Source organism: Lactuca virosa, chromosome 4 (assembly GCF_052849685.1).
Source record: "Lactuca virosa cultivar CGN04683 chromosome 4, Lactuca_virosa_CGN04683_v6, whole genome shotgun sequence".
Taxonomy (NCBI): Eukaryota; Viridiplantae; Streptophyta; class Magnoliopsida; order Asterales; family Asteraceae; genus Lactuca; species Lactuca virosa.
In genome coordinates this window covers 356,230,863-356,302,951 of record NC_136429.1, presented here as the reverse complement: position 1 = coordinate 356,302,951, position 72,089 = coordinate 356,230,863, and the positions used below count along the sequence as shown (strand labels likewise).

General features: G+C 39.7%; 2 protein-coding genes across 2 annotated transcripts; both read left to right on the top strand.

Annotated features, from left to right (window-relative positions):
• Positions 1-19,914: 19,914 nt before the first annotated feature.
• EMB3144 (AAA-type ATPase family protein) lies at positions 19,915-30,179 on the top strand. Its single transcript, XM_079045726.1, has 16 exons — positions 19,915-20,245; positions 21,139-21,394; positions 22,222-22,588; positions 23,361-23,619; positions 23,790-23,921; positions 24,705-24,905; positions 24,994-25,103; positions 25,183-25,261; positions 26,016-26,153; positions 26,249-26,360; positions 26,471-26,634; positions 27,214-27,319; positions 28,105-28,181; positions 28,904-29,047; positions 29,145-29,308; positions 29,791-30,179. Exons 1-15 carry the CDS (start codon positions 20,015-20,017, stop codon positions 29,286-29,288), a joined length of 2,520 nt encoding a protein of 839 aa, XP_078901852.1. The 5' UTR covers positions 19,915-20,014; the 3' UTR covers positions 29,289-29,308; positions 29,791-30,179.
• A 644-nt stretch (positions 30,180-30,823) lies between these two features.
• On the top strand, positions 30,824-32,920 carry LOC145106258 (protein IQ-DOMAIN 19-like). Its single transcript, XM_079043268.1, has 4 exons — positions 30,824-31,207; positions 31,510-31,755; positions 32,078-32,080; positions 32,435-32,920. The coding sequence occupies exons 1-4, from the start codon at positions 30,824-30,826 to the stop codon at positions 32,918-32,920; spliced, it is 1,119 nt and encodes a 372-aa protein (XP_078899394.1).
• Positions 32,921-72,089: the final 39,169 nt, after the last annotated feature.

The window sequence follows — 72,089 nt, the reverse complement described above, 5'->3', positions numbered from 1 at the left end:
AGAATAGGGGTAAAAGAGATAATTAATAGACGCACTAATTAAGATAATTAATAAGATGATCCTTACCAGTTACTCCAACATTTGCGTAGTACATACCAGTCATATGTAACTAAAACAGGATAGACCTTCGAATAAGTGATCCTAACTCTAAGACCACAACCAAACAAGGAACAGGAAGTAAAGCAAAGATCACAGATTCTAAGTATATGACACCCTAGTCACATATAACCGTAGCGTATCCACTCAGCAACTATTGACATACCAATAAAGACCTGTTTAGTTTGCACATAAGTAATTATAGTAACACAAAATACTCCTATAGTATTTTAAGTTTATGTTATGTTCTAATGTTTCCATTGTAGTAGTGTTGGTAAGTTTTTAGACTTGCTGCAACACCACAACCATTCCTGGGCACATGCTAATCACTTCTCGGAAATATATAGTTGATCAGGCTATATCACTCCCATATCTGATTATATGTTCCCAAGCCTAATTGTGTTGTCCAACAATCGTAATACTTTTGTTCTGTCCTAGTGACACTGATTTTAGTATGAGTGCAGGTATGTATACTTTGGTTAAATATTTTATTATTTAAAAGTATATACTCTTGGTCAGAGTATTTTAATCCCGTTGTGTTTATAGTTGTATATCTTTTGTCACACCCCGCTAAAGCGGAAACACGAGGCGTGGCAGTATAAAGGGTTTCATAGCAAAAGTTAAAAGACAACACCAACCATATTATTAAAAATCATTACAAATTTACAATGGGTTTGAACAACTTTTAAAAGAAATTACAATGTAAATTGAAATACAACACATGCGAATGCTCCTAAAAGTGATGTGTCCCTAAGTTCCATTTACTCGATGATTCCTGAAAAAGCATGTAAAACGAGCGTCAACTATAAAAATAGTTGGTGAGTACTCACAGATAAACAAAATAATATTCGTTCCATGAATTGAAATCAAAGTTTTGATAAAAGTTTCCAATAATAAAAGTATATTGTTAAAATGAGTAAATAAGTTTGTAAAAAAACAAAGTTCTTTGTCATCATGAGAGATAAAGTATGTTGCCCAAATAAGATGCAACATTCATATTCTCATGGAAGATAAAGTTCGTTACTCAAACGAGTAAACAAGTTTCATTGCTAAAATGAGCAATCAATTTCGTTGCTACAAGGAGCAAACAATTTCATTGCTAAAACATGTATATAAGTTTTCAGTAATAAAAGTCCGTTGTTGTAATGAGAGACAAAGTTCATTGCTATAATTAATAAACAAGTGTGTTGCTATAATAAGTAACAGGTTTGTATGTGTATGAGCAAACAATGAGTTCCCAACCAAGCCTATGACTGATGCCCTATCAAGATCTATGCTTATCGTTCCATAGATTATATGGTATCATGCACTCAAGCAATCGGGCGAGTGAGGAGTTGTCAATTCCTAATAGCGCTATCCATAATGACCATTGGCTCAAAGAGTTAATGGTTGGAGTAAAGTGTAAGGGAAGGGACTTAAGACGATAAGTTCTCATGTTCCGTGTTGCATAGACATACATAGAGAGATATAGCAAAATATAGCAATCAAGTTTGATACAAATCAATTTAAATACAACGGACAATAAATAGTTTTTCGGACATGCTTTTCCACCCCAAAACATAAAAACCGAAAATAGGGGAGTGCGTGAATACTCACAATGAATTGAGATGATGCAAATTGTGCCTTGATCTACGCTCCACTCGTACCACTATCGTTTTCCTACAACGATGTTACACACTAATGAGTCTCTAATTGAAATCTAATACTAGTATACTTACTACTACAATAGAATTATGCCAATAATGTGTCAAAATTTAATATTGATAAGTTACAAACATTTTTCTGTGAAAATTAAATTTCAATGAATCAATTGTTATATAACAATTTAAGTGGAAAATTCTCATTATTGAAATGCTAATATTTAACATTTTAAGAGGCGTTCCAATGGTTAAATATTCAAAAACTAAATCAATTTAGTTCTAAAATTTCCCAAACTTTGCATTTCAGTTTTAATTGAACTCAAAGACCTTAAGTTAAATTTTCTTGAATTTTTGATTTGTCTAACTATTTTTCACCATTTTAGTTTCTTGAATAACCATAAAATCATGGATAAATACTAAACGGTTAGTAAAAATTACAAAACTTCGGATTTTGGTTCCAACAGTATTAAAAGACTTCCAGATAAATTTTCATGGGTTATAGATATGTATAACCATTTTTCTTATATTTAATTCTCTAAATAGATACAAATTCATGAAAAATAATAATCAGATAAGAAAATACCCCAAACTTTTTGTAATGCTTTTATTAAACACACTTAAGCTGGGAAAAATATAAAAATGGATTTCCAAACTATTCAACCCAAATTTATGATTTTTGAGCATTTATTCGAATAAAAATTGAAATAAATAGAAAACAGTTTCCACAATTGCCCAAAATTTTTGTAACACTGTTATTATACATGTAGAAGCTGTGAAAAATATAAAAGATATTTTTCAATTAGTCTTTCTATTTTTCTTTGTTTTATCCTCTTAAATAATCATTAATTGGAGAATAATTATTAAACAGTTAAAGTAAATTACCTAAAGTTTTTGTAAAGTTCATTTACAGTGTAAATAATCTGGGAAAAATCCCAAAAATGGTTTTTATCTACTGCAATCCGATTTTGTGTATTTAAGTGTATTTAATCTTAGAAAATAGAAGAAAAATAGTATACAGAAGAAAAAAATCATCAAAATTTGTATGTAGCATCCAAATGTACTACAAGGTGTTCTGGTAAATTTTCATGAATTTTGGATGAGCATAACTATTTTTTCTATTTTTAGGCCATTATAAATACAAAAATCGAGGGAAAATAGGAATGCATTATGAAAAATTCTGAAAATATTTTTCTGAGTCTTATACCTCTGGTAGCAACTGCAAAAATTGTTATATATCATTTTCACATTTTCTAAAGTGGTTTTATGATTTATTGGGACTAAACAAAAAGAAAATTCAAAACCACACTAAACAGTAACAAAAATCGATGAAACTTAATGAGAAGTCATTATTTAGCATAGGAGTCATCCACGAATTTACCTAGGATTTATAGACCTCAGAAAGTATTTTTTATGATTTATGGCCTTGTTTTCTTGTAACAATTTTAGTAAATCAAGGAAATGATAAAAACTCTTGGTATTTTCCAGATCCTCTTATTATCTTACTGGGATTCTGAGAAAATTTTGTTTTGAACAGAAAAGGATTTTTAGATTTTTTTATGAATAAAATCATTTACATGCACTATTAACAATGTACTTTGATCATCAAACTCTTTAACTTGATGTTCATTACATGCATCACGGTTTGAAGACCATGCATGGATATATTTTGTTCATAGTGATGTTTTTCAAGGAAAAACTTGAATGCATAAGGTAGATGAACCTCTAAAACTTATAAAAATCCGTATTTTAGGGTTTGACATAGGTTTTGGTCCTTGGATTTCACCATCAAACAACATGCATGTTGTTCTTGGGTGAAACCCTACCACCATCATCATCAAACTCGAAATTCATGGCTATTACCATGAATGTTCACAAATAATGGTGTAGAAGAAGGACAAGTGCAAGAAAAACCTTTAAAACTATAAAGAAAAGTGAAGGAGATTGAAGGATTTTCGTGATTACCATGAAGAACAACCCTAGAAGATGAAGATTTGAAGGTTAAGAGATGTTCTTGGCTGGAGAATTTCATGGTATTAGAGAGAGAAAGAGAGAGTTTGAGTGTGGTAATTGGTGGAGTGTGAGAGAGAGAGTGTAGAGAGAGAGAGAGAGAAGTGAAGGAGATGGAGTGTGAGAGAGAAGGAGTGATTATGTGTTTTGGGAAGAGGGGAAGTGTCTTGGGAAGAGGGTGGACGGTTTTGAGTGTAAAATTCCCTCCCTCTCTTTTATGTTTATAAAAAAATTCAATTCTTTTATAAAAATATCAAACTTTTTATAAAATATACACCCTAACCAAGTTTTTGCTCATGAAACCTTGATTTTTGACTTATAAATTTAGGGTAAATGATAATGTATTAAATTTTATTTTCCTTGAATGCATTTTCATAATTTTAATTATTATAACATAATATTATAAGGTTCATAATTATTTTTATAGAATTTTTAAGGTTAAAGTTTATAAATTTAGGTTATTAGGGCATTTAGGGTTTTTGAGAGTTTGTAAATCCTTGGGATATCAAAATCAATAGAATTTTTGAGACTTCAAATTATCTTATGTTATTATAACTCTTGTATAGTTATAAGTAATGTTTGTAACTTATTTTATCGGTTTATTGGCATTCTATGTAGTGATTCCGAGATTCAAGTGAAATTGAGGAATCAAGTATACTAGTCCTTGTCTTCAACTTTGACTTAAGTTTCTATGAGACTTTGACCTAATTTCTACTTATAGGTCAAGTGAATGATGTGTGTATATGATTCATGAAAAGGTGTTCGAGTCAAAGAGTGAACCAAATATGGATAGTCACTACAGTTAAGTAGTTGTAGAATTCACATACCAATGTCAAATCCAAGCACATTATCCATTGTTTCTAATTGTTTCCAAGTTTCTAATAGGTTATATCTTAACTTCTAGTTACTAAGTCTAGTATGTGCCGTGCCTATACGTGCAACTAAGTTTATTCAAATCTAGAACCGACTCGAATTTTGACGGTTGTCACATCTTTTATGGGTTGATATACTCAATTCACTATAAACAGAGCTCTGATACCAATCTGTCACACCCCAAAACCTGAACGGCGGAAACGTTCGGGGGTGGAGGACGTCATGTACAGTATCACAACAATGCATAATAGTAAACAAGCAACAACATCATCCATTGCATTAATAGTAATATTTTAATACAAGTGTGTTCTGAAGTTTATAAGACACCAAAAATGTAAATCAAAATAAGAGATTAGTCTTGAAGGTGCTCCATCTTCTCTGAACCTGGCCATCGGTACCTGTCTACTGGTGACCTGAGAATACAAGTTATTTTGAAAGCGTAGATCAGCATTAAAGCTGGTGAGTTCATAAGTATTTTAGTGTCATTGTTTGTATAAGTTTGAAGAATGTACTTGTAAATGTTTGATGTAAAAGTTTGTAAGTATTTGATGTAAATGTTTGTAAACTTCCTAGAAAATCCTATATTTTCTACCAAAGTAGTCTTCTACCAAGACTCAACTGTTCTCTATGGTTGTTCTTTTGTAAAAGTGTGAGCTTTCCCAAAGTATGATTATCATTATCAAAATATAGTTTCTCATTACCGTTTATGTGAGAAGATCACAATGTGAATGAAATGGAAAAATAAAGATGTACTATAGTTTTATCTAGGTAACTACCTTTAAACTTGTTAGTTAATTAAGGCAAAATGTGATATGATTGTAACCATACTTGATCGACCAGTAAAACATGACATTCGAGACGTCGAAATGGTATGACATTCGTCACCCGTAGACCTGCAGGTCCCACTGTAGCTAGCAGCAAGGTGTAGGAGGGTCAGTCCCGTATAGATCTATACACAAATTCACGCTCTCCCTCCAGGAGACTCTGGGTACAAAACGTGACACGACAGTATATGCCGAGCCATGAAGTAGTATCTCACGTTAATGTTATAGTATTCTTGTATTTGTATAGTATGTACTAGTGTAGTGTATGTTCTCTCTGTCTAGTATGTAGTATGTTCTCTAGTGTATAGTGTGTAGTATGTATTGTTTCTCGTTATAGTATGCTCTATCTGTTTCTCTTTATAGTGAGTATTGTTTCTCGTTATAGTATGCTCTATCTGTTTCTCTTTATAGTGAGTATTGTTTCTCGTTATAGTATTCTCTATCTGTTTCTCTTTATAGCGAGTATTGTTTCTCGTTATAATGTTTACTAAATCATGTGTGAGCTGACTCCTTGTGTGTTTCGTTGTTCTAGTAATAGTTATAGTGACTTCCTAAACTATGCCTATAATAGTTTACTAGTAATGTTGTTTGTATGAATGAATATGTTTGTACACCTTTGCTACCCAAAGGTATTGAACTTGAATGAATAACTTTTATATCTATATACATACACATAATATATAATTAAGATTCAAACGACCTTCGGACAAACAACCGATACCCTAAGTCCACAACCAAACAAGGAACAGGAAGTAAGGCGAGCTATCAGTCCTAAGTCCTTTCAATCCTACTTATATAACTATATATATATATATATATATATATATATATATAGATATGCCTTTGACAAAATATAAGTTTGAAAGAGTTTGATAAATAGTTTTGCTTATAAAAGAGTTTGTAAAACGATTTGAAGCAATTTTGATTGATAACACAGTTTGAAGTATAAGAATTTCATTGTTTGATAGTTATAATCACATATGATTGATATAATAACTATAATGTTTCTACTTGTATTCTCCCCCATAAAAGCATTTAAAAACATGTAAAAGGTAAGTTAAAGGGGTATGAACTCACCTGAAATGAGTGATACGAATGAAAGATCGATTTGTAGGATGCTAAGTGTCAAGTGAAGACTTGAGCACAACGGATCCTAATAAGCATATAATGACACATATATGTATCTTATTAGTATTTATACACAAATCGGGAAACACATATATGTATCTTATTAGTATTTATCCTCGCAGCTTCAGGAGTTGCTGGGGAAGGGATTCATCCGACCGAGTAGCTCGCCGTGGGGAGCGCCGATCCTTTTTGTCAAGAAAAAGGATGGTTCACACCGGATGTGCATTGATTACCGGGAGTTGAACAAGTTGACGGTCAAGAACCGCTATCCACTACCGAGGATCGACGATCTGTTCAATCAGTTGCAGGGTGCATCTTGGTTCTCCAAGATAGACTTGAGGTCTGGACATCATCAGATGAGGGTGCGTGATGAGGATATCCCGAAGACGGCGTTTAGGACTCGTTATGGACATTACGAGTTTGTGGTGATGCCTTTTGGGCTCACCAATGCACCAGCTGCGTTCATGGATCTCATGAACCGATTGTGCAGGCCGATGTTAGATCGATCGGTGATTGTGTTCATTGATGATATTCTAGTGTATTCGAGATCCAGAGAGCAGCATGAGGAGCATCTGAGGGAGATCCTTGTAGTGCTGAGATCGGAGAGGCTTTATGCCAAATTCTCCAAGTGTGATTTCTTGTTACGAGAGGTCCGGTTCTTGGGACATCTCGTTAATCAGAATGGGATATTGGTCGATCTGGCCAAGATTGAGGCTGTCATGAGTTGGGAGGTGCCGAGATCCCCTACCGAGATCAGGAGTTTTCTGGGGTTGGCCAGCTACTATCGGAGATCTATCAGAGATTTCTCCAAAATTGCCGTTCCCCTCACCAGATTGACCCGGAAGGGCATTGTTTTTACTTGGGGTCCAGAGCAACAGACCTCGTTTGAGACCCTTCGCCAGAGATTATGCGAAGCCCCGGTGTTAGCCCTTCCGGAAGGAATGGAGGATTTCGTGGTGTATTGTGATGCGTCTATATCGGGGTTGGGTGCGGTGCTTATGCAGAGAGGGCATGTGATAGCATACGCATCGAGGCAGCTGAAGCCTCATGAGACGAGGTATCCCACCCACGATTTGGAGTTGGGGGCAGTGGTGTTCGCCCTCAAGATATGGAGCCATTATTTGTATGGGGTTCGGTGTACCATATACACGGACCAAAAGAGTTTGAAGTATCTGATGGATCAACCCAACCTGAATACGAGCCAGAGGAGATGGTTGGATGTGGTAAAGGATTACGACTGCGAGATCCTGTACCACCCGGGCAAGGCTAACGTGGTAGCCGATGCTCTGAACCGTAGGGCGGAGAGTGCCCCGATTCGAGATATATGCATGAGGATGACGGTGATGACTCCGGTATTGGATACCATCCGAGAGGCCCAGACAGAGGCTGTGAGACCGGAGAACCGCAAGAGAGAGCGGGTGATTGGGTAGGTATCTGAGTTTGTTACCGATAGCCGAGGGCTTATGACCTTTCGAGGTCGGATTTGGGTGCCTTATACAGGCGGGGCACGTAGCACTCTGATGGAGGAGGCGCATAGATTGAGATTCTCGATCCATCCCGGGGCCACTAAGATGTATTTGGACATGAAGAGAGACTATTGGTGGCCCTGTATGAAGAGGGATGTTGCATGGGTAGTAGAGAGGTGTTTGACCTGTCGCTGGGTTAAGGCCGAGCACCAGCGTCCGCATGGCAAGTTGTAGCTATTGGAGGTTCCCCAGTGGAAGTGGGAACAGATTTCTATGGATTTTATCACCAAATTGTTGAGGACCGCGAGAGGTGTTGATGCAATTTGGGTGATTGTGGACCGACTGACGAAGAGCGCTCATTTTCTTGCTATCAGTGAGAGCTCTTCTGCAGAGAGGCTGTCAGAGATATATGTGAGGGAGGTGGTGTCGCGGCATGGAGTGCCGATCTTGATTGTGTCAGACCGAGATGTACGTTTCACTTCCAGGTTCTGGAAGAAGTTCCATGAAGAGTTGGGAACGAGATTGCACTTCAGTACTGCTTACCACCCACAGACGGAGGACAGAGTGAGCGGACGATACAGACGCTCGAGGACATGCTTCGAGCATGTGTTATGGACTTCGGGGGAAGCTGGGACACATACCTACCTTTGGCTGAGTTTTCTTACAACAACAGCCACCATTTGAGTATATGTATGCCTCCCTTTGAGCTTTTATACGGGAAGAGGTGTCGAACTCCCATCTGTTGGGGAGAGGTGGGGCAGAGAGTCATGGGCAGCACTGAGATAGTGCTGAAGACGACCGAGCAGATTCAGCAGGTCAGACAGAGGTTACTGACGGCCCAGAGCCGTCAGAAGAGTTATGCGGATAGGCGGCGATCCGAGCTCGAGTTCCAGATTGGAGATTTCGTACTCCTGAAGGTATCTCCTTGGAAAGGAGTGATCCGATTCAGGAAGAGGGGCAAGCTGGGGCCCCGATACATTGGTCCGTTCAGGGTGACCGCGAGAGTGGGTAAGGTAGCATACCGTTTAGAGCTACCCGCGGAGTTGAGCCAAATTCATGATACTTTCCACGTATCCCAGTTGAGGAAGTGTATAGCCGATGAGACGGCAGTAGTACTGCTAGAGGATATTCAGGTGGATGCGAGCCTGAATTACATTGAGAGGACGATTGCGATCTTGGATCGGAAGATCAAGGTTCTGAGGAACAAGGAGGTGCCTCTGGTCCAGGTCCAGTGGTAGCATCGGAGAGGGTCCGAGCTGACTTGGGAGCCGGAGACGGAGATGCGAGCGCAGCATCCAGAGTTGTTTGCAGAGCAAGACTTCGAGGGCGAAGTCTGATTCTAGTGGGGGGAGAACTGTAACATCCGGATTTTCAGGTATGATAAAATGAGTTTTATTTTCTAAGTTATGAGGAGTGACTCGACGAGGTTGCGCCTTAACTCGTCGAGTAGGATCGCGACTTGGTGACGTGGAAAATGAATGGACTCGACGAGTCGACAAGTTGACTCGCCGAGTCAGCGCTGTTGGCAGAAACCCTAAATCTTTGGGCTTGAGCCCTATTTAAAGGCACTTATGGCCTTCATTTGCAACTACCTTTCCAGAAGAGAGAACCCTAACGAGCTTGAGAGTGTAGAGTGAGAGAAAGAGCCATCTTGAGCCACTTGGTGTGATTTTGCAAAGGAAGAGAAGAGTTCCAGCAAGAAGGACCAGAGGAGGTTGTTGTTCCGAGATATTCAAGCAAAGAGCTTCATTCTGAGGTACCAAATCGAACCCCTCTTTTTCCCTATTGTGTTGATTCCATTTATTGGGGATTAGGGCTTGAACCACATCATTTTTGGGGTCTTGATCGCATCAAAACCCTCTTTCAAGTTGTGAGATAGATCTGGACCTTCCTAGGTCCAGAGAACCAGAAAGTAGGAAGCTTTGAGTGAGTAACTTTGGAACCTTGAAGCTATGAAGCTTCAATGGAGTCATAATGGTGTATAGAGAAAAATACACCATGCATGAGCCTCAAGTTCAGACCTTTACGTGGTTTTTGGGTGTTAGAAGGTCAGATATATAAGTTAGAGAAACAGATCTGACCTCAGAAGGTCTAATGAATATTTGTTGTATTAGTGTCTAAGTCCATAACTATAATTGGTATGTACTTGACTCGACTCGGCATGGTCCATTTGGGTTGCATAGCATCGGAACATTTGGATAGACCGTTTATGAGGAAAAGACATTTTGTGACATATTAATATATTATAAGGTCTAATATATTAATATGAAATCATGTTATTTAATTAGTATTGATCAAGAATTAATTTGGACTTAATTTAGTGATCAAAAAGAGACTAATTAAATATATGAGGATTGATTCTGTAAATCATTCATTCTTATATATGTGGGCTTATGATCCAAGATTCCTTTATGTTGGGTTTAACCCATGTGGTGATCCATGGATACTCCATGGAGGTTAAAACCCATGGAGCATAAGGAATGGGTAAAGTCATGAGTTACATGGTGTAACCCTAATAGCCACACTATATAAGAACCCCTTTAGTTCAAGAAATTTGCACTAGTGATACATATTTTGAGGGCTAGCCGATTTGAACATGTATGTCTTCTTCTCATGGTTATTCCAAGAGTTCATGATGTTGTGTGAACCATTTGAGGTGTCACACTTGGGGCACTAGGCTCTCAAGCTTTATGGAGTCAAGCAACAACAACAAGGTATGTATTCTATCTATTTTATTATCCTAGTATCAATGTTTTGGTATGCTAGTTACGATAATACCTTGGATAATCATATTTGCATGTATAATAGAGAAAACATAGATCCAAGGTATTTAGGGTTGCATGTACACTTAGGAGTGTTAGAATGCTCAAAACCCATCAGTGGTATCAGAGCCTAGGCTTGTTTTCAATTATACTTGATGCAAATTGCTGAAAAATGCTGAAAAAGTCGAATTTCTGGGATTCTGGGCACTGGACTCGCCGAGTCCACTGATGAACTTGCCGAGTCCATGAAGAAAATCATCCTACTCGACGAGTAGGTTGATACACTCGACGAGTAGGAGCCCCTGACAGCATATCTTCGAGTTTTTTTGGCTAGAAATGGACTAGGAACATTACCATAAGCTGTTTTTGAACCTATAATCCTGTTTTTGATGTGGTAATGTTCATACTAATCCAATTTCAAAGATAATTGTCAATAGATTCATGTTTTGTATTAGTTTAGTGATTAGGCTAATTACATGAAAAAGTTTGATTAAATTATCTTGTTCTTATGAGTTGCTTAGATTAATAGAAAAGTTGATTGATTATGTGTTTTCAATCCATTTTAATCTAAGAGTTTATTCTAAAATGTGTTTTTGTAACTTGTCCTCAAGTTATATGAAAAGTCACATTTAAGTTTCATAAAACTCATAAAAGTTGGTAATGGTTACAAAAATGAAGAGTCTTGTCCTCAAGTTATGGAGGTTCAAGAGTCACTTCATTAAGTAATAAAATGTGTAACCTTAATTAATTCCATAAATTACAAAATAAAAAAAAAGTTACATTCTTTTATTAGTTTAAAGTCTTCCATAACTTGTCCTCAAGTTATGGAACTTGAAGAGTTTTTTAATTAAAACTACTTTAAACACATAAGTTATGGAATTAATTAGTTTTGAATAGTTTCAAAACTTGCCCTCAAGTTTTGGAATTTGAAAAGTTTTCTCTTATGAATACTTTAATTCCAAGTTAGCCCTTAGAATTTTAAAAGTTAAAATTCAAACCCTTATACTATTATTATAATTTTAATTATATAGATATGTATAAGATAAAGTCAATCTTACCGTTAGTAGGCCTCATTCACGAAGCCGGTCTATAAGGGGGGTATAAGGTTACTGCCTATAAAATGGCAGTTTAATGGGTGTCCACTCTCACCCACCGCTTCCTTGACTGGTGGAGGGTTGTTAGCCGAACGGGTAGGAAAGGACTATAATTCTCCCTTCATTAAAAGTATTAATGATAAATACTAAGTAACTAAACACTTGTACATTCCCAATCTTAGTTACTTAGGAAAATGTGAAAAGGTGCTAACCCATGAAATTACACTTTGTACCTTACCAAGTCATTAGTGGAGCGTGTGTGGTTAACCGGCACACTAATAAGGACTAGTAAGAGTGGCAAAGGGTAACTTGACTCTATTATAGATCGGTGGAGCGTGTGTGGTTAACCGGCACATCGATTAGGTGATAAAGTTAAGGGTACCAAGTCAATTTGCATGGTTATTCACACCTTGTTTGTGATCCTCGGCATCCCAGTCACAAACTTGAGAGGGCACAATCGAGATTCAAACATGCCATTGAAAGTTCAATGTATCTCAAAAGATCTAGGAGTTTCAAATCCAATTAAAACTTAATTATATTTCGTTTTTCATGGTGGAAATTGGTAAATCGTCATTTACCTACCTTCAACTATTTTATAACTTGGATTACGGCATCCCTCTTCCAGTTATAAATAGGTTGTTGGGTCCTAGCCTTAATATTTCATATCGGGTGTTATATTAAGGGCTTTAAATCAACTCTCTTGAATATCTCCCAAAAGATGATCTTCCCAAATCTCTTGAAACAAGCTTTCCTAAATGAAGATGATGTCCCATGGAAATCATACTTCTTTCACCTCCTCCAATTATTCTCCCTAACCCACAAGTTCCTGAAAAGTTTAAGGTCACTCAAGCAAAGGTCTATATGTGATCACATCTTGGAGATGTAGTCAGATATTGACAAGCCGGGAGAGTTGGGTGTCAAAGTCTTGAGAAAGTTGGTGACTCAACTATTTTCTAAGTCACATAGTGAGTTCCTTTGGGACTCCTATGAAACAGACTATGACAAGACCCTTAATGATCTTATCTATTTGCTAAGATCAACTTCCTAAAACTTTATGGACATTGACAATGATGACATTGGATATCCAGTAAAGCTCTCTCTTCCCAATGGAAAGGGATCGGCCATAGTCAACTCGGTTGACCAAATGGTAAAGAGAACGGCTAAGTCTGAGATAGTCCCATTATCAAGGGTCTATTGCCAAAGAAAGGGGCATTGGTTGCGAAGCTGCCAAATTTACCTAACGAGCTTGAGAGTGTAGAGTGAGAGAAAGAGCCATCTTGAGCCACTTGGTGTGATTTTGCAAAGGAAGAGAAGAGTTCCAGCAAGAAGGACCAGAGGGGGTTGTTGTTCCGAGATATTCAAGCAAAGAGCTTCATTCTGAGGTACCAAATCGAACCCCTCTTTTTCCCTATTGTGTTGATTCCATTTATTGGGGATTAGGGCTTGAACCACATCATTTTTGGGGTCTTGATCACATCAAAACCCTCTTTCAAGTTGTGAGATAGATCTGGACCTTCCTAGGTCCAGAGAACCAGAAAGTAGGAAGCTTTGAGTGAGTAACTTTGGAACCTTGAAGCTATGAAGCTTCAATGGAGTCATAATGGTGTATAGAGCAAAATACACCATGCATGAGCCTCAAGTTCAGACCTTTACGTGGTTTTTGGGTGTTAGAAGGTCAGATCTATAAGTTAGAGAAACAGATCTGACCTCAGAAGGTCTAATGAATATTGTCATGGAGGAAACTCGCCGAGTCCATGAGAGAACTCGACGAGTCGGATCGTGTTGCCCCGCGATTCGTGACCAGTGGTAACCCGTCGAGTTGGGAGGTTAACTCGACGAGCCGAGTGAGGCCTTAGAAGGATTCAGAGGATGCGCATGGACTCGCCGAGTCACCCGAGTGCACTCGACGAGTCTAGTCAAAGTTGGACCGTTGACTAGAGTTGACTTCAGTTGACCTTGGGGGTTGGTCAAACTGATTCAAGAGAGAGACCATGGAAGGGTAGAATGGTCTTCTACCCATTCCTTAGAGATGAGAGCATGAGGAAAGTATTGATTAGAGATATTATCATTTTGATAGGCGGAGGCTAGATCGGGGATATCGAGTACGAGAGTTTACTAGACATCATACGAGGTGAGACTTCTCACTATACTTTACCTAGAGTGGTATCTATGTGCAGACCGGAGGGTCTTATGTGTTATGTGTATGTTTGAGTTTATGTGCATTGTGATATATGTATGCTATGAGTTATATAGACCGGACCGGAGGGTCCAACGATTTAGACCGGACCGGAGGGTCCAACGAGCTAGACCGGACGGGAGGGTCCAACGAGCTACGGGACTGGAGGGTCCCGCTGAGACACATTGACCGGAGGGTCATACCGAGTTATAGCCTCGAGTGGCTTATGTGTTGTATGTGGTATTTTGGGGAACTCACTAAGCATTTATGCTTACCGTGTTATGTGATATGTGTTTCAGGTACTAGCGAGGACCGCGGGAAGGCGCCGACATGATTTGTACACACTGATAGAGGATTTTGTATTTGAGATTATGGGATATGTTTTACCATGATAACAATTGATACACTTGAGTTTGAAATGATTTATATGAGATATGTTATGTTTGAAAAACGAAAAATTGTTTTGAAAATTTACGTCGTTACAATGCAACCCTAATGCTTTGGATCTAGGTTTTTCTCAAGTTATACATGCAAGTAATCATCCAAAGCATAAACCCTAATACTAGCATACCAATTTCGAAATTCATATGTAAAATAGGGTTTGGAACATTACCTCACTTGTTATGTAGCAATAACAAGATCACCTTGACCTTTAAAAGCTTAGTGTCCCAAGTGTTGCACCTCTACTGGAGTCACAAACACCCAATGCAACAAGATGACTTGGAGAGGGAAGGAAAATCGGCTAGGGTTCTCTAAAATTCATAGGGGCCGAAAATCCTTATGTTAGGAGGGTTTATATAGCTGAGGCTATTAGGATTTTCAAGTGGAAACCCTAATTCCCTTGCTTAGGCCTTAAGCAATCCATGAACCCCCATATGAAATGCCCTTGGACGAAAATTTTGTGGGCTTTCCATAGACTTTCGTCAACCTCTTATCAATAAGGTCCATTAGCCCAAACTACAACTATTATTGATTTACATAATCAGTCCCTCCATTATTAATCAATTCATTTCATCCCAAAATTACTACTAGATTAATTTCTGATTAATTACTAATTAATAATATGATTTCCAAATAATATATTAATCATATAATATATTAATAAAATCATTCTGAGTACCAATTTATTATTCACATGATAAATTCTACTCTCTCTCTCTCTCCACTTGTCATCTTACCGAGTTGCATGAGTGGAGACAAACCAAAAGGACCATGCCCATAATCAAATCAAGTACATACCAAAAATAGTTATGGGCTTAGACACCTAATCCAACAGTTACAAATACATTAGATTGCCATTACAAACATGAAATGGGTAATACATTTTTTGCAGTTGTCCAAATAACCCTAATTCCTTATATCAAAATGCTAAAAACAACCACATTTCCATATTACAATATCATAATGCAAAAACACCCGCAATTCCATGTAACAATAGGGGTCCCTAATTCCTAAACCCTAACTAAAAACCAACAAAACCACCACAAAAAAAACCAACTTGGAAACAAATACAACTTCAATATCGCCACTTGATCATTAAGATTGTTGAAGTTTCTCAGTAATCTAGGTATTATCATCACGGATCTTGCACACATTGGATGATCAATCCATCCTAAGAATCTGCATCTAGAACCCTTCAAGATAAACAATTACCAAAATAAGGGTAATTTTCTAAAAGGCTAAAAAGATATTAGAAGCACTTACCTAGCACAAATGAAACCTTCGACCAAGGTTTGTTGTTGTTGCTGTCCAAGAGGTACGAACCACCGCCACCCTGCCATAGAGAAACATACCACAATTTTGACTGTGAAGAGCAAACACAGAGGATGAGTAGAAAAAAAGATTGAGACCGTGAGTTTGATGGTTGAAGATAGAAGAATGAGTTCAATATCTCCTCCCAATTTATAGAAATGGAAAGACAAAATTACTCTCCTCTTATTTTGTAGCTAACACATCTCGACAGATGTTACTTTGATGGACCAAAACCAATAGAAAGATCCAACTTTGGACTTTTGATGCACATATAAGAAGTATTAATTATAAAAAATATTACCATAATTAAATGTAAAATGCATTAATTATAGAGATTATTAATGAATTTTACATTTAATTATGGTAATATTTTCTTATAATTAATGTATTTAACATTTAATTATGATAATAATTGTCATTAATTAATACTTCTGCACATATTAGAAAATCCCAAAATTTTTTGGACCAAAACCAAATTGTTTTTTTGGACCAAAACCAAATTCTTTTGACCATTTTTACAAGAGAAAATTGCAAATTTAGCCAAATACACTAATTACTTTGTGAAAAATAGCCAAAAAAACCCAAATTACAAAATTAGCCCTTAAAATCGCAGATGGATTAAAACCATCTGCGATTTCGCATTTCCATCTGTGATTTTGTACATTCCATCTGCGATTTCTTAGCTATTTTGTATAAAAACATTTTTTTTCTTCATTTTTCACTATCTTTTTTAGAGAAACTCTCTTTCTTTCCACCTCCACCTAGTTACAACGCAAACCAAATATTCATTCATTTTTTTAGAGAGGTTTTAAACAAACTTTCCAAAGAAATAACAACAAAAATGATAATTTTTTGAAAAAGTTTATATATAATAAGGTTGTTTCGTAGTCAACACCTATCAATTTCATAGTTAAATTAATAAAAAAAACAAAAAAAAATACAAAATCGCAGGTGAATAGAGAGGAAATCGCAGATGAACATAGTCCATCTGCGATTTTAGGCTGGAAAAGGGGATATATATACAGCGAAAAAAAAACCCACCTGCGAACGTATATGTGGCTAAAGCACGTATGTGTTTTAGCCACTTGTACGTTCGCAGATGACATGACGAAAGCACAGATGGATTATACCCATCTGCGATTTTAGTGGCTAAAAATGCAATTTTGGTTTTTTTTTTGGCCATTTTTCACAAAATAATTAATGTATTTGGTTAAAATTATAATTTTCTCTTTTTACAAAGGGAAAATTTCATATATATCCTTACAAACATTAAAAATTACATATATATCCTTCCAAAATTCATAATTACATATATATCATTGTTAACCTATTAAACTAATATTTATATCCAATCTTATAATTTAATAATGTATAAATAAATTTAATACAATAAAATATATTTAAAAATCAAAATAAAAGATCCTTATACCAAAATACCCTTTCCAAATTATTAAAGAAAAAAACTAAATAAATTTAATTAGGATTCAAACCTAATTAAATATGGAAAACTTCAAAACACACGTTATTTACTAAAACCTTCAGGAAGTCAGCGTGAAGAACTCGACCTGAAGTGAAGAACTCCTGGCGTTTCTTCTTGATCGCTCACAAATACAAATCGTTGATAGTCTCGTTATTCTCTTCTTCATCACAATAGATTTATACTGTTTGCATTCCATTAATTTTGATTTCGTATTCGATTAAGTTTTTGCATCGATTAAATTTTGGTTTACAATAGACAATTTATTATCCTCCTCTTTAATGGGTAATGAGGTTGATTACCTGCTGTTGGAATGCTGTTGGAATAGAAGGGTGGAAATTGGTGTAAATTGTTGAAATGTTTCAAGATTTGATGTTTGGGAATTGTATAAATTTTTTGCCAAATGAGTGGCACCTGTAAGAAAAGGGAAATCAATAAGGGTCTGAAATATAAAGTCCAGGAGAAGCTGCTTCTACAGTTAGATTATGGTGTGGGAACTTCAAGAAACATACAATGATAGTTGGAGAACGATGTTGATAAGCCATAAACAAAAACAATGTTTGCCTTGTGATGAAAAACTACTTTCTTTCGAGGGGTCTTGTAGTCATCGTCCCCATAAGATTATAAGTTGAATTGAAAAGAATCATCAGGTGTAAAGAAAAATTATGATCATAAATCAATTGCGTACAAAGACTTATCGTTGAGGTGTCTCACATTACTTTTGAACCAAGGACATTCAACATTAGGTTGCCTGAACCCATTTCTATTGATACTTGATGCCAATTTTTGTACATTCAACTAACCAATCACAATTCCAAACCTAAACAAATATGGCAATTGTGATTCATGATTCTGAACTCGTAAACAATTTGAGTCAACTTAAATGAGTGAGGACAAGATTAAGAAAAGGGGAGAAATGAGTACTATCTATCAAGGGCAAAAGGTAAGGAGAGAACACGAGGAGGGAGAGATGGATCTCGGTGAATAGAAAACTTGACCCTTCCAGATTTGAAAGATTTGGGCGAATTGGTGGACCAACCCCTGAAAGATTTGGGCGAATTGGTGCAGCTGCAGCTGTTGCACCACCTCTACAACAGGCGGTTGTTGGTGGTAGCAGTTCAAGTATGGTGGTAGATAATGTGGCGGTAGGGATGAAATGCAAAGTGGGACTCAAACTACTCAATGGTTCACAGATTGGATGAACAATCCTTCTGAACATAATTAAGGGACGTGATTTTGACCTCAAAAGAATATTAACAATTCATAGCAAAATATAATAGATTTTAATTTGGGAGATAATTTAGAAAGGGTATTTTGGTAACATTATATGTATTTTTGATTTGTAAATTTATTTTCGATATTAAATTGATTTATATCTTATTAAATTATAAGATTGGATATAAATGAGAGTTTAATAGTTTAAGAAGGATATATAAGTAAGGGAAATGACTTAAAAAGGTAATAAAATTCCAAAAATGTCCAAAAAAGACCATTATTCTTTTTTTAGTGTAAAAAATACCATTAAATTGAAATTTTTGTACAAAAAACACCAACTAAGTACTGTGGTAACCTGAGGTAACCGGTTACCTCAGGTACTTGGGTTATTTAATGGACATATACACCTTCAACTACCAAATTAGGTGTCGCTCCATCGGAAATCATATTCACAACGACGAAGACGATGACAGTCGATGCCCTTCTCCGAGAAGGGCGATCTCTTTCTTCTCCTGCTCAACGAACTCCTTCTCCGGCTGGATTTCTAGTAAATCACCACCGCAAGTGGGTTCTGAAAACCTTCACAGTGGCGGCGACATTTCACCATCGCAGTTTAGGGTTTTTCCACACCACCATCTTCTGTTTTCCCTTTTCTGCATTCTTGGCTAGGATGTACGCCGAATTAGTGTCTTCGATCCATTTTATACACCAGGTGCGACTGCAGTGGTCCCGATTGGGTTCAATGTTGGAGATAAAAGGGCATTAACGAATGAGTTGTTAATGACTAATAGAATTGGGTTTTGGGCAGTCAAGATAGATCCTTTGAAGGGCTTCAACCTGTTCAGGTGTGTAGAAAACATACTTCCTATTTGGGGTTAACTGATCACATAATGGTTGTCAAGAAGAAAACAGATTACTAGGGTATTGTTTGGGTCTAAATTCTCTCTTTTTCTTGATCTCAGAAATGGTGTATGTGTGTGTATTTGATCTCATAAATGGTGTATGTGTTTGATCTATGGTGATTTCATAAATGGTGTATGTGTTTGATCTATTGTTTGGGGACTTTCAGAAGCAAGGATGGGTGATCTCATAAATTCGACACAAACAGAGACCATGAACAGTTGTGTGATGGCCGGTGATCAAGTTTAACCGGGTAACCTGCAATATCTGATAAAATGATATTTTTTACACTAAAAAAAGAATAATGATATTTTTTGTACATTTTTGAAACTTTGTTACCTTTTGTAAGTCATTTTCCCTATAAGTAATTATAAACTTTGGAATGATATATACGTAATTTTTAATGTTTGCAAGATATATATGAAATTTTACTTTTTACAAATATGTCCTTTTTTAAATAATGAATAAAATTCATAAATGAAATATCACCTCCCGGTTACCAAACAACCCTTTTCGTCTCTCAAGAACATTTGGTGTCCCGTGGCACTGACTGCAAACTCAATTCAGTGTTGCCAAAGATAAGGAAGACAGAAGGAAAACACGGATGGAAATGGTGTCTTTATGTTCTTCTGATAAAACCCTAGTCAAACCCTTCTCTTTATCTTCATCTTCCCATGTTTTCTTTCCTAAATTCGTTCGATTGAAGCTCAACAGGGCAAGGTTCTCTTTTCATGGCAATGACAGGCTCAAAATTAGGGCTTCCTCATCTTCGAATTCTGTTGTGTCCTCGTCTACTCCCGACAAAGAAGATGCAGAGTCTTCGCAGCTGTTTGAGGTTGATCACTTAATTCAACCTTGCACCATCATGAATTTAAATGCTATGATATTCTGATTCTAGCTTTATTTATGGATTGAACTTGTGTTTTTTATGTGTGTTCATGTGAAATTGATACATTGATTGAAATTTACAGTATGTTCTACCAATGCTACAACACTGGGTTTAAAAATGTAGGAAATTTTGCAAGGATTGAGAGTAACTGGTTAATCAACTTGTTATATACTCTCTCCTTGCCTGAAAAAGAGATAAAGGTTTAATCCTACCCGTTTTCAACTATGAAAAAGTATATATTCTCCAAAGGGTTAAATGCTTGTTCATGCAACATAGTTTCACCTTTTTCCCAAATTATGCAACAAAGTGGTCTTTTACTGTTCATTCTAAGACCAAAATACAACATTGTATCTGGGACCAATCAATTACCTCTTGTTGTGACGCTTGTTAAATGTTTATTTATGCAACAATGTTTTACCTTTTTTTTTTTTTTTTTTCCAATTTATGCATGTTTTACCTTTTTTTTTTCCAATTTCTGCAACATTGTTCCATTATTTACACCCATTTATCCAACCGTTACAAATTATACCATGTTTCAACCAGTTAAGTAGGTTACATGTAAAATTTTCAATATTTTGGCCCTAGAATGAAACATGGTTTCATATTTTGTCTAAAAATTGGGAAAAACTTGAAAATTCGTCACACAAAAGACCAATCTTTTGTTACTAGGGCTCTAGAGGTGTAATTACCAGTATAATAGAAGATGAAGACCACAAGAAAGTATGAATTGGTTGTATAGGAATAATTAAGCTATAAAAAACTTGTTTTTGCAGGGTTAGAAAGCTATACTTCAATTATTACCTAATAATAAAACTTTTATTGATAAATTGTGTTTTCAGAAGCTGAAGGAAACAGAGAAAGAACGTATAAACAAGCTGGAGGAGCTTGATAGAAAAGCAAATACACAGTTAGAAAGACAGCTTGTTATGGCTTCAAATTGGAGCAGGACATTATTGACAATACAGCAAAAGTTAAAGGGAACAGAGTGGGACCCTGAAAATTCACACAAGATCGAGTATAGTGAATTCTTAAGGCTCCTTAATTCAAATAATGTTCAATATATGGAGTACTCAAATTATGGGCAGACAGTATCAGGTTAAGTCTCATTGGTAATGATTGTTTTGGTACTTATCTCAACATGCCCTTAAACCCTAAACCCAAAATCCTAAACCCATGTTGGTTAATGCAATTCATTTCAAAAAGTTGAGGGCTTGTCAGGATGTAACAGTAATCTTGAAAATCTTGGAATTGTAATTCTAGTATTTCAGATCACTTCCAAATAATACTGTGAATACAAATAATATATTTTTGTATTAGAATTCTGACAAGTACTTTATATATGTATATGAGTATATGACTATGATATAAGAAGAGACCCCTATATACATATCATAGTGCTAAATGTAAGTATTTTGTATATATGACTATGTATTAGAGGAGCCCATATATTATATATTTATATGTCATAGGGTTAATTGCAAGAAATAGCAGTGTACTTCCATATATTTGTGTATTATAGCATCCAGCTTTCATTTCTTTTTATTACAATATTGAACTTTCGATTTTTTTTTTCTTTTTAAGGCATTTAATACCGAAAAAAACTTCCCATTTTGGCATTGTACTTTATTATTTTTTTCTTATTAATACATTGTACTTTGAAACTCTACCCAATTATAGTAGTCTTAATTGCATTGTATTTGGATGACATTGCTATAATTGGGTTGATTTTTCAATAGTAATAGGAAGAAATGAACTTAGGATGCTATAATAGACAAATCAATGCAAATACGTTGCTATTTCTTGCATTAACCCTTTATCATATGGACCATAAAACCATACAATAGGAATCTTTGAGTTTTTCTTTCAGCAAATAAGTTACAAGGTTGTTTTATTTTCCCTTTTCACTTTACCTTTTTTTACAGTGATTCTACCACATTACAAGGATGGAGTATCAAAAAGCGAGTCAGAAAAAGATATAGTTTTCAAGAGACATATTGTTGATAGAATGCCTATTGACAGCTGGAATGATGTTTGGAAAAAGTTGCATCAACAACTTGTGAATGTTGATGTTGTTAATGTGAACAATATTCCTGCAGAGGTGTATTCGAGTGTTGCAACTATTGTTGTGTGGTCAATGAGACTTGCTCTTGCTATTGGATTATACGTGTGGATTGATAATATAATGAGGCCAATTTATGCAAAATTAATACCTTGTGATCTTGGAACCCCTCCTAAAAAGATTAAACAGCCTCTCAAAAACCAGGCACTTGGATCATTAGGCGAGAGTAGGTAAGTCAAATACTCACTTTTTTTTTATGTCTGAATATATATAAAAAATGATGTTTAAAAATATTCGAGATTTGAATGAAAAATAAATGAAGGCAAATTTGTAAAAAGGTTGGACTTAATGGGAAAAGCCTCCTTTCCCTAACTTTCTATATTAAGTCGTTCTTTCTGCATTAAGGGTGTGTTTCTTTTTTCCCATTATGTGCTAGATTGGATAAATGATATCTATATGAAGTAAGTTGTATGAATAAAGACTATTTCCTTTTTGGACTGAATGAACCTTCTCAACGAGAGTAAATGACCATTTTACCCTTTTGTCTCTAGAAGTGATTAAATACTATAATGGATTAATAATATTTATCTGAAGTACTGTGTGAACAAAGACTGTTTCTTTTTTGGACTTAATGAACACTCTGAATGAGAGTAAATTACCATTTTACCCTTTTTTCTAGAAACGAAGCTGAAGAAAAAATGACTGAGAACCATTTTATGGTTTGAAATTGTAATTGACAATTTTTTTTTGAAATACTTAAATAAATTGTTATTTATATGAATAACGATACAAATGCAATTAACATTCGATCACGTCATGAGTAATAACTTACATTGAACATAATATTGATGACAATATAATAATTTAATTTAACATAAGATTTAATATGTCCAAATACAAATCATGAATTTAAACATTTGTATTCATCCTTTGCAATGGTATTTCAATTAACTTGACAGGAACAGATTTCTAATTTTTTTTATTCTTTTTGTGACTCTCCAGGGCTAAGTTTATATCAGCAGAAGAAACAACTGGCGTATCCTTTGATGATTTTGCAGGACAGGAATATATAAAGAGGGAATTACAAGAAATTGTTAGAATATTAAAGAATGAGGAAGAGTTTCAAAATAAAGGCATATATTGTCCTAAAGGTGTCCTACTTCATGGCCCACCTGGAACTGGTAAAACCCTTCTAGCAAAAGCCATAGCTGGTGAAGCAGGTCTTCCTTTCTTTGCTGCAAATGGCACTGATTTTGTCGAGGTCAAATTCTTCTTATCCACTTCATCACTTTTTTTTATTAGGCTGCATTTGTTACACATGATGAGGGCATTTACGTCTTTTGCACCCCAAACACAGTACAGTCTGTCTTGTCATGTCATGTCAATATGTGATGTGAGGATAGTTTGTAATTATGGAAATTGTATGCACAGATGTTTGTAGGGGTAGCAGCGTCTCGTGTGAAGGACCTTTTTTCAAGTTCAAGATCATTTGCTCCATCAATCATATTTATTGATGAGATAGATGCTATTGGTAGCAAACGTGGTGGGCCCGACATTGGTGGGGTATGTTAACAAATAACAATTCCTTCCTTATTTCAACCTACAAACTTCCTATTACATCATTGTACTTTTCATTTTTTTTATTAAGGCATTGTACTTTGAAATATCACCCAATCATAACATTCTACTTTTATCTTTTTTCTTACTATGACATTACTTTTTAAAAATTCTATCCAGTTATCATGTCCACTTTCATTTTTTTTCCGTATTAGGACATTATATTTATAAATTCCACCAAATTGTTACTTTTAATATATATATTTTTTCCTTATTGGGACGTTATAAATTATTTTATTTACTAATTTGAATTGAGAAATGAATAGTATACTTTTAAGTTTGAGACTTTGGCCACAAGAGTTTCATATGTTGGCAGGTTTAGTCCCTGTGGAGAAAATAAATTACAAAAACTGTCTTTTTAATTTACAGAAAAGGTCCATGTGCAGATTTTTTTTTTTTTACAGAAACAGTCCATGTGTTTAAGACTTTCTTATGTTGACATATGTAGAAAACAAATTACAAAAATTGTGCTTGTAAATTATAGAACAGGTCCCTGTGTAGATTTTTTTTTTCAGAAACAGTCCAATGTTTAAAAAATTACAAAAATGGTCCCTGTCTAATAGAAAATTTAGCACTAGTTCTAACCAATTGTCATGGCTATAATTTGGTAGATTTTTTAACATACATGTTGGTGATAGGAAGAAATAAAAGTATGATTCTATAATAAACAAGTTTACAGAAGTACATTGCTATTTCTTGCAATTAACTTTATCCTATATACTTTAAAAGGGTGGTGCAGAAAGGGAACAAGGCCTTCTTCAGATATTAACAGAAATGGATGGATTCAAAGAGTCAACATCTCAAGTGTTAGTTATTGGAGCAACAAATAGGCTGGATATTCTTGATCCTGCCCTTTTGAGAAAAGGTCGTTTTGATAAAATAATAAGGGTTGGTTTGCCATCTCAAGATGGTAGATTGGCTATATTGAAGGTAACTTTCCCTACAAAGGTTATCATTTTTGGAATCCAACTTTTTAAAAATTTACCTATTTATGATTTTTTTAAGTGTGGTTTATTAGGTGCATGCAAAAAACAAGTATTTTCGTTCTGAGGAGGAGAAGGATACATTATTGTTGGAAATTGCAGAGAAAACAGAAGATTTTACTGGAGCAGAATTGCAGAATATACTGTAATTGATGCATTAGTGTTTTATTTTTTTCTTTTTCAGTTATGGTTTTATTTATAGAAGCTAATGATTAAGTTGACAGGAATGAAGCTGGTATTTTGACTGCTAGAAAGGATTTGGACTACATAGGACGAGAAGAGCTTCTTGAGGCCTTGAAAAGGGTAAGCTGTCAAAAGTTGTGGTTTGCAGGATTCCGTTTGATTTGGCCGGAATTGGAATTGAATTCCATTCCATTCTGGCGTTTGGTTGCAATTGAATGCGGAATTTATTTCTTGTTGGAATTCACATAATCCTTTTTCTGATGGATTCAAGCATTTCATCCTAAAACTCATGGAATTCAATACCACAAATTTCCTTGTTAAGAATACTCAAATACGGTTTTATTTTTTAAAAGGGTAATTTAAATATCTATTATTTTTTTAACCAAAAACTAGTTTTAAAGAATTTAATTTTGAAAAATAGCATTTCTATCTAATATGTAAAGTTTATTTATTTTTTTCACCTAAAAATATTTTTCTAAATAATTGTGAAAAGGAATTTGATAAAAAGGGTAATTTAGATAGTTTACAAGTATTTGAATTTTAATTTCCAATATGAATTTATAAAACAAATACCAATGAAGGGCAATTCTATCATTTGTCATTACATACATTCCATATCCTTTGACAGATTTACAAACCAAACAGAATATACAAAAGGATGAAATGAAATTGAATTCCATTCCATTCCATTTCCTTCCAACCAAACACTCGATGGATCATGGATTTAAACTCCTTCATATTCCAATTCCTTTCACAAGATTCCATTCCATCCAAAAACATTCTGATTTCTGCAAACCAAACCCCTAATTGTTCACTTAACATCCTTGACCTAACATATTGCTCCTTATTCATGGTTTCTTTTTCAAAATTGCAGCAAAAAGGAACATTTGAAACAGGTCAAGAAGATAAAAGTGAAGTACCTGAAGAGCTTAGAATAAGGTTGGCATATAGAGAAGCAGCAGTTTCCATTCTGGCATGCTACTTTCCAGATCCCTATCGACCTTTCACAGGGGTAAATATAAATATAAATATTTATATATATAAAAATTCTGTGATTATGTGTAAAGTTGATTGCTAAATCTTGAAAATCTTCCAAAATGCATGCAGACAGATATCAATTCTGTTAAAAGCCAATCAAACCTTCAGTACTTAGAAGTTCCAGGGCGTGTGTTTAAAAGAAAGTCAGATTATGTGAACTCCATAGTCAGTGCTTGTGCTCGTATGTATATTTAATTTCCATTTTTTTTAAAGATAACTTTACTCATCTTTGTTTTTTTTATAAATTTCGACTTGTGTGATGTTTGGTTATGTTTATGTTTTGCATTATAGCGAGAGTAATTGAAGAGGAGATGTTTGGATTAGACAATTTATGCTGGATATCTGCAAAAGCTACATTAGAAGCTTCTATGCTTGCTGAATTTTTAATTCTTCAAACTGGAATGACATCATTTGGGAAGGCATATTACCGAAAGAATCATGATTTAGTACCAAATGTAAGTGCCATCTCTTCGATCATATGATGGAATGGCTCATTCTATTGGAATGGAAAAAAGCTGTATGGATTATCATGTGATTCCTTCCACTTTGTTATTTTCATTTCTTAGCAAATGGTTTTTTTAATTATAACATGGAATGGAGTGAAATAGGTAGATATATAACTCATTTTATTTTATGTAACTTTTAATGACACAAAAGTTGTTTTCTATAATCAAGTAGAAAATATATATTTCATTATGATATTAGTTTAACATTTATAATGTTTATTTATTTGTTTATTTTTATTGTAAATGAATTACCTTATTTATAATTAAAATAATGTTTAGACTAAAGTTGTGTATATATATGTAATATTAAAAGCTCATATGAGAAATCATTCGATTCCTATAGGCTGACCAAACATGATCATGGACTGTAATGACTCATTCCATTGCTTGATTTATTCCATTCCATTCAACCGAACAGGCCCATTTAGTCTTGGTTTTAATTATTATATTTTTTGGTTTTAGTCTTTGTTTTTATGCATCAACTTTAGTTTTATAATTGATGTTCTGATAGTTGACTTATTTTCATAGCTTGCAGTAAAACTTGAAGCACTTAAGGATGAATACATGCGTTTTGCCATGGAAAAATGTTATTCTGTCTTAAGAGAACATTATTCTGCTGTAGAAGAGATCACAGGTTCGTTTTTTTTTTTTTTTTTTTTTTTTTTTTAATATGAACTGGTTTGTTATAATTTTGATATATGGATAAAATATCATGGAAGATAATTTATTAATCAAAACCCTCATGTTCACATCCATATTTGTGTACGAAATATGTGCATTAATGCAACATTAAGGTAGTCTTTGGAAGGTGTGGAATGATTCATTCCATCGGAATGGAAAAACCTGTTTCTTTTGCCTCATGGAATGGAATGGAATGGACCATTCCTGAAGGAATATTATTCCTTCCGTTTTGTTAATTTTTACACCTTAACGGGGGGTTGTATTTTTTTTTTCATTCCATCATGGAATAATGAAAATGACAATATAACCCATTTTTGTTTACGTAATTTTTAATGGCACAAATCTTTTTTAAAGAATTTCATGATTTTAATTAAATTACAATTTATATTAAAATGTACCTAAAAACATAGTTTGTTATAATATTATGTGGGTTTTAATAAGATTTCATTATGTTAATTTTTCTATATCTCTAAATAAATAATTACTTAATTATAATTCAATAATATATCAAGTAGAGTTAAAAAACTATACATTAATTTTACATATTAGATAAAACAATTCATATAAAAAATTCATTCCATTCCTAAAGGCCAGCCAAATTTAATCATAGAATGTAATGACTCATTCTATTACCTTTTGCTTATTCCATTCCTTTGTCCATTTCCATTCCATTCCATCCAACCAAACAGACTTGAAAGGGGCTCCATTTTGCTAACACAACTATTAAAAAAATTACAGATATTCTAATTGAGAAGGGAGAAATTGAAGCTGATGAAATTTGGAGTATATACAAGAATAGCCCTCGGATACCTCAGGTTATTTCCAAACTAGTCAACCCGATAATGTACATGTATATCTAGTTATCAGCTTCTTTTATTTTGCATTTCAATAAACGTAACATATTTGTTACCTTGATACATCATTTGATCATTCATCTGTTTTTTTCTTTTTTGAAATACCAAACGTTTAAATGTATACAATATCAGAATCCTTATCTTATATGTATACATCCCTAGTTAATTTTGGCTACCGAGGTAGATTTCTATAGGAGTAAAATTACATTTTTTTGTCCAACCCAAAAAGGTGGAACAATGGGGGATAGGGACACACTCTTGATCTCTCATTTGTGAAAAAAAGACATAAATACCCTCCTCATCCCCATCATCGAAAATAGCCCTAGAAAGTTTGTCTAGTCCTGTTCTTGTGTTTGTTACATGAGACAATACTAAACGAGACTAGACAAGCTTTCTAGGGTTATTTTCGATGATGGGGATGAGGAGGGTATTTATGTCTTTTTTCACAAATGAGATATCAAGAGTGTGTCCCTTGTTCCACCTTTTTGGGTTGGACAGAAAAAATGTAATTTTTACTCCCAATGACATTGGTCTCACTCCTAGTCCAATACACCCCAAACACAGTACAGTTTGTTACTCTGTTATCTGATGTGTAACAAACGGGGCCCACTTGAACATTATATGATACCATCTTACCTATTTTTTTTTTTTTTTTTTTTTTTTTAATGTTTATAATGATTCAGCCTCGTGTGACCCCTGTTGATGAATATGGTGCACTGATATATGCTGGAAGGTGGGGAATCCATGGTGCTTCACTTCCAGGTAGGGTCACATTTGCACCTGGAAATGTTGGATTTGCAACTTTTGGTGCCCCTAGACCAATGGAGGTTAGTGCCGAGTTTATATGCATATAATTTTAAATTGTAAGTTTTAACCATGCATTTTTTAAAAAAAAAAAATGGTTGCATTTTTGTTTTTGTGTAGACTCAAATTATTAGCGACGATACATGGAAGCTAGTGGACAAAATTTGGGACACGAAGGTTGAGGAAATTAGAGAGGGGGCAAAAAGGGAAATTGAAGCGGAAAATGAGAAGCCACGGGTTTTGATGGCAAGCCATTTTCTATGATCCTTGTTGCCTCTTTTGTGGTGAGTGGCAAATATAGTTTCTAAAAACTAAAAACCACTAAATGTTGCTAGGCAATTAAAGGACAAGGGCTTCATTTTTTAATGGACAAAATACAGAAAAGGCGCTTGTATTTTTACTTTTTTAATCGATTTAGCCATATAATTAATTTTTGTAGTAATTAAACCATTGTACTTTTTTTGAAAACCATTTTCCTTGGTTATATTGTTTTGAAAACTGGAAAAAAAAATACAGAAAAGCACAACTTCTCCATTTATCAATTTAGCCACTTAACTATCTTCTATAATAATTAAACCATTATACTTGTTTTTCACCGTTGAAAAAAACCACATATTACACGTGTTATTCTTTATTTTGCTATTTTTTAATATATATATACACACACACACACACACATGAAAGTTTTAATTTTGATACAATATTTTCTTTTATAAAAATAACAATGGATACAATCTAAAAATGTATTCACTTGATTTTTTGGCAGCAAATTACAACTTATGTGGAATCTAGATGCATTCATTTTTCTTGATCATAGATCCATTCACTCCAAAGATTTATTGGATCTTAGTTCATGGGTCATTTGAAGATCATCTTATCGCACACTAAAAAAAACTTGATTGCATGCAACCATGGAGCATGAAGATGTTGTCAGATAGATATGTTTACAGGGAAGATGTATCAGTTTGTAAGAGGCCTAAGTTTATTCGAAGGGCATAAATGGGATTTCACACCTGTTTTGAATAGTAGGGGTAGAAAAAGGATATGTTGTGCTAGTATGCAAATCAGAGGGAGAGCTTGTATTTAATATATATAGTGAAATATGCTTGCCACACTTTTTGGAGGATAATACTTGCTTTGTTTTTTCCTTTTTCATCACCCAATCGCCAAACATGTAATGGTTTGATTATTTGTTAACCTAGTCATAGTATGCTTGTTTTAGCATAAAGGAAGTGAGAATCTGCAAGGCCTTAGGTTCATGTTTCTTGAGGGTGATAATAGATCGAATAAAAAAGAAATGAAAATTAAGGATTTTTAAAGATTATAGAAATCATATTGTATATATTACATATTAAAGATTATATATTTATAAATGACATACTTAAATGATTAATTCTACATTGAAAGTTTGAATAAACCAAACGAATTACACGAATCCATTAAAATCCTGTTTTTTAAAATTAAAAAAAAAAATACAAATTTGAAATAAAAAATAAAACTGAAGGTTCAAAATTGGTGAATAAAATCCCGTAACAAGACCCGGGTGTGTTTGACCCGGTTTGGTTGTGCATGTGTATGTGGCAAGGTCAAGTGGTAAGTGTTTGTCAAAGTGTCATTTGGCATAAGTAGAGCAGTCGATGCAGGCCTTAGCGTTTTTTCTTCTATTTCTTGTCAAAATAGTCAACAAAACACCCAACTCAGAATATATATATATATATATATATATATATATATATATATATATATATATATATATATATATATATCACCATGCATCTATATTGACAACCTCTATCGATATGGGTAAGGCGGGTAGATGGATCAAAAACTTGCTGCTAGGCAAAAGGGAGGAGAAAATCAACAAGAAAGAAGGTGGCCCCACATCTCCACCATGCACCACCGCCATTATTCCAGCAACTCCATCACCTTCTCACCGGAGGAGATGGAGCTTTAGGAAATCAAATAACAAAGAAATAGTAGTCAATCACAAGAGTTGCCGATCATTTGACTCCATCATCACCTCCCAGTTAGTTTCACAGGCTTTTTTTGACTATGCAATTCAGCAGCAAAACTACACCACCATGCTGGTGGTGCCGCCTCCCAAAGCCGCCACATATGGACTCCCTCGTGTGGTTTTAGCTGCAGCTGCAACAAGAATTCAAGCGGCTTTCCGTTCCTATTTGGTAACAACTTTTTTTTTTTTGTTTTTGTGTTACTATCTTCACAAATACAAGTAGTTCAGGTCAAATCAGATTGGTAGATGTAGTCAGAGTTTCATTTCCAATGTAGATTGGGCTCGTATGAGCTTTTAAATCTTAAGTCACCCTGACTACGATTTATATCTCATATGGTACTTTTGGGACGGTGTTTTATAAGCCAGTTTAGAAGTTGCTAGAAGAATAACAGTTTTACAGGATCTTCTTGTTATAAAGTAAAATATTTTTTTTAGTACATCCTTAATGAATCAAACATTGGTTGTATGTAGGCACGAAGGGCGTTGTGTGCTTTACGTGGATTAGTGAAGCTACAAGCTTTGGTGAGGGGACACTTGGTGCGTAAACGAACCACAACCATGGTTAGGTGCATGAAGGCACTTGTCTCTATTCAAGTTAGAGCTCGATATCAAAGAATTCAAATGGTTGAGGATGTGGAATCACAATCCCATCTTCATGCCACAAGTAGAAGAGAATTCGTGATAGCTCACGAGCGTCGTCTCAGTGCACCACAATTCGTAAACTCTCATTTTTGTCATCTATTATATTATATTATATAACGAGGGCTAAAAGCAAGAAAAAAGTAACGCGGTTTCATTGATTAGTGTATTATAAAGTCATACTTTATTTTTTTCCTATTGGAGCATTGTACTTTGAAAGATCTACCCGATTACAGTAATGTCACCCAAATAAAAAACAATTGTCATTGCTACAATTGGGTTGAATTTCAATATCGTGTAAGAAAAAAAAATTAAAAGTACAAAGTTTTAATCATGTGAAATTTTTTGAAATACAATCTCTTAATAAAAAAAAAAGATTGATTGTGTGATGTTTTTATAGAAAGTAATAAAGTAAGATGCTATCATAAACAAATACATGGAAGTAGATTGTTATTTCTTGCATTTAACCAAAATTTTTTAATAGAGCACCCTACTTTATTGTATCTTACTGGAGCATTTGAAAATTTTACCTTACTATAGCAATGTCATCTAAATACAAAATCAATTTCAAAAGCTATAACGTGTTAAAGTTTTCAATGAGTTACAAACAACTATGTGTAGAAAGTTGCTCTATAAGGCATCAATCAATTTTTGACCACATCTGTATTTTGACAGACGATTGAGCGGTTGTAAAAAAGGATAGGGCAAATTCAATTAGCTACATAATATACTAAGCAATCTTGTATGATTTCTTCAGGATCACAATGACAATATCGGACAATTCGAAAGCAAGACAAGCGGCTTTATAACTTATCGACAGTCATCACGGAGATTCTCAATAGATTCATTGCCATGGAAACAAGAAAATTCACCCAGACTGCAAAATAAGGCTGTAAACGCTGCTTATTCTACAGTGTCACAAATGGGATCACAATCACATCACGATGAACCCAATTACATGACCCGAACAAAGTCTTCAAGAGCAAAAACACGGTCACAAAGCGAACCAAGACAACGACCCACAAAACAAAAACGCGAAAATAGACAAAATTCATCAAATGAAGCTCTTGGTTCAAAGGTGGTTCGAACCCACAACCATCAAAAAGTGCATTCGGGTTGCTTGACTAAGGCTCATCGGTCATCAAAATCGATTAATGATTCCGAATTCGATTTAGCAAGTACTTGTACTAATGGCTCATCTTATTGTATAACTCAGGTTAGTACACGAAACATTTGGGCATAATTTCTTTAATTTTCATCATCTTTTGCACTGGCGGAAAATTTGTCATCGGCAATGAATTTAGCGACGGATTCATTCTGTTGCAGAATTAACAATCGATTAGTGACAGAATTTGTATCAAAAAATAAGCAACCAACTGTTTACTAATTTTAACCAAAGTTGCTAATGTCCATTTCTGTCACTAAACCTATAGCTTATTATGCTGTTAAACTGTTATATACACATATTATGTAGTATGTACGCACAATACTCAATACACATACTAATATATATATATATATATATATATATATATATATATATATATATATATATATATATATATATATATATATATATATATGGAGGTGGGTTCAATTGAGAAAATAAAAAAGATTGAGAATGGGGGAATCATTCTCAGCCACTCATTTAATTAGCCTCTAAACATAAAGGACACGGTGGCAAACTTGTAAATATGATATAATAGCCTTCAATCACAAATACGTAAGTGTAGAGAATTAGATAACAGTTGAAATTCATTCGTTTTTTGCTCTTTCAATCCAACCTTCAATTCTACTTGAATACGAACATATCTTCAACATCTACGATTAATTATACTCCCAGCATCATTAGAACAACATCATCGATAATCAACAAAAAATTCAATTCGTATCATTTATTCAACATCGTTCATCAAATAAAACATCGAAATTAAGGTTAGAAAAAGATCAAATCATTTTTTGTTTGAAAATTTTCATATATTTCTCTACCAATCTACTATTTTGTAAGATTTAAATAGTCAAAGTATCATATTTATCACATTTTTAAAAAAGTTAACTTGTATGCACTCCAACTGTTTGATGAAATGCATAAACTAAATTACCACGTTATATTCACATATGAATATGTTTTCTCACCTGAATCAATATGTGATTATTAAAACACAAAACAAATATGCAAGTCTGTATGTTATTCATATGTGAATAACATATAAAAATTATATATATTTCTGAAAACACCTTGTAATATTCATATATGAATATACTGTGCAATATTCACATATGAATATACCAACTATTATTCATAAGTGAATATACGATCTAATATTCACAAGTGAATATACTATGTACTATTCTCATATGGTATACCATGTAATACTATATAATATTCACATATGAAAATATCATCTAATATTCATAAGTGAATATACCATCTAACATTCACAAGTGAATATATTATGTAATATTCACAAGTGAATGCATCGTCTAATATTTAAATATGAATATACTATGTTTAGTATATGCTATATTCATATATGAATGATACTTAAATTGTAAAAAAAATTAATCATAGTTTTTATTCATAAGTGAATAACGAATGTATTGTAGTAAAAACCTGATTCATTTTTATTCACTTATGAATAACGATAGCTGAAAATATAAAAAAAATAAATTTTTTATTTTATCTTAAAAACTATATCAATATGGATGTCTATTTGTAGAAAATAAAAAATCATGAATTTTGGTATATTTAAAATCATTTTTCAATAAAAATAGCTTCTTAAAAATTAAAAAAAAACGAAAAAACTATGTTTTTGTATATATTAAGGTAATGCTTAGCATAGTTTAAGGAAACATGTTTTGTTGGAAAACACATGTGCATTCCTTTCCCATTTCCGCCGGTACGTTGAAGGCTTTTGCGGCAAAAATAAATGATTGGCTGAGAATGATTCCCCCATTCTCAACCTTTTTTTTCTCAATTGAACCCTCCTCTCTCTCTCTCTCTCTATATATATATATATATATATATATATATATATATATATATATATATATATATATATATATATATATATATATATACAGTGACGAGTCTAGAATAGACAACTGCATGGTTCACTAATTTTTCGATATATATTTTTCTATGTAAATTCAAAGATTTTTATTGGTAAGGTAGGTCCTAAACATTTTTTAAGATAGGTCCCTAGAAAATTTCTATAGGAATTTTAGATAAATTAAAAAAATTAGGTGGGTCCTAGGACCCACCTTCCTTACACATAGACTCGCCACTATATATATATATATATATATATATATATATATATATATATATATATATATATATATAGAGAGAGAGAGAGAGAGAAAAAGAGAGAGACTTATATGCACATACAATATGTATGCATAATAAACTTACAAATACATTGTCCCCACAAAGAGAGCCTACCGGGTGAAGTGAGGAATTATATAAAAAAAAAGTTGACAGTTCAAAACTTGACATTAAATAAATATTGTTAATGTTTTGATATTTATCCCATGTGATGCAACATAAGACTGAAAAAAAATAAAGGAATTATACGATTCATACAATTAGGGCAACCGTGTTATTCATGTCTCTATATATAAAGCTGTATTTTACCATTTTGGGCATAAAATGCTATATGGGCTAAGCCCAAAAGTTTCTTTTTGGGACTAAAAACACCATAACCTTATCCACTACTCAACACTACATACGACACACATACATAGAATATGCATACAATTTTGTTTTTTCTACACTCTTAACAAAAGGATATTTGCTACAGATGACTGAAAATCTCTATTAGCAACAAGCCATTTGCACCGATCGAATCAACAAGGAGTTAATAGTTGACACATTTTCATGACAGACACTCAAACGTGATGTCTGCAAGATCTAATTTGGGACAAAACGATGGGGTGAAAGAGAAAAAAAATATATTAAATCATATTTGTTATTGATGATTTATGTGTAACATTGTAAGGAAACAAAAACTATTTTTGTAATAATATTCAGCCCTTGAAAACATAATCCGATCTTTGGAATAACCCAATTGGTAGAGGCATAGCCTCTTAGTCTGCGAGGATGGAATGTCAGGTATCGATCATTGGTGCTAACAAAAATTAGAGTATTAATACACCTAACCAATAAGCTACCGTTCAAAAAATAAATAAATAAATAAATAAAATAAAATACAATCAAGAACATGTTTTAGAAACTCGGATAATGCACAATACCCGAAAACTTGTTAGAATTTATAGTGACGACGAAGCTTGTTCCTTGAGTGAATCTTGAACTGCTTTCAAGACAGCTGGCATAAGTTTATGATTGGTAACGATGATACCTGTGTGTCCAGATCAAGATATATTCCTTTTGAAAAGTCTAAAGGCTTCCAGAAGCATCCGAGGCAAAACCACTTGCTTTTGTAATAAGCTCATCGAAAAACAAAACTAAAATTACAAACGGACTTTCATTCATTTGTGTTGAAAAAACTACACAATTATAGCAATGTCATCCAAATACAAAGCGCTTTTGGTAGACTTTTCAACGTATAATGTCCTAAATTGGAAACAATTGAAAGTCCAATACTATGATTGAGTAGATTAGCAAATTAAAATGTTTTGATAAGAAAAAAGTTGTAGAAATGCCCTAAAAAGTACTGTGCTTTCATTGAAATGTTTATTATAGCATCCTACTATCATTTCTTCCTATTACAACATTTGTACTTCGAAAAATTTACCAAATATAGCAATGTCATGCAAATTCACTGCTATTTTAATGGCCTAATAGAAAAAACCAGAAGTATAATGCTATAAGTTTACAAAGTATAATACCTTACTACAATTTTTTTTAAGTTACAATTATAGCAACATACAATGCCTTAAAAGGAAAAGTGAGACAGGTGAAGAAAAATTGATAGTTAAACAAGTTGGAGTAGAGTGGCCAAAAAGTAGGGTGATACACAAGAAATAACAATGTACTATCATTTACATGTTTATTATAGCATCCTACTTTCATTTTTCTTTTTTACAGTATTATACTTTGAAAAACCTACACAACTATAGCAATTTCTATATGGGGTATAAATGTATAATCTCAAAGTACAATGCCTCAATAAGAAAAATATATGAAAAGATAACACAAAAATTGAAAAAGGTGAAATTTACCTATAACAACAATATATCCAACAACATGGTTGTCACACCCCCAAACCGGAACGGCGGAAACGTCCGGGGGCGGATGACATCATTGTATAGTATCATAACAGTTGAATATAAATGAATCATAGCAACCCACAACATCACACAATTAGATTACAAGTTTACATCGTTTGCATACTTTGTTTGTTCAAAAGTTAACAACAAATAGCTGAAAAGTAAAAGTTCATGACGTAGCAACTCCTGCTCTCAAAAATGTTTTGGATACTTGCTCACTGGTTTCCTGAGAATACAAGTGATTTTAAAAAAGTGTCAACAATTAAGTTGGTGAGTTCATAAGCATTTTGTATGAAAATGATTTGTAACTGCTTTGCGTAAAAATGGTTTTGTATACTTCCAGAAAATCAGATATTTTCTTAAATTGAACTGTAGTCTTAAACCCTAAGACGAGAAATGTAAGTAATGCTGTACTGACAGATAGTATGTAGTTTTATCTTTTCATAAAACTGAAGAGTGTAAGTTATCCCGTAAACCAAGTAGTTTTGTTAGTCTCTATGTGAGTTATTATAACCATACTTAATATGACTGATATGCCTGAACGACGTTCTTCAGGTGTCGGAATTGATAGACATTTGTCACCCTAGACTTGCCGGTCTAACTGTAGAGAACAGCTGAGGTGTGGGGTTGTCAATCCCGTATAGATCTATACACAACTATATCACTCTCCCTACAGGAGACTCTAGTTATAATGCAGAACTTAAGGTGTACACTAGGTAGGTACGGTGAAGTAAATGTCTCACAAGAGCATCAACAGATTTACGTGAACTATGACTGTAACACCAGGTTCCTGATAATCATTCTTAAATGAAGATTTATCATTTTAGCAGAGGGACTTGACGAGTTGAGGGACCAACTCGTTGAGTAGGATCGGGCATGGACACGGGAATTAAGTGACCTACTTGGCGAGTCGGTATACCGACTCGGCGAGTAGCAGCTGTCTGGATGAAACCCTAGATTTGAGGGTTTTCACCCTATTTAAACATCTCATCCCAGCCTCCATCGTCCTTATCACTCCCAAAAAGCTGTATATCGAAACCCTAGCCGTTTTTGTGTGTTCCAAGACCATTTTGGTGCATTTGGTGGATTGTGAAGCTTGAGAAGAAGAAAGAAGCTTGAGAGTTCGAGTTGAGGCTTGAAGATCCAGAGACTTTGGTCCATTTCCAGCTCAATCAAGGTAAAATGCTCCTGTCTTGATCTTTCATATGGTTATTCATCCTTAGGGCTTAGATTTTGGGTGCATTTAGGGCTTTCCAAGCCATTTTTGGATTTGTGGAGTGTTATATGGAGTCTTACCTTCAGATCTGAGTTATTGGAGGGGTCTCATGGCATAAAAGTGCCAACTTTAAGGCCATGAGAGCCCCATGCATCTTGTAGAACACCTTTTATGGCTTTTTGAGCCAAAGACCCCTTGCATGTGTACCAAGTTTGGAACTTTACGTATGAAACAGACATTAGGGGCCAAATCTATGGTTTTGAGGTGTTAATACCCATTTAAATCGGCTGTATAGTAATGGTCATGGATGGGCTCGACGAGTCGCTCTTGGGACTCGGCGAGTCGCGGTGTATTGACCACCAAATCCTTTCTGTGGATGGACTAGATGTTAGGGAGGAAGTCCCGTGGATGTTTAGACACGAAAAGGGACCTGGGAATCATGGGACTCGACGAGTGTATGAACAGACTCGACGAGTCCAAGGCAATCTCCCAATCTTTGAAGATGGACTCGACGAGTTGTTCATACAACTCGGCGAGTCATAGACTGGACACATTTTTATGAGGGAGATGAACTCGACGAGTTCAAGGAGGAACTCGACGAGTCGGATGAAGATGGTCCCGATGGTTTGAATAAAGGAGAACCCATCGAGTTCTTTCTAGACTCGACGAGTGAAGTCGGGTTTGGATCGGGTTAGTGGAGTATGGACTCGACGAGTTGGTAGACCAACTCGGCGAGTCAGGTCAACTGGGTGTTGACTTTGACCAATGTTGACTTGCTTGGTTTAAGTATTGACCCTGGTTAGGGTTGTTTGTTCTGTTTGATGACTTGAGGGTTGTCGTGTAGGGATTGAGGGGTCGAGGAGAGCCGACCTTCACACCGAGGACAGTTCAGACACTACACGACATCGAGGTGAGTTACCTTCCAGTAGAAGTGGGTCTACGGCACCAAGGCCGACCCACTAGTAGTTGTTTAGCTGAGATGATTGTCTTTGTGATAATTGTCTGGTCTGCTATTGTTTGATGTGCGAGTATGCTAGTTTGCTTGATATGTGACTATGCTAGTTTGCTATGTTATGTGAGATAGTATCAATAGGAGGGGACTAGTCCCCGAATCGGTCGTTAGGACCAACGGGTAGGTCGGACACCCCAGATACGTCTGACAGCATGATTAAGATATGATATTATGTGTTAGCAGTAGGGGGTGAAATAGTCCCCGTGTTCGGTTGAAAGACCGGAGGGTAAGTCGGCACCCCAGAATAGCCTGACATGGGTAGGTCAGCACCCTATAATGGCTCGACATGGGTAGGTCAGCACCCTAGAATGGCTTGACATGGGTAGGTCAGCACCCCAGAATGGCTTGACATGGGTAGGACGGGCGCCCCAGAATTGCCCGACAGTATATATGCTATGTGATTGTAGGGTATGTGGTATGATGGGGGAACTCACTAAGCTTTGTGCTTACATGTTTAGTTTTGGTTTCAGGTACCTCTTCGTCTAAGGGGAAGGAGCCGGCGGTGTAGCAACGCATCACACACACACATGGTTTCCGCATGGAGTTTTCTGGGAATGTACTCTTATTTATTTTACTTTTGACAATATGATTTTCAGACACATTGTTATATTTCTTTTTACAAATGACATGACATGGGAAATGTTTTGGTAAACTATATTGTGGATTACTTAATTAAAAATGAAAATTTTGGGCTTGAAATTTGGGATGTTACAAGTTGGTATCAGAGCCCTGGTTTGAGGGATTCGGACACACCCTCGGGGGTGTCTGGACTCAAACCGAGGGATTAAAAGATTTTTACAAGGAAAATGGTTTTAAAAAAAAATCTGAGTCAAAGGGTTTTGAGGAAGAACAAGGTGTGTGATGCGTGCAACCGGCCGAGCTCGAGTAAGTTTTCCCCAAGATACCCATACTTGTTATGATAAGTTATATGATATGTATGATTCTGAGAACTGCATGCTAGATTAGGGCTAAGGATCTAGGAGGATGCCTTGTATGCCTGATATATATGATTCTGAGAAGTGCATGCTAGATTAGGGCTAAGGATCTAGGAAGGATGCCTTACATGCCTGTCGTATGAGCTGTATGCTAGGACTGTTTAGTCAGCAGTAGGATGGCCTGTATAGGGTATGCCTGAATTGGTTACTCAATGCACGAATGCTGCTTGCTTTGTGCTATAAGGGTTCTGGATAACTTTAACTATATAGTGAGCGAATATGTAACAATATTCGCAAGCTAGATAGGGAAAGATAGCATGGACCCCTTGTGCAGCTGATGGCGGAGAGTAGGTCGGAGGGTGCCCTAGGAGAGCCTAGGACGAGATTAATGGAAAAGGGTATCGGTAAAGGGACTTGGTGAAGTTGAAGCAATCTTTGAGGAAAGTACGGATATATGTGGAAGGTAGTATGGGCCCGTACTACTGGAAGCAGAGGATCCGTACTCGAGTCAGGGAGGGCCGAGATGGAACTAGGAAACTTGGAGAGTGTGTGAGACCTATCGATAGCATGTATGATCTTAACGTTTATGCGTTTATTTTCAGTATGGTGACCACGCGTCACGGAGAAGGAGGTTCAGGATCAGGATCAGGATTAGGCTTGGGTGCAGGATCCGAGCAGGTTGATGACGGGCTACGCGAGTTCATCACGTCTGAGATCACGAGAGGCATCCTTGAGTCGACCCCGGTCATTTTCGGGTCGATCAAGGAGGGGATTGTTAAGCTGATGGAGGATCGCCTCCGGGCATTCAGGAGTGATCTGGCGCCTAGCCAGACTGGTACGCGCACACTGTCATTTAAGGACTTCTGAGGGAGTGGTGCGCCGGATTATCACGGGGTGAAGGACCCCATTGCTGCCAGGAGATGGATCGCATTGAGTCTGCGCAGTTGACAAGCTTCTGCCCGGAAGGGTCGAAGGTCCGCTTTGCTGCGGGATGTTTGAGGGATAGAGATAGAGACTGGTGGGAGTCGGTTGGTGAGTCGTTGGGAGCCCCAACCGTCGAGGCTATGACTTGGCCAGATTTCGTGACCAGATTCAGGGCTGAGTTTGCGCCGGCTGTGGAGCTTCAACAGCTGGCCAGGGAGTTTTTGGATATGAGGCAGACGACTGAGACAGTGGCAGAGATCACCGCCAATTTCAGGGAGAGGAGATGCGGAAGACCCACTACCATGATATGTTGAGGGCCGATATTCGGGAGCATGTCAGCTATTCAGCCTGCCCGACCCTGGAGTCCATGATTGCCAGGGTGCGGGAGAGGGAGCTCGATTTGGATCATGTTAGGAAGAGGAAAGCTGAGTCTGAGCAGGTTACAGTGGTTTCAGGGAAGAAACCCAAGGGATCCGACGTTAGGTCGAAGTTCCAGCCGGGCCAGAGCCGCTGCAAGAAATGCGGCAGGTTGCATGAGGGAGCTTGTAGAGCGGGATCGTCAGGCTGCTACAAGTGCGGCAAGACGGGGCACTTTGGCAGGGATTGTACTGTCCGCCCCCACAGTGCAGATGTCAGACCTGATTTGCTTCCATTGCAATTAAAGGGGCCACAAGAAGGCCAACTGCTCTAGATTGACAGCAGCGACAGCAGCAGCGCCAGAGGCGGCGTCGACCCCATCGTCAGTGCGGGTTGAGGATGGCCGGAAGGCCAAGTCAGAGGCTCCAGTGGTGAGGAGCCGAGCATTTCAGTTGTTAGCCGAGGAGGCATGCGCTGCAGCCGATGTGGTGACGGGTACGATTTCTTTCTTATGCTTTTTTTATGTCGCTGTGATTTTGATAGGTTATGTATGTGCTCTGTATAGGATCGTTCCACGTGAACGGTATCTCAGTTCAGGTATTGTTTGATTCGGGTGCTACCCGATCGTTTGTATCTCTTGCGCTTAGCAAGAAGTTTCCTGAGTCTTCGGGCGTGTTGGATTGCCCTCTTGAGGTCGAGATTACGGACGACCGATCAAGTGAGAGCATCAGAGGTCTACCGAGATTGTGTTTTGCGGCTGTTTGAGGAGCGTTATCTGGTAGATCTGGTTCCCATACCTTTGCGGGGGAACAAGGTTATTATTGGTATGGATGGGCTAAGCCCCAATGATGCAGTGATTGACTGTGCGCAGCAGTTGGTGCGGATCAGGACCCCAAGTGGGGGAGAGATGGTGATTCAGGGCGAGAGGCCGCAGCGAGAACCAGCTTTATGCTCAACAGTGAGAGCTAGGCGCTACCTTCAGCAGGGTTGCGTAGGATTTGTCGCATATGTTATGGATACACGGGAGACGGGTAAGGCAACGGTGGGCGATATGCCCGTGGTACGAAAGTTTGCGGATGTATTCCCCGAGGAGTTGCCTGGGATACCTCCGGAGAGGCAGGTAGAGTTCAGGATCGACCTAGTCCCTGGTGCGGCTCCAATAGCCAAGGCACCATATCGGTTGGCTCCTCTTGAGATGCAGGAGTTGTCTACATAGTTGCAGGAGCTGTTAGACAAGGGAGTCATTAGACCGAGCTGTTCACCCTGGGGAGCCCCGATTCTGTTTGTGAAGAAGAAGGATGGGTCGCATCGGATGTGTATAGATTATAGGGAGCTGAATAAGGTAACAGTGAAGAACCGTTACCCACTCCCGAGGATTGATAAACTCTTTGACCAGCTACAGGGAGAATCTTGGTTCTCCAAGATTGATTTGCGTTCAGGGTATCATCAGATGAGGTTCAGAGAGGAGGGTGTGCAGAAGACTGCGTTTCAGACGCGTTATTGCCACTATGAGTTCGTGGTGATGCCTTTCGGGCTCACCAATGCTCCTGCCGTGTTCATGGACCTCATGAACCGCGTGTGCAGACCGATGTTGGATCGGTCCGTGATAGTTTTCATCGATGACATCTTGGTTTACTCCAAGACGCGAGAGCAGCATGAGGAGCACTTGCGAGAGGTTTTAGGTACTTTGAGAAGGGAAAACTTGTATGATAAGTTCTCCAAGTGTGAGTTCTGGTTGCGCGAGGTGCAGTTTCTTGGGCACCTTGTCAACCAGGACGGGATATCGGTTGATTCAGCCAAGGTTGACGCCGTGATAAGGTGGGAGGTTCCGAGGTCTCCATCTGAGATTCAGAGCTTCCTGGGATTGGCATGCCACTATCGGAGATTCATTCAGGACTTCTCCATGATAGTCGTGCCCCTGACCAGGCTGACAAGGAAAGCCGTGGTCTTTCACTGGGGGCCTGAGCAGCAGGCTGCGTTTGAGACATTGAGACAGAGATTGTGCGAGGCGCCAATCTTAGCCCTGCCGGAGGGCATGGAGGATTTTGTTGTATAATGCGACGCGTCCATCTCAGGTTTGGGCGCGGTATTGATGCAGAGGGGGCATGTTATTGCTTACGCTTCGAGGCAGCTGAAGCCTCACGAGGCGAATTATCCAACACACGACTTGGAGCTGGGGGCTGTTGTTTTCTCCCTCAAGATTTGGCGTCATTACCTCTATGGGGTTCGTTGTACCATTTACACGGACCACAAGAGCTTGAGGTATCTCATGGACCAGCCAAATCTGAATATGAGGCAGCGTCGGTGGCTTGATGTGGTGAACGATTATGATTGCGAGATCCTCTACCACCCGGGGAAGGCCGATGTCGTGGTCGATGCGCTTAGCCGCAAGGCAGCGCCGATCAGGGACATCTGTCTGAGGATGACAGTTGTGACTCCGCTGTTGGAGCAGATTCGGGAGGCCCAACAGGAGGCCATGAAGGAGGAACATCGAAAGAGTGAGCGAATTGTGGGTCAGGTTTCCTCCTTCGACTATGATAGTCGGGGATTGTTGACTCTTCACCGTAGGGTGTGGCTCCCTTATCATGGGGGTGTGCGCCCGGTATTGATGGCAGAGGCGCACAAATCTAGGTTCTCTATCCATCCCGGGGCGACGAAGATGTACAGGGATCTTCGTCTCGATTATTGGTGGCCCTGTATGAAGAGGGACATAGCCTGGGTTGTGGAGAGGTGTCTGACCTGCAGGAAGGTCAAGGCTGAGCACCAAAGACCTCACGAAAAGGTCCAGCCGTTGGATATCCCGCTGTGGACGTGGGATGATATTACGATGGACTTCATTACGAAGCTTCCCAGGATCGCGCGTGGAGTGGATTCGATTTGGGTCATCGTTGATCGGTTGACCAAGAGCGCCCATTTTATTCCGATTCAGGAGAGTATTTCGGCTGAAAAGTTGGCTGATATCTACATCAGGGAGGTAGTAGCGCGGCACGGGGTGCCAGTTTCAGTGATTTCCGATAGGGATGTGCGGTTCACTTCCAGGTTTTGGAAGAAGTTTCATGATGATCTAGGTACTCGTCTGCATTTTAGCACCGCCTTTCACCCGCAGACGGATGGTCAGAGCGAGCGGACCATCCAGACGCTAGAGGATATGCTGCGGGCGTGTGTTTTAGATTTCGGAGGTAGCTGGGATACCTACCTTCCATTGGCAGAGTTCTCTTATAATAATAGCTATCATGCGAGCATCGACCGTCCTCCTTTCGAGATGTTGTATGGGAGGAAGTGCAGGACCCCGATATGCTGGGGTGAGGTTGGTCAGAGGGTCATGGGGAGTACCGAAGTGGTACTCAAGACTAAGGAGAGGATCCAGCAGGTTCGGAGCAGGCTTCAGACTGCTCAGAGTCGGCAGAATAGTTATGCCGACAAGCGTCGATCGGACCTGGAATTCCAGGTCGGGGATATGGTGCTCCTGAAAGTGTCGCCTTGGAAGGGCGTCATTCGATTCAGGAAGCGGGGCAAGCTGGGCCCTAGGTATATTGGACCCTTCAGGGTTGTAACCCGGGTAGGCAAGGTGGCATATAGGCTGGATCTGCCAGCCGAACTCAGTCAGATTCATAACACTTTTCACGTCTCCCAGTTGCGGAAATGTCTGGTGGACGATTCGGCGGTGGTACCTTTGGAGGATATTTAGGTTGATGATAGCCTGAATTACATCGAGCGGCCAGTGGCGATCCTTGACAGGAAGTCAAGGGATCTGAGGAACAAAAGGGTGGAGTTGGTAAAGGTGCAGTGGCAGCACCGCAAGGGCTCGGAATGGACCTGGGAGCCGGAGGACGAGATGAGGGAACATTACCCTAAGCTTTTTCCGGATTCAGCGGCATACTTCGAAGACGAAGTCTAAGATAAGTGGGGGAGATTTGTAACACCCGTGTAACATCCGGATTCCCAGGTATTTTATTTTAACATTTTATTTTGAGTTATAGAGAGGGACTCGACGAGTTGGCGCATAGACTCGTCGAGTAGGATCGCGATTCGCTGATTAAATTAATGAATGGACTCGACGAGTTGGCTAGGTGACTCGACGAGTCTGTGCTGGCGGCAGAAACCCTAAGTCTTGGGGCCTGTGCCCTACTTAAAGGCCTTTATGGCCTTCATTTGCGGCCACTTCACCCCTGAGAAACCCTAGAGAGCAGAGAGAAAGCTTGTAGTGCAAGAGGAGGGCTAATTCATCATTCTTTGGTGTGTTTTAGCAAAGAGAAGGAAGGATTTCGAGCTAGGCTGACTTGTGGGACTCAAATCTTCCATCATTTCGTTCAGAGCTGCTGTGGGAGGTAAGGATTCATGAAATACATTGACTGGACCCTAAAAGTCAACGAAAGTCAACGATCAACTTTGACCAGACTCGTCGAGTTCACATAGGTGACTCGGCGAGTCCAAGCGTGTCCTCTGGGTCTATCTAAACCTCACTCGACTCGCCGAGCGAACCTTCCACCCGACGAGTCACCACTGGTCATGAATCGCGGGTCAACCCGACTCGACTCGTCGAGTCCCATTATGGTCTCGGCGAGTTCCTTCCATGGCAACACTCAAACGACCTTCTGAGGTCAGATCTGCTTCACCAACTAGTAGATCTGACCTTCTAGCACTCAAAAGTCACGTAAAGGTTCGAACTTTAGGCCCATACATCACGCTATCATCTCTATATGCCAAAATAGCCCTTAATATAATAACCTAGGCCCCAAAACTCATAAAGGATTGCATAAAGCTGAAGAATAGGGGCTCTCTGGACCTCTCAAGGTCCAGATCTGATAATATTGTCACAAGGGGACATCACACACACACTAGATCTCTTACCAAAGTGAAGAGATGAAACCCTAGATTCATGAAATCTATTACTCAAATGAAGATAGACATGAATCCTTACCTCCCACAGCATCTCTGAACGAAATGATGGAAGATTTGAGTCCCACAAGTCAGCCTAGCTCGAAATCCTTCCTTCTCTTTGCTAAAACACACCAAAGAATGATGAATTAGCCCTCCTCTTGCACTACAAGCTTTCTCTCTGCTCTCTAGGGTTTCTCAGGGGTGCAGTGGCCGCAAATGAAGGCCATAAAGGCCTTTAAATAGGGCACATGCCCCAAGACTTAGGGTTTCTGCCGTCAGCACAGACTCGTCGAGTCACCTAGCCGACTCGTTGAGTCCATTCATTAATTCAGTCAGCGAATCGCGATCCTACTCGACGAGTCTATGCGCCAACTCGTCGAGTCCCTCTCTATAACTCAAAATAAAAGGTTAAAATAAAATACCTGGGAATCCGGATGTTACAATTCTCCCCCACTAGAATCAGACTTCGCCCTCGAAGTCTCGCTCTGCAAATAACTCTGGATGCTGCTCCCGCATCTCCAACTCCGCTTCCCAAGTCAACTCGGACCCTTTCCGATGTTGCCACTAGACCTGAACCAGGGGCACCTCCTTGTTCCTCGGAATCTTGACCTTTCGATCCCGGATCGCGATCGGTCTCTCCACATAATTCAGGCTTCCATCCACCTGAATATCCTCCAGCGGCACCACCGCCGACTCGTCGGCTATACACTTCCTCAACTGAGACACGTGGAAGGTATCATGTATCTGGCTCAACTCCGCACGTAGCTCCAAACGATACGCTACACTGCCCACCCTCGCTGTCACCCGGAACGGACCAATGTACCGGGGTCCCAGCTTGCCCCTCTTCCTGAATTGGATTACTCCTTTCCAAGGAGATACCTTCAGGAGAACGAAGTCTCCCACCTGGAACTCGAGCTCGGATCGTCGCCTATCCGCATAACTCTTCTGGCGACTCTGAGTTGTCAACAATCTCTGTCTGACCTGATGTATCTACTCTGTCGTCTGAAGCACTATCTCGGTGCTACCCATCACTCGCTGCCCTACCTCTCCCCAGCAGATGGGAGTCCGACACCTCCTCCCATACAAGAACTCAAAGGGAGGCATGCCAATACTCGAATGGTGGTTGTTGTTATAGGAAAACTCAGCCAATGGCAGATACGTGTCCCAACTCCCTCCGAAGTCCAACACACATGCTCGGAGCATGTCCTCGAGCGTCTGAATCGTTCGCTCGCTCTGACCGTCCGTCTGTGGGTGGTAAGCGGTACTGAAATGAATCCTCGTGCCCAACTCCTCATGGAACTTCTTCCAGAACCTGGAAGTGAAACGTACATCTCGATCCGACACGATCGAGATTGGCACTCCATGCCGCGATACCACCTCCCTCACATACAACTCTGCCAGCCTCTCCGCAGAAGAGCTCTCACTGATAGCAAGAAAATGAGCGCTCTTTGTCAGTCGGTCGACGATCACCCAAATTGCATCGACACCCCTCGCGATCCTCGGCAATTTGGTGATAAAATCCATAGAAATCTGTTCCCACTTCCACTGGGGAATCTCAAGTGGCTGCAACTTGCCATGCGGACGCTGGTGCTCGGCCTTAACCCTGTGACAGGTCAAGCACCTCTCAATGAACCACGCTACATCCCTCTTCATACAGGGCCACCAATATTCTCTTTTCAGGTCCAAATACATCTTAGTGGCCCCGGGATGGATTGAGAACCTCGACCTATGCGCCTCCTCCATCAGTATGGTACGTGCCCCGCCCACGAATGGCACCCAAATCCGACCCTGAAAGGTCATAAGCCCTCTGCTATCGGTAACGAACTCCGATACCTGCCCGATTACCCCCTCTCTCTTGTGGTTCTCCGGTCTCACAGCCTCTGCTTGGGCCCCTCGAATGGTATCCAACACCGGAGTCATCACCGTCAACCTTATACAAACGTCTCGTATCGGGGCACTCTCCCCCCTACGGCTCAGGGCATCGGCCACCACATTAGCCACCACATTAGCCTTGCCCGGGTGGTACAGGATCTCACAATCATAATCCTTTACCACATCCAACCATCTCCTCTGGCGCATATTTAGGTTGGGCTGATCCATCAAATACTTCAAGCTCTTATGGTCCGTGTATATGGTACACCGGACCCCATACAAATAGTGACGCCAGATCTTGAGGGCAAACACCACGGCCCCCAACTCCAAATCGTGGGTGGGATATCTCACCTCGTGAGGCTTTAGCTGCCTCGACGCGTACGCTATCACATGCCCTCTCTGCATAAGCACCGCACCCAAACCCGATATCGATGAGTCACAATACACCACAAAATCCTCCATCCCCTCAGAAGGGCTAATACTGGGGCCTCGCATAATCTCTGGCGAAGAGTCTCAAATGAGGCCTGCTGCTCTGGACCCCATCTAAAAGTCACGCCCTTCCGGGTCAAACTGGTGAGAGGAACGACAATCTTGGAGAAATCCCTGATAAATCTCCGATAATAGCCGGCCAACCCCAGAAAACTCCTAATCTCGGTGGGGGATCTCGGAACCTCCCAATTCATCACCGCCTCAATCTTGGCCGGGTCGACCAATATCCCGCTTTGATTAACGAGATGCCCCAAAAACTGGACCTCTCGTAACCAGAAATCACACTTGGAGAATTTGGCGTAAAGCCTCTCCGATCTCAAAACTCCGAGAATCTCTCTCAAATGCTCCTCATGTTGCTCTCTGGATCTCGAATACACCAATATATCGTCGATGAACACGATCACCGAACGATCCAACATCGGCCTGCACACCCGGTTCATGAGATCCATGAACGTTGCCGGTGCATTGGTGAGCCCAAAAGGCATCACCACGAACTCGTAATGCCCATAATGAGTCCTGAACGCCGTCTTCTGTACATCCTCGTCCCGTAACCTCATCTGATGATATCCAGATCTCAAATCAATCTTGGAGAACCAAGACGCTCCCTGCAACTGATCGAACAGATCATCGATCCTTGGTAAGGGATAACGGTTCTTGACCGTCAACTTGTTTAATTCCCGGTAATCAATGCACATCCGGTGCGATCCATCCTTTTTCTTGACAAAAAGGATCGGCACTCCCCACGGTGAGCTACTCGGCCAAATAAACCCCTTCCCCAGCAGCTCCTGAAGCTGTGAAGATAACTCCCGCATCTCTGGCGGCGCAAGGCGATAGGGTGCCTTGGCAATAGGCGCTGCTCCCGGGACCAAATCGATGCGAAACTCCACCTGCCTCTCGGGAGGCACACCCGGCAACTCCTCGGGGAAAACGTCCGGGAACTCTCGCACTATCGGTACATCATCAACCGAACTCGGCCTTTCCGCGGCCATTCGAGCATCCATCACATAGGCTACAAACCCACTACAGCCCTGCTGTAGACTCTGTCTCGCTCTAGCAGCCGAACAAAATGCTGACCCAGAACGGGTACCCTCGCCGTACACCGTAAGTACTCCCCCACTAGGGTTTCGTATGGTCACCAGCTGTCGCTCACAGTCGATAACTGGTCCAAACCTGCTCAACCAGTCCATGCCTACTATAACACATACATCCCCCATCGCGATCGGGACCAGATCTATCGGAAACTCAACGCCGAAGATCTCGAGTACACATCCTCGAATCACCTCAGTAGCATATACCACTCGCTCGTCAGCTATGGAAACTCATAGAGGTCGAATCAACGCCTCTCGACCGATACCGATGTGCTGACTAAAGGCTACCAACATAAAAGATCGACTCACACCCGAGTCAAATAACACCAAAGCAGGTACAGAACTCACAAGAAAAGTACCTACGCACATCATAATATAAGCACAATATCTCAAACTCAAAATAAATAGATGAAAGAATACATACCAGCCACAACATCGGCGCTGCGCGGACCTCCTCCGCTGTCAACTGGAAGGCTGTGGACATTCGGCCTTCATTGGCCGACTCTCAGTAGCTCGTACGACAGCAGGGGCAGACCCCTGCGGTGCTCCCTGTGCCGACCCCCGTAGCTGTGGACATTCGGCCTTCCGATGGCTGGTCTGATTGTAGTGGAAGCACACTGCAAATCCCTTGGGGCAATCCTTAGCCATATGCCCCTCCTTGCCACACTTGTAGCAAGATCCTGCTCGACAAATCCCCTCATGGCTCTTGCCGCACTTGCCACAAGTGCGGCCCTAAGCACAATATCTCAAACTCAAAATAAATAGATGAAAGAATACATACCAGCCACAACATCGGCGCTGCGCGGACCTCCTCCGCTGTCAACTGGAAGGCTCTCCCGCGAGCCTTTGGCGTCTCGGCCTTCACTGGCCGACTCTCAGTAGCTCGTACGGCAGCAGGGGCAGACCCCTGCGGTGCTCCCTGTGCCGACCCCCGCAGCTGTGGACATTCGGCCTTCCGATGGCCGGTCTGATTGTAGTGGAAGCACACCGCAAATCCCTTGGGGCAATCCTTAGCCATATGCCCCTCCTTGCCACACTTGTAGCAAGACCCTGCTCGACAAATCCCCTCATGGCTCTTGCCACAAGTGCGGCCCTTCTGGTTCCCTGATCTCGAATCGGCGGGCTTTGCCCGCTTGGCTGCCGGCTGGGACTGTGCCGGTCGCCGATCCCTCCCTTGAGACTCCGCCTCCTCCCTGCCCTGAGTCTCGAGCTCAATATCCCTCTTCCGAGCATTTGCCTGAAGCTTGGAAAATGTTCAGTACGTCGAGTTCGCCATGAACTCGCGAATATCTCTCCTCAGAATACTTAGATATCGACTCATGCGTGCCTACTCCGTAGACACATGCTCAGGGCAAAACATTGCCCTCTTGTGAAACATCCTGGTGATCGTAGTAACAGACTCAGTACCCTGCTTGAGGGTCAAGAACTCCTGGGCCAACCGTTCCCTTTCCACCGGGGGAACGTACTCATCTTGGAACATAGCGGTGAACCTCTCCCAGGTCATCGCAACAAGCACTGTAGAAGTGAAGTGTGCTGTCACGAACTTCCACCAGTCCTTCGCTCCCAAGTGAAGTTGGTTCAGCGCGAACCGTACTCTCAGATGCTCTGGACATGAACATGTGTAGAAGCACCCCTCAATGTCAGAGATCCATCTCGTCGCGGCTATCGGATCCTGAGTCCCATCAAACTCTGGTGGCTTCGTGTTGCTGAACTCTCGGAACAGCAATGAGTCACCCCCCTGCGGCCTGGCAGCAGCAATGGCTGCGGTATCAGTAAGAGCGGCGTACCACTCATCAAAAGTCTCGATCAACGTGGTCTTGATAGACCCAAACATCTCCGGAATCTCAGCCCGGATGGCCGCAGCCACCTCCTCATGAATCAACCTGCGGATCTCCTCATCAATAACACCGCTGCTCTCAGGTGTGTGGCGTGTCCCGACCATGATGTCTCTCTAAAATACAACATGAAAAAAAATATCAGAGACCCGCTCGAGCATACTCGCACTCGATAACTCAACCCTACTTGCTCTTCGGTACCCTAAGGATTCTTACTTGCGCTGTGCACTGATCCGATGTTTCCAGTAGTACGGGCCCTTATACTACCGTCCACACCGCATCGGTATTCACCCCAGGTCCTCCTCCTAGGATCCCAGATCACAAGTACTCTAACCTTGCTACGCATAGGCTACTCTCTAGCAGACCTCTCATCCGCTCCTCGCTGCTACCTATTCACTCTCAAGCATCTCATAGCAGAAGAAATCTCCTAGGCTAAGGCATCACAAATCAGGCCATTCGAGTCCTAATATGAGTACCTAGCCTACTCTAGCATGCATAACATATCACAACGTATCTCATAACACATAATGTAAGGGTATTCAGGGAAATCACCGTTCGGGCGCTGGCTGACCGTACACACTGCTCTGTTCTGCTCGTCTCATACCCTTTTACTCTTTTTAGAAAAATCGTTTTATTGCGAAAAATTCCTCAAATCCTTAGTTTGAGTTCAGATACGCCCGAAGGTGCGTCCGAATCCCTCAAACCAAGGCTCTGATACCAACTTGTAACGACGTAAATTTTCAAAACAATTTTTTCGTTTTTCAAATAACATGATTATCATTTAAACATTCTCAAATCTCATGTTCAATAATTGACATCAAATAAAACATATCCCAAGATCATAAATAAAATCCTCGGTTTGTGTGTACGGATCATGCCGGCGCCTTCCCGTGATGGTCACTAGTACCTGAAACACATAACACATAACACTATAAGCATAAATTCTTAGTGAGTTCCCCAAGATACCACATACAACACATATTAGCCACTTGAGGCTATAACTCTGTATAACCCTCTTGTCAAAGTGTCTCAGTGGGACCCTCCAGTCCCATAACTCTGTGGACCTTCCGGTCCTAACTCCGTAAACTCTGAATCGTACATAGCACAGAATCACATAGATATCACATCATATAATAGCATACAACATACTCTGTCACATACTCTAATTACCACTCTAGGTAAAGTATAGTGAGAAGACTCACCTCGGGTAGCTCGGTAAATCTCGAACTCGGAAATACTGATCTAGCCTCTGCCTAATCACATAAAATAATTACTCTAATCAATACAACTCTCAAAGGCTAGGCTATTCCCTCTCTAAGTTCTCTCAGGAGGGTAAAAGACCATTTTACCCCTCTAATGGCTCAAAAGTCCAAACATTGACTGGACCCTAAAAGTCAACGAAAGTCAACGGTCAACTTTGACCAGACTCGTCGAGTTCACATAGGTGACTCGGCGAGTCCAAGCGTGTCCTCTGGGTCTATCTAAACCTCACTCGACTCGCCGAGCGAACCTTCCACCCGACGAGTCACCACTGGTCATGAATCACGGGTCAACCCGACTCGACTCGTTGAGTCCCATTATAGACTCGGCGAGTTCCTTCCATGGCAACACTCAAACGACCTTCTGAGGTCAGATCTGCTTCACCAACTAGTAGATCTGACCTTCTAGCACTCAAAAGTCACGTAAAGGTTCGAACTTTAGGCCCATGCATCACACTATCATCTCTATATGCCAAAATAGCCCTTAATATAATAACCTAGGCCCCAAAACTCATAAAGGATTGCATAAAGCTGAAGAATAGGGGCTCTTTGGACCTCTAAAGGTCTAGATATGATAATATTGTCACAAGGGGACATCACACACACACTAGATCTCTTACCAAAGTGAAGAGATGAAACCCTATATTCATGAAATCTATTACTCAAATGAAGATAGACATGAATCCTTACCTCCCACAGCAGCTCTGAACGAAATGATGGAAGATTTGAGTCCCACAAGTCAGCCTAGCTGGAAATCCTTCCTTATCTTTGCTAAAACACACCAAAGAATGATGAATTAGCCCTCCTCTTGCACTACAAGCTTTCTCTCTGCTCTCTAGGGTTTCTCAGGGGTGTAGTGGCCGCAAATGAAGGCCATAAAGGCCTTTAAATAGGGCACAGACCCCAAGACTTAGGGTTTCTGCCCCCAGCACAGACTCGTCGAGTCACCTAGCCGACTCGTCGAGTCCATTCATTAATTCAATCAGCGAATCGCGATCCTACTCGACGAGTCTATGCGCCAACTCGTCGAGTCCCTATCTATAACTCAGAATAAAAGGTTAAAATAAAATACCTGGGAATCCGGATGTTACAACCCGGTTCCTGATAAGCATTCTTAAATGAAGATTTATCATTTTAGCAGAGGGACTCGACGAGTTGAGGGACCAACTCATCGAGTAGGATCGGGCGTGGACAAGGGAATTAAGTGACCTACTTGGCGAGTCGGTATACCGACTCGGCGAGTAGCAGCTGTCTGGATGAAACCCTAGATTTGAGGGTTTTCACCCTATTTAAACATCTCATCCCAGCCTCCATCGTCCTTATCACTCCCAAAAAGCTGTATATCGAAACCCTAGCCGTTTTTGTGTGTTCCAAGACCATTTTGGTGCATTTGGTGGATTGTGAAGCTTGAGAAGAAGAAAGAAGCTTGAGAGTTCGAGTTGAGGCTTGAAGATCCAGAGACTTTGGTCCATTTCCAGCTCAATCAAGGTAAAATGCTCCTGTCTTGATCTTTCATATGGTTATTCATCCTTAGGGCTTAGATTTTGGGTGCATTTAGGGCTTTCCAAGCCATTTTTGGATTGGTGGAGTGTTATATGGAGTCTTACCTTCAGATCTAAGTTATTGGAGGGGTCTCATGGCATAAAGGTGCCAACTTTAAGGCCATGAGAGCCCCATGCATCTTGTAGAACACCTTTTATGGCTTTTTGAGCCAAAGACCCCTTGCATGTGTACCAAGTTTGGAACTTTACGTATGAAACAGACATTAGGGGCCAAATCTATGGTTTTGAGGTGTTAATACCCATTTAAATCGACTGTATAGTAATGGTCATGGATGGGCTCGACGAGTCGCTCTTGGGACTCGGCGAGTCGCGGTGTATTGACCACCAAATCCTTTCTGTGGATGGACTAGATGTTAGGGAGGAAGTCCCGTGGATGTTTAGACACGAAAAGGGACCTGGGAATCATGGGACTCGACGAGTGTATGAACAGACTCGGCGAGTCCAAGGCAATCTCCCAATCTTTGAAGATGGACTCGACGAGTTGTTCATACAACTCGGTGAGTCATAGACTGGACACATTTTTATAAGGGAGATGAACTCGACGAGTTCAAGGAGGAACTCGACGAGTCGGATGAAGATGGTCCCGATGGTTTGAATAAAGGAGAACCCATCGAGTTCTTTCTAGACTCGACGAGTGAAGTCGGGTTTGGATCGGGTTAGTGGAGTATGGACTCGACGAGTTGGTAGACCAACTCGGCGAGTCAGGTCAACTGGGTGTTGACTTTGACCAATGTTGACATGCTTGGTTTAAGTATTGACCCTGGTTAGGGTTGTTTGTTTTGTTTGATGACTTGAGGGTTGTCGTGCAGGGATTGAGGGGTCGAGGAGAGCCGACCTTCACACCGAGGACAGTTCAGACACTACACGACATCGAGGTGAGTTACCTTCCAGTAGAAGTGGGTCTACGGCACCAAGGCCGACCCACTAGTAGTTGCTTAGCTGAGATGATTGTCTTTGTGATAATTGTCTGGTCTGCTATTGTTTGATGTGCGAGTATGCTAGTTTGCTTGATATGTGACTATGCTAGTTTGCTATGTTATGTGAGATAGTATCAGTAGGAGGGGACTAGTCCCCGAATCGGTCGTTAGGACCAACGGGTAGGTCGGACACCCCAGATAAGTCTGACAACATGATTGAGATATGATATTATGTGTTAGCCGTAGGGGGTGAAATAGTCCCCGTGTTCGGTTGAAATACCGGAGGGTAGGTCGGCACCCCAGAATAGCCTGACATGGGTAGGTCAGCACCCCATAATGGCTCGACATGGGTAGGTCAACACCCTAGAATGGCTTGACATGGGTAGGTCAGCACCCCAGAATGGCTTGACATGGGTAGGACGGGCGCCCCAGAATTGCTCGGCAGTATATATGCTATGTGATTGTAGGGTATGTGGTATGATGGGGGAACTCACTAAGCTTTGTGCTTACATGTTTAGTTTTGGTTTCAGGTACCTCTTCGTCTAAGGGGAAGGAGCCGGCGGTGTAGCAGCGCATCACACACACACATGATTTCCGCATGGAGTTTTCTGGGAATGTACTCTTATTTATTTTACTTTTGACAATATGATTTTCAGACACATTGTTATATTTCTTTTTATAAATGACATGACATGGGAAATGTTTTGGTAAACTATATTGTGGATTATTTAATTAAAAATGAAAATTTTGGGCTTGAAATTTGGGATGTTACAAGTTGGTATCAGAGCCCTGGTTTGAGGGATTCGGACACACCCTCGGGGGTGTCTGGACTCAAACCGAGGGATTAAAAGATTTTTGCAAGGAAAATGGTTTTGAAAAAACAATCTGAGTCAAAGGGTTTTGAGGAAGAACAAGGCGTGTGATGCGTGCGACCGGCCGAGCTCGAGTAAGTTTTCCCCAAGATACCCATACTTGTTATGATAAGTTATATGATATGTATGATTCTGAGAACTACATGCTAGATTAGGGCTAAGGATCTAGGAGGATGCCTTGTATGCCTGATATATAAGATTCTGAGAAGTGCATGATAGATTAGAGTAAAGGATCTAGGAAGGATGCCTTAAATGTCTGTCGTATAAGTTGTATGCTAGGACTGTTTAGTCAGCAGTAGGATGGTCTGTATTGGGTATGCCTGAATTGGTTACTTAATGCACGAATGCTGCTTGCTTTGTGCTATAAGGGTTCTGGCTAACTTTAACTATCTAGTGAGCGAATATGTAACAGTATTCGCAAGCTAGATAGGGAAAGATAGCATGGACCCCTTGTGCAGCTGATGGCGGAGAGTAGGTCGGAGGGTGCCCTAGGAGAGCCTATGACGAGATTAATGGAAAAGGGTATCGGTAAAGGGACTTGGTGAAGTTGAAGCAATCCTTGAGGAAAGTACGGATAGATGTGGAAGGTAGTATGGGCCCGTACTACTAGAAGCAGAGGATCCGTACTCGAGTCAGGGAGGGCCGAGATGGAACCAGGAAACTTGTAGAGTGTGTGAGACCTATCGATAGCATGTATGATCCTGATGTTTATGCGTTTATTTTCAGTATGGTGACCATGCGTCACCGAGCAGGAGGTTCGGGATCAGGCTCGGGTGCAGGATCCGAGCAGGTTGATGACGGGCTACACGAGTTCATCGCATCTGAGATCACGAGAGGCATCCTTGAGTCGAACCCGGTCATTTTCGGGTCGATTAAGGAGGGGATTGTTGAGCTGATGGAGGATCGCCTCCGGGCATTCAGGACTGATCTGGCGCGTAGCCAGACTGGTACGCGCACACTGTCCTTTAAGGACTTCTGAGGGAGTGGTGCGCCGGATTATCACGGGGTGAAGGACCCCATTGCTGCCAGGAGATGGATCGCATTGAGTCTGCGCAGTTGACAAGCTTCTGCCCGGAAGGGTCGAAGGTCCGCTTTGCTGCGGGATGTTTTAGGGATAGAGATAGAGACTGGTGGGAGTCGGTTGGTGAGTCGTTGGGAGCCCCAACCGTCGAGGCTATGACTTGGTCAGATTTCGTGACCAGATTCAGGGCTGAGTTTGCGCCGGCTGTGGAGCTTCAGCATTTGGCCAGGGAGTTTTTGGATATGAGGCAGACGACTGAGACAGTGGCGGAGATCTCCGCCAAGTTCAGGGAGAGGAGATGCGGAAGACCCGCTACCATGATATGTTGAGGGCTGATATTCGGGAGGGGACTAGTCTCCGAATCGGTCGTTAGGACCAACGGGTAGGTCGGACACCCCAGATACGTATGACAGCATGATTGAGATATGATATTATGTGTTAGCAGTAGGGGGTGAAATAGTCCCCGTGTTCGGTTGAAAGACCTGAGGGTAGGTCGGCACCCCAGAATATCCTGACATGGGTAGGTCAGCCCCCCAGAATGGCTCGACGTGGGTAGGTCAACACCCCAGAATGGCTTAATGGCTTGACATGGGTAGGTCAGCACCCCAGAATGGCTTGACATGGGTAGGACGGGCGCCTCAGAATTGCCCGGCAGTATATATGCTATGTGATTGTAGGGTATGTGGTATGATGGGGGAACTCACTAAGCCTTGTGCTTACAGTTTTAGTTTTGGTTTCAGGTACCTCTTCGTCTAAGGGGAAGGAGTCGGCGGTGTAGCAGCGCATCACACACACACACATGGTTTCCGCATGGAGTTTTCTGGGAATATACTCTGATTTATTTTACTTTTGACAATATGATTTTTAGACACATTGTTATATTTCTTTTTACAAATGACATGGCATGGGAAATGTTTTGGTAAACTATATTGTGGATTACTTAATTAAAAATGAAAATTTTGGGCTTGAAATTTCGGATGTTACAATGACTCTATTTTTTCTTGTAAAACGTAATAATTTTACTTTTGAATAATTATACGGTTCTTCTGAAATGATAGTGTGGTTTTGTGACTCACAAACTATACCAATTATAGTTTATTATGAATGTCTTGTTACTTCCCTGTATATATGTGTAACTTTATATATGTATATATGACCACACACACACACACACACACACACACATATATATATATATATATATATATATATATATATATATATATATATATAGAGAGAGAGAGAGAGAGAGGAAGGATCATTTGAGAACTCATAGTTTCCTAAGAACCTGAGAACCAAAAATGGAGCGTCGGATAAAAAAAAGGATGGCCAAGATGTATTGTGGTATTTTTGTAAATAAGTGGAAAAATAAAGGGATGGGGGCATCAAAACTAAAAGGGATTAGGGGAATTTTAGGGTTATAAAATTTCTCTCTCTCTCTCTCTCTCTCTCTCTCTCTCTCTCTCTCTCTCGACCGTATCTCTTCTCTTCCAACGATCGTCTCCCTCGTCCCTTAATCAACGTCTTCTATCTCCAACGTTGATCCATCTGCTACCAATCAACATTCCTTAATATCTAGATCATCGATGCCGAATTTACGAACCAATAGATCGACACCATTTGTGTTCATCTTCGATTGTGGTAGTCGAAGCCCTAAATCGCCAGATTCATCATCATTGATTAATCAGATCGAAATTTCCTACTCCATTAGTTGGACTGCAATTATCTCAGTTAAGGCCACGATGATGTAATAACCTCAAACAATCAGGTCTTCTTATTCTTAATTGGAAAGGTCGGGGAGTGAAGACATCAGGTTTTTCGTTTATCTAAAAGCGATGATATCTTAATCGCCGTTTCCTCTTCTTCTATACAATGATGGTGCATCTTTTATAACTGAGAAACGTTTTCAGGTGATTTTTGTTGTTTTAATTTATCAATGTTACGATGCACCTTTGTTATTTTTGTGTGTTAATTTTGATTAGTTAATTCGGTGGCCAAATTCGGTAGCAACAATATATAAATGGTATGATTTGTTCATAGTTGATTTGTTGATTAAATTTAAGTATTTGTTGCTTAATCTCTCTACGTTCATTTGTTTACTATTGCTGTGATTCACTCAGAATTCTAATTTTCGTATATTTGTTTCCTGGTTCAATTGATTCTTACTTCTTTGGTTTGATCTATCTGTTCGTGTATGTTCTTTGGAATCTGAAACTCTTCCAATCGAGAGCCCTCATCTGTTCTTGTGTTGATTTACAACATATCTGCTTGTTATTATTAGGTAACAATAAGATGGTCGGTTTAAAATGTGTTGCAGAGTGGTTGTTGACTGTGTGTTTGAACTTGTTCACTATTGGGTGACATTTAATGAGCCTCATGTGTTCTGTCTTTTGACTTTGCTATCAAAATAAGCCAATTTTGTTTGATATTCAAGGTTGATCTTATGTAGAGTTCCAACAACATAGTTTTAGGCATAGACGGAAGGAAGTTGCAGTTTTTGAATGCAACCCTTTAAAGGTAGGTCTCACACGTTACCTGAGCAATTCAATTACAGGCTGTAATGCTCCATCAAGAAGAACTTCCTTCTTAATGTTGGGGGATGAATGGACAAGATTCCCGATCACACCAACCTGAGATATACCATTCATAAATCATTCCTAGATACAAGCAATCTTATGAGCTGAAAAGAAAAAAGTGAATTTAAAAACTAGAACTAACTGCTTCATAGTGTATTGCAACATTAGAATAAGAGTAGGCAAAGAATTACAGTCCACTATCTACAGACATGGCAAGGTTCCAATGTTAGAAAACTTTGTCCCCAAAACACATTTTATTGATCCAGATCATTCAACCTGAGTTTTTTTTTAATAACCTCTTTCTTCGAGTTTATGAAGCAGGATTTCTAGGATTTTGATTTGCTTTAGTGAGTCTTTGCTAGATTCATTTGATATCTGCACACTATAATCTATTTATATGTTCAATAATTCTGTCAGATAGTAATTTTATAGATATTTTTGATGTTAAATCTGTGCACATGAATAAATTATTCATGTAAGTATCATCTGTCTTTGTGGATGTGCAGGAGGATCTTATGTTGTTAGTTCCTTATACTAAAGGACCAAACAAGAAGCCATATATGGCTATAATCAAGGTATTTTGGTTTGGTCTAATTTTTCTAAATCAAAACTTGTGGATACTTGATGTCTTGATCCACAAATTACATATTATTCACATATGAATCACATGTGATTCACATGTAAATCACAATTACACGTGATTCACATGTGAATCACATGTAATTCACATATGAATAACATGTAATTCACATGTAAATCACAAGTTGGTCACATATGATTCACATGTAAATCACATTTACACGTGAATCACATCTAATTCACATATGAATCACATGTGATTCACACGTAAATCACATTTGATTCACATGTAAATCACATATGATTCACATGTAAATCACATGCGATTCACATGTAAATCATATGCGATTCACATGTGATTCATATGTGAATTGCATGTGATTTACATATTATGTCATATGTAAATGTGATTCATATGTGAATCACATGTGATTCATATGTGAATCGCATGTGATTCATGTATGAATCGCATGTGATTCATATGTTAATCACATGAAAATCACATATGTATTTTTGTGAGTGTTTTTGCATTAATCATTTTTTTTTAATTTTCTTGTAGATTTAGAAGAAATTGTGGTGAATATTGAAGAAGTGAAAAATGATAAATTGAAGAAAATAAGGAAATATTGACACGAAGACATGAAAACGTTTTGAAATTTGTGGCATTTTTTATTTTTTTATAATTTATTTTGTATCGAATAAAATACTTGTATTATTATGTTTATAGATTAAGTAATAAAAATGAGATTTTTTGTGATTTACTTACGAATATTATAGTATAAGAAATATACATATATGCATTTGAAAAAATATGCATATATGCACCTAAAAATTAACTTTTAAAAAAAATGCAGTTTTTTTTTTGATAAAATTGCAGTTTTTTTTGAAAAAAATGTAACTTTCTTTGAAAAACTTGCATTTTTTTTTTGAGAAAATTGCAGTTTTTTTATTTAAAAATACAGTTTTCATTAGAAAAATTGCAGTTTTTTTTAAAAAATATTTTTTAAATTAATTTTTCAAGAATTCATGTTTTCTATAAAAAATTTGAAAAATCTGCATTTAAAAAAAAACGAAAAATACTATATTTAAAAAAATCTGAAAATTTGATTTATGATGTAAATTTTTAGACATTTACATTAATATATTATATAACACAAAAAAAATTAAACATTAAATGAGATTGGTAAGATGAAGATCATGTCCTTAATGAATTACTTTTGATCCAACGCTCCACTTTTAGTTCTCGGGTTGTCGGGAAAATATGAGTTCTCAACCGATCTCAACCATATATATATATATATATATATATATATATATATATATATATATATATATATATATATATATATATATATCCACAAGTTAACGTGTTTAGATGCCTTAAAATATTAATTCATATCATTTACTTTCAACATAAGATTATGAACATTTTGTAAGATAAAGTAAATATTTAGTTTTTTGCTTCTTTTTAACGATATTTACCGGCATCTAGAAATAAAAATAAACATAACTTGGTAAAACTTGTTTTTACCCTTTTTGGGATATTTATCTCCCGTTAACTTTATATGTTCAAAATAACATCTTTCTAGACAAAACTCAAAAAGTTAGGTCATAATTTTGTTAGGACCACTTTTGTACAAAACTCTATTTAAAATAATAGATTCCTGAGTTTTCTTTTTTGTAACGCAAACTCCAAGGTATTTTGCATAGTTTCCAAAATATGTGATCAAAACAAGATGTTTTAGTTATATTCCACAAAAATAGCGTAATACTTAGGTTATAACCATTTTTGCTAGAAAAAAATCATATTTTGTTCATGAAAATTCTTTTCTTTTTAATTTTGGTGGTTATGACCCTTTCTTATGAAACATATGCCATGTTTATACTTCTTCTCTTTAGTTTTGTGTTTCAAACCAACATGCCACATGTAAATGTTCAAGTAACTAGTAAATACCACATTTTATGCAAATAACACTTGGTTCAAAACATGAAAATGAAGCTTGCACCACAACTTGAACTATTATGCAAGGTTTACTTGTATCCCCCCTAAAAACATGAAAATATTGAATATGAACTCACCTTGAGTGGATTTTTTTGGATAGTTTGAAGTGGTGAGATGAAGATTTCGAGCCTAACACTTGAGTGGAGTTGATGAACTTCTTGGAAAGGTTAATATCCTAGGAATTTAACACATGATAATGTGTGTAAAAATGATGAAACTAACATAAAATTATGAAACATCCCGAAAATACAACCCAAAAATTTCGTTTTCAAAACATTATTAAAACCATCAACCATCCAAAATCATAAGTAAAATCATAATCATGTATCATAAACATCATAGTATCTGTCTCAAATCAAAATCTCATATCCAAATATCAGAGTCTAACTCCCAGGCTGAAGACTGTGGTGTGTGCCATGTGATCATCCCGAGCCCTTCCCTTTGCTAGTGGGAGTACCTGAAACCAAAACTGAAAACAATAAGCACAAACCTTAGTAAGTCTCCCCAATCTACCACATACCATCTACACATAGCATGTAACTAGGAGATACGGGCCTCTCCCACGCTCCGCTAACTGGGGGATACGGTCCCCGCCCACACTCCGCTATCTAGGAGATATGGGCCTCGCCCACACTCCACTATCTCTGAGGTACGGGCCTCGCCCATGCTCAACTACTTCGAGATAGGGGCCTCGCCCACACTCGGCTATGATGAGGTACGGGCCTCGCTCACACTCAACTACTAAACCCAACATACAAGTATCACACAGACAATATGTAAAGCTAATCTACTGCTCATACATCATAATCAACTACTACTATGAGATACGGGCCTCGCCCACACTCTGCTAGGATAGGATACGGGCCCCGCCCACACTCAGCTACTATCATATCATACTACGGGCCGGCCTTGGTGCCGTAGACCCGTTCCTACCGAAGGAGAACTCACCTCGTATAACTGGCTGCTGATATCCCGAGTGAGAAATCCCTGTTTGCTGCTCCGGCGACTCCCCGGCTACAATCACATAACATTCTGAATCAACTGATGATTCCTCATGGAGTAAATGACCAATTTACCCCCTGGTCAAAGGCAAAGTCCTGGTTAGAGTCAAACTTCCAGGTTGACTCTACTCGCCGAGTCCTACTATGGACTCGCCGAGTTCCCTAACTCACAATTCTCTAACTCACGACTCGACTCGCCGATTCGGGGCGCATCCAATTCATAGATCTGAGCTTCTAGGGCTGATATAACACGTAAAGTTGCCAACTTTACGTGCATGCATAAAGGTATGAAGCTAAAACACCAAAATAAGCTAGAAATGGGAACCTAGGGTTTGGAACAAGGCCTTGCTTTGCATAAAGGTAGCTACTTTGAGCTCCTGGAACTCAATGATGTCCAGATCTATAGTTCCCTACCCTAAGGGAGCTCAAATCTTGAGTTTGGACCTTGAAATGTCCAAAAAGTGGGAAAACAAGCATATATGAAGATCTACTAGGAAAATGAACAAGGTAGATGCTTTATTACCAGATGAAGTAGCAAATGGAAGCTAGCTTCTGGATCTCCTTCTTCTCCTTTGCACCTTCTCTCTTTCCTTCTCTTCTACACTTCCAAGAATACACCAAATCACTCAAAATCAAGAAGGAATCACTCAAACTCACCAATGGAGGGCTAGGGTTTTGAGGGGGAACACTCTAGAGGTGCTGGAGGCTGGGATGGGGGCTATAATGACGTTTAAATAGGGTACAACCCCTAAGAATTAGGGTTTCATCCAGACTGTACTACTCGTCGAGTCAAGACATGGACTCGCCGAGTAGGTCACTTAAACCCGCGTCCAATCCTGGCATCTACTCGACGAGTTAGGGCTACTACTCGTCGAGTAGCTCTTTATAAAAAGACATTTAATGAATTAATACGTACCAGGAACGAGACATTACAATTCTCCCCCACTTATCTTAGACTTCGTCCTCGAAGTCTGCTATCTCTGGAAACAAATCTGGGTAGTGCTCCCTCATCTCTTCCTCGGGCTCCCATGTCCACTCCGAGCCCTTGCGGTGCTGCCACTGCACCTTCACTAGCTCTACTCTCTTATTCCTCAGCTCTTTCACCTTGCAATCTAGAATCGCCACTGGTCTCTCGATATAGTTCAGGCTATCGTCAACCTGAATGTCCTCCAGGGGTACCACTGCTGAATCATCCACTAAGCACTTCCGCAACTGAGAAACATGGAATGTGCTGTAGATCTGGCTGAGCTCTGCTGGAAGGTCTAATCGATAAGCAACCCGACCCACCCGGGCCAAAACCCTAAACGGACCAATGAATCTGGGGCCCAACTTGCCCCGCTTCCGAAATCTGATAACACCCTTCCAGGGTGACACTCTTTCAGGAGACCATATTGCCCACCTGAAACTCCAAGGCCGAACGCCGCTTGTCGGTGTAACTCTTCTGCCGGCTCTGAGCAGTTTGGAGTCTGCTCCGGACTTGCTGAATCCGCTCTGTAGTCTTGAGTACCACCCCTGTACTCCCCATGACTCGCTGACCGACCTCACCCCAATAGATTGGGGTCCTACACTTCCTCCCGTAGATCATCTCGAAGGGAGGCCGGTCTATACTGGAGTGATAGCTGTTGTTATACAAAAATTCCGCTAACGAAAGATACGTATCCCAACTGCCCCCAAAATCTAGCACACATGCCCGAAGCATGTCCTCGAGAGTCTGGATCGTCCTCTCGCTCTGTCCGTCCGTCTGAGGGTGGAAAGCGGTGCTGAAATGGAGACGAGTACCCATCTCGTCGTGAAACCGCTTCCAAAACCTAGAAGTAAAACTGTCGTCTCTGTCTGATACCACTGAGACAGGCACTCCATGACGTGCCACCACCTCTCGCACATAAATCTCATCCAATTTCTCAGCTGAGATGCTCTCCTGGATCGGTATGAAATGTGCACTCTTGGTCAACCGATCCACGATGACCCAAATCGAATCTATCCCACGTGCGGTCCTGGGAAGCTTAGTAATGAAATCCATGGTGATATCCTCTTATTTCCACACGGGAATGTCTAGCGGCTGCATCTTGCCGTGGGGCCTCTGGTGCTCTCCCTTGACCTTCCTGCAGGTCAGGCATCTCTCCACATACCAAGCTACATCCTGCTTCATGCAGGGCCACCAGTAATCGGGTCAAAGATCTCTATACATCTTCGTCGCCCCTGGGTGAATGGAGAACCGAGACTTGTGGGCCTCATCCATCAACACCTGTCGTACTTCTCCCCAGTACGGTACCCAGACCCTCCCATGCAGGGTCAACAATCCTCGACTGTCGTAATCAAACGAAGCCACTCGGCCAACTATCCTCTCGCACTTTTGGCGCTCCTCCTTCAGGCCCTCAACCTGCGCCTCCCTAATCTTCTCCAACAGTGGAGTAACTACTGTCATCCTCAAGCAGATATCTCGAATCGGAGCCGCTACCACCTTACGGCTCAGGGCGTCGACCATTATGTTGGCCTTACCCGGGTGGTAGAGGATCTCACAATCGTAATCCTTTACCACGTCTAACCACCGACGCTGCCTCATGTTTAGATTCGGCTGATCCATGAGGTACCTCAAACTCTTGTGGTCCATGTAAATAGTACATTGGACCCCATAGAGGTAATGCCGCCAAATCTTGAGGGCGAACACTACAGCCCCCAACTCCAAATCATGCGTCGGGTAGTTAGCCTCGTGAGGCTTCAACTGTCTCGAGGCATAAGCTATCACATGCCCCCGCTGCATCAACACTACTCCCATACCTGTAATTGAAGCGTCACAGTAGACTACAAAGTCATCTACTCCCTCTGGCAGGGTGAGAATCGGTGCCTCGCACAATCGCTGCATGAGCGTCTCGAAGGCTGCGTGCTGCTCAGGACCCCAACGATACACAACCAACTTCTTGGTCAGTCGAGTGAGCGGTACTGCTATCTTGGAGAAGTCCTGGATGAATCTCCTGTAGTACCCTGCTAAGCCCAGGAAGCTTCGAATCTCATATGGAGACTTCGGGACATCCCACCGCATCACGGCCTCTATCTTGTCCGGATCGACTAATATACCCTTCTGCTTGACGAGGTGTCCCAGAAACTGCACCTCGCGCAACCAGAACTCACACTTGGAGAACCTTGCGAAAAGTCTCTCCCTCCTAAGTGTCTCTAGCACCTCTCTCAGGTGCTCCTCGTGCTGCTCCCGAGTCTTGGAGTAAACCAAGATGTCGTCAATAAACACTATCACAGACCGGTCCAGCATCGGCCTGCATACGCGGTTCATGAGATCCATGAATGCGGCTGGAGCATTGGTGAGCCCAAAGGGCATCACCACAAACTCATAATGACCACAGTGGGTCCTGAAAGCGGTCTTCTGTACATCGTCGTCCCTAACCCACATCTGGTGATATCCAGAGCGTAGATCAATCTTGGAGAACCAAGATGCTCTGTAACGCCCGGGTTTCGGGGCTAAGCATTATTAGACGATGTAATAGTCTAGGTCAACTATTGTAACTCTTTTTGAAGTAATAAAGATGAAATATTTGAATACTATGTGAATTATGTGTATTTGTGTGCTTATTACTTAATTATAAAAGTATAATTAATAAAGAATAAAAATAAGCGTTAAAATTAAAGTGTGAAATAAGCCTGATATCTTTACATAAAGTTGTAGTGGTCAAAACAAGGATTTCGTGGATATAAAGAACGCCGAAATCCGAGTTATAACGAAGAAGTTATGACGTGTCGAAGTTTCGCGACGGAACCGGCACGACACCGGGAAGCGTAAATAGTGAATTTACGATAGAGCGACTTTTAGCCTTCGCGATCTAAACGAAAGTCGTAGAAAACGTTAAACCGAGAGCGTCCATAAAAAGAACGCCCAAATCTGACTTCGTATGAGGAAGTTATGATTTTTCGAAGTTTCGGCTTAGCAGTGTAGAGCCCGAAGTTCGAATATTAGATCGAGCGGTTTTTAGCCGACACAACCTAAACGAGAATCGAAGATCTCTTTAATAGTAGCGTATCGATAAAAAGACAGACGAAAACGGACGCCAGATGAAGAAGTTATGAATTTTTAACTGATCAATCCTGTCCCGGCCTGTTAAAAATATAACTTTTAAAATAAAGTCAAAATTAGCCAACGGAGTCTAAACGAAAGTTGTAGAGTACGTTCCCGCCTACGCGTGGATATAAAGAACGTCGAATACGGAGCTCGTATGCGAACGTTATGATTTTTAGAAGTCGGAAAGTAAATTTGCGAGACCTATTGCGAAATTGATGACGTGGCAAGATCTAGGCCGTCGCTTGCTGATCACGCCTCGCTTCAGATGAGTGACACGCCACCCTTCGCTACGCCCCGCGTCCGAGGCCAAGTACGCCCAGCGTACTTCAGTTCTTATTCGGTTCCGAGAGTGGGCGCGTGCGAGCCAGCTGGTGTGAGCTGGCACCCCAATCCGAAGTTACACCCCGCGTAACCTGCTGAACGCGCAGCGTAGGTCCGAAGTCGAGCGCCTATAAATAGGCTGCGAACCTTTCCGAGTTTTTCACACCAAAATCACTTCTCTCTCTAGTTTCGTTCTCACTCTAAGATCCCAAACCACCCCTAAACCCTAGGTAAAACCCCTAGCACCCAAAGGAAGCCCCGAGGCTCCCGGAGTCCCGAGAAAAAAGGTCTTTCGGTTCGGAAACGCTGCTCCGAGCAAAGCCCAGTTTTTAAGAAAACCCGCTATAAGTGAGCTACGCCTACGCTATTTTTAATATATCTTTTATTTAATTATAGTTACATTGTTAGGACCTTAAAATAATTATTTGGGATATTATTATGAGTTATATTGAATGTTATTTAACGCTTATATAATAGTAATAATAGCTAGCCTATTAATTAGTCGCGGTTAACGTTAGACTAAACCCTAGTGGTATTGATACTAGGTTTTGTCAAGGGAACAATTGTTTTGAGATAACAAAGCGCTGTTCGAGTACCAAGTCACCACCTAATCAAGTGAGTACATAGTTACTTTCATCTTACACATAGATATGAAGTATTTTATATAAATTACGTGCTACGTGTGCATATTATCTGTATACTTGCAATCTATTCTGGATGAACGATTTTATACATGTTTTAAATAATTTAAATTGTATATGTATTTTATATCTACAAAATGTGTTGGGTAAAACATGGGTAGATGTAATAGTTTCTGTGTGGCAAAATAAAATAATGAGAGGCCTCGTTATAGATGTTATCGATTATCCAGTCATCTAGCGGAGTATAGATGACGACCACAGAATATTCAAGACAGTCCAGTGGAACGCTAGCAGGCTCGCAACCTGTAGGTGTTTAATTGAACTGTGTGCTCACCAGAAGTACTCCATCCCCCACATGGTTGCCTGATTTGACATGAACTGCTGAGGAACCCCCGAAGCATGTGTTGTCACCCCGATGAAAGTCCTTAGACTAGGTCCCTTGTGTTAGATGTTTTAGGGATGTAAAGTGAGGATAACGGGAACGGGTAATCAGGTTTGTTTGGTTTGTTAAAGTTAATAAACTTATTTATTGTGGGTTCAAAACCCTATGTGCTCACCAGGCTCCCAAGCCTGACCCACTCAGTTTCTTGTATTACAGGAAGTGGCGCATGAGCATAGATGTTTGGATGAGAGATAAGGGATTATAGGCCTGTAAATACGAAATAATGTAGTAAGGCTTATGTTGTACTGTTTACGCTTATGATCTGTATCGAACATGACATCCCGAGTGTTTTAATGAAATACATTTTTATGGAAATGCCTTTGATAAATCTTTATCATATTTTTGTATTGGGACAAATTCCGCAACTCTTTTATTTAAAATGTTACTCTGATTTTCAAACAAACATAAACAAAATCAGTCTTTTCTGGCCGTGAAAATGGGGATGTCACAGTTGGTATCAGAGCATTAGTTTAAGAGAACTAGGAATTTGTAGGATTTCTAGACTTAAACTTAGAAGGCTAAGCGATGATTGTGAGATGTGAGCACTAGCTTATTTTAGGAATTATGCCTAAAATGCTTTTATGTGCTAAATGCTTTGTGCCTGATATGCTGTTATTTGTTCGGATCTATGGTCTGTTGCCGACCGGATCTGGAAACCTTATGTGTTTAGGATTCTAAACGTACGACTACGATATTAGAACTAACATGTAAACGTTTCAGAGAGATAAGGATGGTTTAAACGGCTATCCTAAATAAAGATCTAAATTCACCTTATTCGGTGTATAGATCAAAATGGCAAGAACCCGCAGTGGAGCCGGGAATGCAAATGGGAACATAAACCAACCCCTAGTGATTGAGCAAATACCGGTTGTGGTAGCCGCTGCTGAGCCAATAACGATGGCCGGAGTGCAAGCGATGATCCAGGCGATGTTAGATTGTCAAATGGAGGAAACCAGACGTTTGCTCCAACAGAATCGAGAGGAAGCTACCATACAGATCGAACATCCCGAGTTGAACGAAGGGCAGCCTGAGGAGGGGAACTACAGTGGGACCGTTGGTCAAGTCAACCCACCAATAGTTCGACAAAATAACCAAGATAGCGGAGTCGAGAAGAATGGATGCAAGTACAATGACTTTCTGACTTGCAAGCCATCAACCTTCTCTGGAAAGGAAGATCTGATCGGGGTCATGGATTGGATCTCGGAAATGGAGTTAGCTTTCATGACGTGTGGTTGCAGAGGCAAACTACAGACCACATTTGCAGTGCGTCAGTTCCGAGGAGGCGCTGTGCGTTGGTGGAATACCCTGGGGAAGACTTTGAGCCCCAATAAGCCCCTGCAACTAACATGGGCAGAATTTTTGGTGCAGTTCAAACGTAAGTACTGCTCAGCCCAAAACCTGCTCGAGCTAGAGAACCAGTTCCTAACCCTGAAGAAAGGAAGCATGTCCATTGATGAGTACACTAACAAATTCACGGAGAAAATGGAGTTTGCCTTGCGTCTTGTTCCGGATGAGTTGAAAAAGATCGACAAGTACGCTAAGGGACTCCCATGGGAGTATGTGGCGCCGGTACGTCAGGCCTATACTCTGGAGGCGGCTATCTGGGCTGCCAAGTCTGTGGAGGAGATGATCAAGGGAAGAGCTGCCAACAAGGTTGAGGTTGGCGATAAAAGGAAGTTCGAGGGGTCTGCTAAACCCAACACTAAGAAGAGCAAGTTCGGTTCAAAGAAGTTCAGGGGAGGAGGAAATGAATCGAAATGGTGCGAGAAGTGCAAAAAGAAGCACTCGGGAAAATGTAGCGAGGAAGTGACCTGCTACAAGTGTGGGAAGATGGGGCATTACGCGAATGAGTGCACCGCCAACAAAAGGGTGTGCTACGAGTGTCGTGAAGAAGGGCACATTGCTAAGGATTGCCCGAAGAAGAAAGATGCAGCAAGGCCCAACATTCCACCAAAGCCGAAGGCGAGAGCCTTCCAGATGACGCTAGAGGCTGCGAAGGAGGCAGCAAACGTCGCTTCAGGTACCTTTCTTGTAAATGGTTTGCCTGCCAATATACTATTTTATTCCGGAGCTAACTACTCCTTTGTGTTGCATAAATTTGGTGGGAAGTTAGCATTGTCTGTAGAAAAACTTGATAACGCTCTAATTGTGGAAGTTTCCAGTGGCAAGTTCGTACCTGTTAGTAACCGTATTAGGAACATCGTCATCGACCTAAACAGAAACGAATTCCACGAAGAGCTATTGCCCATAGAGTTGAACGATTTTGACATCGTTTTGGGAATTGATTGGCTTAGCGCCAATGATGCTGAGATTCGATACCGAAAGAAGATAGTTAGGGTAAACCCACCCGGAAAAGAGTCATTTATGGTGTACGGGGACAAACGCCGAGTAAATTCTGGAATCATCTCCCTGATGAAAGCCAGAAAATGTTTGTCCAAGGGATGTGCATCATACTTGGCATTCGTTATCGATGCTAAGAAGGAAAAGAAGGAGGTGCAGAGTATACCAGTCGTGTGTGATTATCCGGAAGTCTTTCCCGAAGATCTTCCTGGATTACCACCTGATAGACAAGTGGAGTTTCGTATAGACTTGTTACCAGGAACGACACCGATAGCAAAGGCACCATACCGATTAGCACCGACGGAGATGAAGGAACTTACGACACAACTTCAGGAGTTGTTGGACAACAGTTTCATTCGACCTAGTTCATCACCCTGGGGATCTCCGGTGCTATTCGTGAAGAAGAAAGACGAAAGCATGTGAATGTGCATAGACTACTGAGAGCTGAACAAGTCAACGGTGAAGAACAAGTACCCATTGCCGAGGATTGATGACCTATTCGACCAGCTGCAAGGTTCGAGCTATTTCTCAAAGATCGATCTTAGGTCAGGATATCATCAGCTAAAAGTGAGAGAGCAGGACATCGAGAAGACTGCATTCAGAACGAGATATGGACACTATGAGTTCTTGGTTATGTCGTTTGGACTAACCAATGCTCCAGCAGCGTTCATGGATTTGATGAACAGGGTTTGTAAACCATTCCTCGAAAAAACCGTGATAGTGTTCATAGATGACATTCTCATTTACTCGAGAAGCCAGGAGGAGCATGGCCAGCATCTACGAGAGGTGTTGGAAGTCTTGAAGAAGGAGAAGCTTTACGCTAAGTTCTCCAAATGTGATTTTTGGATCCGAGAAGTCCAATTCTTGGGTCATGTGGTTAACCAGGAGGGAATAATGGTTGACCCAGCAAAAATCAAAGTAGTGATGAAGTGGGAACGACCGAAAAGTCCCACAGAGATTCGAAGCTTTTTG

What these genes read in the sequence shown, in the direction of transcription:
- LOC145106258 (XM_079043268.1), top strand. Translation starts at nt 30,824, where the DNA reads ATGGGTAAGGCGGGTAGATGGATCAAAAACTTGCTGCTAGGCAAAAGG. An exon ending in CGGCTTTCCGTTCCTATTTG is followed by an intron (nt 31,208 to 31,509) that starts GTAACAACTTTT and finishes GGTTGTATGTAG; the next exon opens with GCACGAAGGGCGTTGTGTGC.
- EMB3144 (XM_079045726.1), top strand. Translation starts at nt 20,015, where the DNA reads ATGGAAATGGTGTCTTTATGTTCTTCTGATAAAACCCTAGTCAAACCC. An exon ending in TTCTTGAGGCCTTGAAAAGG is followed by an intron (nt 25,262 to 26,015) that starts GTAAGCTGTCAA and finishes TCAAAATTGCAG; the next exon opens with CAAAAAGGAACATTTGAAAC. An exon ending in CATAGTCAGTGCTTGTGCTC is followed by an intron (nt 26,361 to 26,470) that starts GTATGTATATTT and finishes TTTGCATTATAG; the next exon opens with CGAGAGTAATTGAAGAGGAG.